General features: G+C 37.4%; 1 protein-coding gene across 1 annotated transcript; it reads right to left on the reverse strand.

The window, feature by feature from the left end:
- Positions 1 to 14,307: 14,307 nt before the first annotated feature.
- Positions 14,308 to 52,032, reverse strand: LOC124285005 (homeobox protein Hox-B7-A-like). The gene is given in 3 exon segments (XM_046721144.1): positions 14,308 to 16,716; positions 46,967 to 47,267; positions 47,270 to 52,032. Coding segments are annotated over 3 exon segments (822 nt in total). The 5' UTR covers positions 47,501 to 52,032; the 3' UTR covers positions 14,308 to 16,426.
- Positions 52,033 to 72,089: the final 20,057 nt, after the last annotated feature.

Raw genomic sequence — 72,089 nt, forward strand, 5'->3', positions numbered from 1 at the left:
AAACATCTAGTACATGCAGATACACTGACAACAACCCTCGTTTTACCAAGAACCTCATCAACCAGTGACCCGTGAAGATCCGGGTTGGAAACGATCTTCAATAGCCCATGCTTACTGGATCTGGTGGTCAAGCTCGTATCCCAATTGCATAGATCGATGCTCATCCTGTTGATCACTGGATCGTCTGGTCCAGACTCGATTATTTACAGACCACCGCCATACAGCTGGAATATTGACTAGACTCACTCACTCATCAACCGCTGCAGAAACCTTTGCAGTTTCGATCAGCTGGTATTTGTTTCCAATTACTTTTTAAACTTTAAAACAACTTGCTTTAAAAATGCATTGCGTTGTATTCCTTGTGCCCCAAATATGCTTTAGGTTTTGACACAAAAAAATCACAAGGATAATGGACAGAACGGTTTCAATATAGAGCGCCATGTTGAGCGTCGAACACCTTAAAGAACAAATAAACTTTGTTTTTTTTGTACTCTTTCAACTATTACATATGAATGATTTGTGGCTAGACTTATGCGGAACACCAAATTCATTCTTAAAAAACTACCGAGCGATTAAAAGCTGCCAAAAAGTCGCCTGCTTCACTCTCGCCCGCCAACGAAACCACAGACAGGTTACGTAAACATAGAAAGTGTGTAGCAAGCTCGTCATTTTGATGATTTCTCGACATCAACGAAGACATGCCGAATCGTTGCGTTGTCGTCAATTGCTCCTAGGGGTCGCGCGATGGTGTCACCATGCACAGATTTCCACAGGACCCCGCAGTTCGTGCTAAATGGGTTATGTTTGTGAGGGCGAAGCGTTGTGGAAGCCTGAAACGATATCTTATTTGTGTTCAGATCGCTTCATGGAAGTTAAAGAATCAAAACTACTTACTAGTTGTAGTAAAATACGTATATGATTGATGACCATAAAGATTTTCCATGACACAACTTGTAACATAACGATTTCTTACTCGGAAGCGATGTTGTGGTCGAAGTAACAATAATACTGTAAGTAGTATTATATTGACACCCACCTCGCTTCCTCGAGAGGAAGTTATAAGCTATGTCATGCAAAATCCTATTGGCCATCAATCAAATACATAACTTACTACCAGTAGAAAGTAGTTTTGAATTTGTAACTCGGTGAAAATTACACAAGGCCTTTTAGAAAGCGGTCACATGTAACAGAAGTTATATTTGGGATTACACGTTCTTAGTAAAGAGCAGATTCTAGTACTTTTGGGGGGTTGAGTCCCATCAGGGATTCAAACCCACACCCTCAGAGTCAGGCACCTAATTGTCAGCACACAAAGTCAGCCGCTTAACCGCCTAAGCACTGTTTTACTAAGAAAGTGTCATCCCAAATATAGCATATGTCACACCTTAAGGTATAACCCGTTAACTATTTCACAGCTCTACCTTAAACACAAACAGGCACGAGAAATACTGTTGATAAATATCCACCGTGAATGGATTGAAAGAGCCCCGGTTTGATGATCGCTACTGCAAATTCAGAACATCAGTCAAGTCCGAAGGCTCTATCATCAACAAAATGTTTGATTTGACAAAATATTTTATCATTAATCTGGATCTCTTTTATGTATTGAATAACAAACGACAACCATTTATAATGACCAGTATTCATTTTGATCCGTTTATAAATATTTTTGTTGTCAATAAGTGAGGATAATTGGTTTCCTTGTTCCGGGACGTTAATCCCTACCTTATATGCTACATGGCTATAGCGAAAGACGCTCATGCCAAAAGATTGTTCAATCAATCTTTTTCCATTGTTTCTCAACTAATTTATACTATGGGAACTTATATTGACAGAGGAATTACTAGGCGTTGAAACATATGTGGCTTAGGGAAATCAATACTGATATTAATTAGCCAGACCAGACCTATTACCTGTCTATCTGGTATTTGCAGGACAGACCTATATTTCGTCCATCTTGTGTAGGCAGAGCAGAATCATAAGCACTATCAGTTATACAGTAACAGAGCTATTATTCGTCCATCTAGCACATTCGAGCACATATAATTCATCTATACAATCTTTGCAATAGCAGAAATATAATGCGTTCATCTGGTATACGCAGAGTAGAACGATATGTCTCCAACCATCTTTGCAATAGCAGAGAACTATACTTCCCCAACTATCTTTGCAAATCATATTATAATTCGGCCATCTCGTATACAATACTTCCACTACCATCCTTGCAAAAGCGGAAATATAATTCGTAGATCTGGCATACGCAGAGTTGAACAATGCTCATCCTACCATCTTTGCAACAGCATGAATATACTTACTTCATCTGGTATACGCAGAATAAAACAATACATATCTCATTTTCATTGCAGTGGTGTAAATATGATTCGTTCATCTGGTATTCGCAGAGTAGATCTATACGTCCCCAACTATCTTTGCAAAAACAGAAATATAATTCCTTCTTCTGGTATACGCACAGTAGAACAATACTTCCACTACCGTCTTTGTACCAGCAGAAATATAATTCGTTGATCTGGTATACGCAGGTTAGATCTACACTTCTCCAATCATCTTTGCAAAATCGGAAATATATAGTTCGTTCATCTGATATACGCTGAGTAGAACAATACTTTCCCAACCATCTTTGCAATAACAGAAGTATAATTCGTCCAGGTATACGCAGAGTAGAATTACACTTCCCGAATCATCTTTACAATAGCAGAATATTATTTGCTTATCTGGAATAGGCAGAGCAGAGCTGTATTTCATCCCCATATGAAATACGCCCAAGAGAACTTTAATTCCTCCATTTTGTGTACGCACCATAAAAACTATAATATAACATTGAGAAGACATATAAATTGTCCACATGAAATAACCAGGGCAGAGCTATACTCCTTCCTTATTATATAACCTCCCTACATACGTCTCATCACGATACAAACATTGCATGGCAGTACAAACATTGTATGTCAGTACAATGTCATACCAATACCTCAAATGGTGTGATCACTTTCAGGGATCCATTCATGTTACATTCACTTTCCGCCTTTTTAGCGTCCAAAGGAATATGTTTTAAACACAGTCGAGACTGAGTTCCCCGCCGTGACACCGCCGTGACACTGTTGGAACCCGTGAAGATCCGGGCTGGAACTGCCTTCAGTAACCCATGCTTGTCGTAAGAGGCGACTAACGGGATCGGGTGATCAGGCTCGCTGACTTGGTTAACACAAGTCACCGTATCCCAGTTGCGAAGATCGATGCTCATGCTGCTGATCACTGGATTGTCTAGTCCGGACTCGCTTATTTACAGACCGCCGCCATATAGCTGGAATGTTGACGAATGTGGCGTAAAACTAAACTCACTCACTGTTGGAGCAATGATACAGGGGGCCGTAAAACAATGCTCAGTCACTCCCTCACTCGAGAGTATACTAAGAGTATACTTAGAAACTACAATTTCAATAATCAGATCAAACATCTACTAGTTTTGAGCATACATTTGTATTACAGTTGATAGACGTTAGGTCATTTGGTATGTGTATATATTGCATTGATATTTACAATTTGCCACTATAGTTGACATCAAGAACATATAAATACAAAGAAATCATTTCGATAAAGCTGTTACACTGTTTCACCTGATGACAAATCTAAAAATGGAGACATTTTTATAAGAAAACGATAATGCACTACATATACATTGTACATTTCCAAATTTAAGCAGAAAGCTGACTTTTAAATATTGATTTATGTGCTTAGAATTTTATATATGTTCGCCATTTTCATTTTAAAATTTGGTAGCCTAGTCGTATATGCGTTTGATTCACACTGGGAGACATTTGCAATCAAGCTTCGGGTGTCAGTCGCCGTGAAATTGCTGGAATACTGCTTAGTGCGGCGTAAAAGCATATTCACTCATTCATCTTAAAGATGGGCTCACATCATAAACATAAACGGACGGCTTTTTCTAGCTCTGGTACATTATATAAACTCCTGACAATTTGGTAATCCCTATGGTGATCGGGGTGCAAAAATCGAGGTGTCGCGGGAAGCTATGTCTGTGTTTTTAGGCATATTGCAAACCTGACATACCAGTGACAGGTTGTATGGCACTGGCGCAATAACCATGTAACCATATATGGACAAATGACACCAGCTGTTGAAACGGGCTAGTTCATTGTGGCGGAGTCCTACATCGTCCATTGATACCGATACTCACACACTTATTCAACGCCTGATGGATACTATGTTTAGCTCGAAGATCCGAGATCAGCTAAAACAGACGGCACTATCCATTTCATTAGTTCGAGACAAGCCGAGTGACACACGCGCGTTCTCTGTGACGTAATGTTGTACTATCAATTTTGAAACAGTTTTAAATATACAGCAATAACTAATTTCAAGCAAGCCCGGGAAAAACAGTTGGTCATATCCTTCAGTTCGATATAAGCGTGTTCGCTATAAGTGAAGTTTACCGTAGGAGTTTATTATGTAATTCCAATACATGTTAATTTCATCAGAAACGGGGACGGTGGGGTAGCCTAGTGGTTAAAGCGTTTGCTCGTCAAGACCCGGGTTCAATTGCCACATGGGTACAATGTGTGAAGCCCATTTCTGGTGTCCCCTGCCGTGATATTGCTTGAATATTGCTAAAAACGGCGTAAAACCAAACTCATTCACCCATCAGAAACGTCTCAATTACATAACAAAAAGATAATGCCCAGATATCCCACAATTCTTTTGGTCACCCTCATCAAACCATTACGATGTTAAGGGCGAACATTAACGTCACTTGTTTGGCGTCATTCACTAACAGGAAGTCCAAACACTGTACGTGTAAGATGTGACAAGTTGGTACATGACAGAGTAGTGTCGCGTACCGACTTTTATAGTACACTATAGTCGCTGTTCTACGTGTTTATGACATAAAGTTTATTTAATGCAACAGTTGCTTTTAATAGTAACCCTTACGCGGAACATAACAGAGTTTATAAAGTACAATCAGTATTTGAATGTGTCTACCGTCATGTTTAACGAAAGAGGTAATCCAACTTAGAAATTTTGCTGACGCTGACATCACGATTTAATATAGTTTTTACCGGTCACCAAAATAACAAAAATACATCGTTGTATCATTTGAAACATCCAGTGTTGAAACTTACCACTAAAAACAATATTTGAAAAACTTGAGGATTTGAACTTAAATGCTCAACTTCTTAGGAAGAAGACTGACTGACTGATTGAGTTTGGTTTTACGCCGCTTTTAGCACTATTCCAGCAACATCACGGCGGGGGACACCAGAAATGGGCTTCACACATTGTGCCCATTTGGGGATTCGAACCCGGGTCTTCGGCGTGACGAGCCAACGCTTTAACCATTAGGCTACCTCACCGCCCCTTTAGGAAGAAGAAGTATGTATTCTCATGTTAGACAACCTCAAAAGTCAAATAGAGTATACAGGCTTTTATTCCTCCAAGGGGAGAGCACAATGAAATACATACAAATTAAACTACAGTATGCATACATTTTGAAGAAGGTAATTTAATTTATGCAATGACTGTCACACATTTACGTGCTTGAACATTTCATCAGAGTTCCGAACTTTTGTTGAAGGATGCAATGTAAGTTATGATGGTTTTGGCATATTGCAATGTCATCTTCATCACTCAGATGCAACGGATATCTACAGGATAGTAGCATGGATACCAGTTCAATGTCACTCTGGTTGTGAAGGCAGACACTGACCTCAATTGGACCTCAGTTGATGATGTCGCATCTCTGGGTATTCATTAATAGAAAGATGTATGTATTTCATCTTCAATATACTTAGTTTAGAAGGACCGGCCCCTTTGCAGATGCTAAGGCAATGGTTGGTGTTGTGTAGTCTGTCTGGTGTTTATACGCAAAAAGAAACTGAGAACTTTGTAACATTCTTCTGTGACATTCTATGACATGGAATTTCCATGACATTTTCTAACTTTTCATGATTAATAGTCTTGAAAAAAAAGAAAAAGAAATCTATCTGCAACACGTGTGTAAACTCATGGTTCCGAACCAAAATAATAATCTGTTCTTGAACTGATGAGTTTCGGATCGAATAGAAAAAGGTAAATGATTATTTCCAAAGGACATAAGAAGGAATGGCAGATAAATATCGTGTCATTTGAATCTGTGTTACATAGAAAAATAATCCCAATCCTATTAGTGTTATTGTAATATCCACTTAAGCGTGTTTTCCTTTTATGATTACTATTATTATATTGCACAAAGTTAAACTGACACTGTTCACAACAATATGAACCTCCAATATGTTTTCAAATCCTTCGCGGAACCTAAAATTAATTTCCGACGATTACCTTCAAACATTATCTTGCCATGGAACAGAATGTCGGTCAACACTTAAAATCTCTAAAACCATTACTACTTTGAAAAGTTGTAAAATTTAATGTTTGCAGTTAATGACCAGTTTGGGAGTAGCGTATGTTTGAACCTACAGCTCAGTAAGTTAAGCGAATAATGAGGCAAGATTAGACTCAACTCGCGTGGAACAGTTCCAAGATAATTCCTAACATATAACCCCTTTCTCTAATTCAAACAGCGGGCATATTGTTCCCGATGTTATTATCACGTCTAAAGTCGAGAGCTTGTGACACTATATGATACCTTCTCCGACAGCACCGTACAAGGTAAAGCTACTATCGACCTCTTCATCAACCCTTTAATTCGCGGTAGGGTATGTGGGTGTCCCGTCTTCGCCTCTTCTTGAAGGCACGAGCCTTCACATAATACTTAAAGGATTTTCTTGCGCTCTTCCCCTGCAATCTTCCTATCGCGATCTATCTTCCTGCGTTTTGAATACATTCTGCCTACCGTCCTTGGGGCAAATCTCACCATCGATTGCCGTAATTGATTGGCCGCACAATGGCTTCAAAGGCCTCGAGCAGGGGCTGGTTGAAGAACTGTGAAAGAAACCAACGAAAGGGGGAGTCGAGTAAAGCATCGATTTGGAGCATCTTTGAGCAGCGATTAGAGACCGAACATTAGATGAAATCACATCAAAGGATATGTCAGATGAAATATGATCGTACTATTTAGCCCTCTCCGTGGCATCGCGGCCATAGCACCTGGTGTTGAACAGAGTCAACAAGAAGGATGTTACGCGGTACGCGACAGGCAAGGGATAGGAGAGGGTGGGGCGGGTTCACTAATGCTTTTAGTAAGCGATCATTGTGGGGACGTGTACCATACTTGTAGGCATATTAGGCACCCGTTGTACTAAGCCCTGTTGGCGTGGGTCATTGCAGCGTTATTGAATCTAATAGCGGCAGAACTGACAGCTTTATGTAGTGACTGACGTCTACCCACGTCCAGTTGTCACCATCAGAATGGATAATGACTTCATTCGTTTCTCGAAGTTATTCATTATCTGAAAAAGATATTCGCACTTTTCTACCCAACCGACACAAGTTGTTCCTTAACATGCTTCGTGAAATAAGAATATGAAACTCATTAACAATTATTGAACGGGTAGGCCTGACAATGTAGGTGAATGGATAATGAAACTATAAGAAACGTGGATCTGAAACACTCAAGTGTCCAAGGAAACCTTACCTTTCAATATTGCGTAGGAAATCTGAATTTTTGTAAAAAGCAAAATTCCTTCACTAAATCTCCTCCTCTGTCCCTTTTCTACCAAAGCGCACGATATTTGTTACATAAAAACTTAAAATATGTGTTTGAACACTGATGTTATCCGTTTTATAATATGTTCTTGAAAAACCCTGACATTTCAGTCATAGTAGTTTGTTTCTTTGTATAATTAAGTTGAATCAAGTTTAATATATATTTTAGAAATAATTATGAATTTTATACAAATCTAAAATATGTTTTGAAATATATTGATCATGTGTCAACAGGGACGTGTAACAGCTTTCTTTTCACACTGAAAATACACTTTATTATACTTTAACCTACTTTAGGTTGTTGAAACCCCAGACAATGACTAACGAAATGTTTACCAATATATTTTCAAGTGACTCATTTGTTTGATGAAAAATGTTCATAAATCAAATACTGTCAGACCAAAATATTTATTTAATTCTCTCGTCTAACACACATACGCACATATAAAAACACTGCGGTGATATAATGCCGTATAGTACGTTCATTTTCAAGACCATTTTGTACCACTCAGCATTATTGAACTACTAAACCTCGAGCAACATATGGAATCCAAGCAGAGGTTCCAATGGTCTTTCGGTCACTCACATTTAGAGAATGTCTTTTCAGACAAAACGTCTTGAACTTCAGATATCAATATTTCAACGGAAAAGGACAGTGTGCATCAAATGGATCGTAGTTACACCTAGCGGTTGGGTGGGGTGGGGGGTGGGGTGGGGTGGGATGATGACGTTTATATGTCACGGTTTTTAACATGAAGAGTAGTATATGTCAGATAGATATATATACACATATACCGTTGCTGCTTGCGATGTAACAGAACAAAAACACGAACGTTACTTTAAAACTGTGAATGCTTTTTATTCACAATATACATAAAGATTTAATATTGCTAAAAAGAAAAATGAAACGAAGATATTCAAGTTAAAATTAAGATTGTAAGTTAACATAGCATAGTGTTCAAGTTGCTTTACAGAAAATGTTTTTACGACTGAAAATATTGTTCCACGAATATTAATATTTAGTTACAAAGTATTAGGCATATGTGTTCTGTTACAGCCAGCTGGCATTAATATATTCTAAATTAAATGTGGTATCACATTCCGTATTACTCAAATCGCCATGGAATAAGCCTGACATTTAATCTGAATGACAAATATAAAGAAAATTCGTTTAAATTCCATTTAAATTAAAGATTATTTTATAGTGCATCAAAATAGTCCGGTGATTTACAGCATAGCAAAAATTACATCGTCATGTTTCTAAATGAAATGTTCTATGTACACCTAATTGGTATATAATGAAAAAATTGAATTTCGTATTCTTTACCAAAATTGCAATTTCAAGAAGAGACAGTGATAGCTTAGCAAGAATGTACCCGATAAAATGAAAAGAGTCGTTAATTTACAAATGACGTAATAGTCTAAGGTAAACACACAAATGTACACTTACAGGTATTTTGAGTATCATTGTCACTTAAGATAAATTATCGCGCATCGTTACCTCAGGAATATATATTTATGACGTATACTATTAATATAAAGTTCCTGGCATTCTTCCTCACAGAAGAACACATAACGGCGATTGATTGATATCAAAAGCTAAAACTATTCCTCTCCAGAGCGATGTGGTGATATAGGTATTGCTTAATCAGATATAGGTTCCGTTCCTTGCTGGTGACAATGTGGGTGATCTTTGTTAATACCACCTGGGCAGTGTTCGAAAAGCCTTCAGTGATAATAGGTTACATATAGAGGAAATAAATAAATCACTTCATTCACAATAGAAAAGTTGCTGATGCTAATATCACAAGTCTTGAAGAATAAAGATGTACAGTTTTCAAAGGATGATGACGACCAACATCTTCATTGAAGTTGCACATGCACAAAGAGAATCTTCTTGCTCAAAATGCTGATAAAGGTTTTGATAATCATCATATAGAAAGTAATACTGGTTAAAATAAAGTTTTGAATATTATATTTTTGTCTTTCTGTTTGACCAACCCAAAACCATCTACCCTCAAAAACAGAAAAACACAAAAACAATATGGCTCGCTCCCGCTGTATTTCCCAACCACTTCCCATCAAGAACCACTCATGAAAATTGCGACCAACCACAACCAGACAATCAGGGAATAGACTGGAATAACTCTGCATTGAGTCAGTTAGGCAATTCTTGCATGTTATTGGTCAATAAAACCAGAGCTAATTGAAATTATACATTTGTCTTTATATTGCTTGTTAGCTAAATATCACATGCCGGGTTGGACATCATTAGTTACAATGTCTAACGATTCCCCCAAATCAAAACAATAAAATTTGATTATTGGTGTCGGAAATTGAAGGGTTTCCTCAATCACTGGTATAGACTCCAGTGTCCTGCTGGGACGCTGATTCGCCCCATTTGTGCACATACCCCAACCGGCACAGCAAGCTTCTTAACATACTTGCTTATAATGGAACGGAACAGCATCACAATATCGATATCAACACACACAGTCCACAAATGATTCCATTCTTTTGCTATTTGTCCAGTTATGCGTCGTCAGATTATGGCACGACAAATATAATTATAAATTAATATTAAGAAAACTAAATCGAATATCTAAACTATTTTAGGATATGTATCAATACATAGGTTTCTGTTCTGTTAAAGACACTAATATCCCTAAGCAATAAATCCTTCAAAGAGTACATTCGTACAAAATAGAATGAGCCATGTGTAACATTCGCCGTTGAAGCACACGTTTCGTAAGTTAATCCTATTTGACTGGTTGAATCTTGCTAACGTAGCAGTCAAATAAACTACAACCTTACCCCACAACTCTGAGGGGGTGGTGCGTACTGGGGTGCGGTTATTAGGGCGACTGGTTAGCCGATGTATCGTTTTCAGTTCATAATCTCCTAGGGTGGTAGTTAAGCGGAAGGCGAGTCGCTGCCGACACCACTTAAATTTGGCATCTGGTTAATTTGATCACAATGGTAATAACAGGCTTGGCTTTGGAGTGGACAATTTGACCCTTTAATGGTGTTCTGTGTATTAGAATCTGCTGTCCGGAACGAAATACAAGGACAATAGATCATGATGGCATCCTAACTGGGATATGGGGCTGTAAAACCTTACCCCAAGGTATCGTTAAAGCCATTGCAATCAGAGTCTGGTATTGGACATTTGGTCTCACATGGCGACACAGTAATTGAAATTTTATACGTGTTGGTCAAAAGTCCAGTGGTTAACTTTCAAGTCTGATGGTGATCGTATTAAAGGTTACAATGATGTTTAATCCAATTTAAGTTCAAACATATTTGTACTCTCATTTACGTTATGTCACAGGGTACAATGCGATGTTGTCAATCTGCCTTTTACCTGCTTCAGCGGATGGTCGAGGGACGGTAGGGTGTGTGTTTGGGGGTCGGGGGTTATGTGTGTGTAGTGACAGGGTTAATCTTTACCTATGCTCAACATTATAGTATAGGATGACTTATAATTATGAACATAGGAATAGGTATAGTTTTGTTTAAGTGTTTGGTTTTGGGGTACGAATATTTCTGCGGAAATAATGTTCCTGGAAAGTTTGAAATAAAGCTTTTTCTCATGTTTTATAAAAGCAATTACACATTGGTCTGGCACGTTATCCCGAAATACGACGTCTCTCACAAGGATTTCCTTTCCGATTGCTAAATAGTCGTTCATTTATTAATAGTATGTTATGGGGGAAATAGCGGTCCGTCAGTTAAGTATGCCGTTTGCCTTATGGTTGTGGGTTTGCAAACAACATTTATACCTCAACTATATTTCTTGGTGTAGTTTCACAATACCAGAACCTTGTTTCACCCAAGTAGCAAACATCCAAATCAATGTGAATTTTCTTCTGAAAAACAAATGGAGAACCCTGTAGTCTTGGGTTCGATTCCAGGTTCACGATGATTGATCCTATTTCTAGGTTTGCCAACAAAGTTGTAAAGGTCTTACATTACTCCGGGTTTTCCTCCCACGTCAAGCTAACACACCGTAATATAACTGGATTTTTGTTCATGGCGGCGTTAAACCCAACCGCTCTTTCATTCGAAGTTATTTAAAACTCAGCTCGTTTAATCTACTGTTGCGAAAGGATATGACAATAACGCCAAACAATAACGGTTGTTTAATTTCATCCATGTGGATCTGATAGTCAACTATTTACACCGGTGATTCAAATGAACGCATCTAAACCCTTTTACTAATCATAAATATAAAAACGCCAACGCTTGGGAATAAACAGTCTTAATTATCTTAAATTATCTTAATTCGAAACAGATTACATTGGACGAAAATGGAAAATAATAGCGAAAATAATATGAATGAATCATTAAAAATCAGTGACGACACCATGAAGACATTTCTTCTGAAAGCACAATCCCCTCTGACTATGTGCATGTGTATATGAATCGAAATCAAATGGTGATGCTGATTCAGCGTTCGCTAAAAGTGATTCACCGGTTATAATTTTCTTGCTATTTCACATTTCTTAAACAATTCAACATCAGTCATATACATAGTTTCCTATAAAAGTTTATGCTAAGTCATGCCATTATTCCATATCTCGTTACCAACAATCACTGTCGTGCCAAGCTGACAACTATTCTTCGTGATTCCAATATTTCATGATGGCTGATCTCTCTATATGTATATAAGATCTTACTCCGCTACTTCGCTGTCCTGTAAACAAATTACTGCCATGTAAAAGGACCATCATGCTTGTATTCACGAGAAATCGAGCATCACATTTTCACAGATGCTCCAAAGAAATTGGGTCCATGCATTCTCCTCCATTAGGCGAGTCACATATGGCAAACAGGGTCAAGCCAAGTTGACCATTGATTCTAGTGGTCATGCCATTAAGTGGACATTAGCAATGTATATCTGTCTCCAAAGCAACAGGTTTGATTGGCATGTGAAAAGGATGAAAGATGCAGAAGGAATATAAATGATCGATATTCAACTCCTTGTGAAAGCGACATGCGTATGATACCCCATATCTATCTGTTTTCGTTTATGACAGTTTGAGAGGGGAATTCACGCGGTCTTTCATATGGATATTCATTGTTATATCCTCCGAGAAACCAATAGCTCAATGAATATGTTTTACCATATCAAATTCCAGTTTACACGTGTGCGTGTGAGAGTGTGGGTGGGGTTTGGGGGTTGGGGGGTTTACATTTTGGAACGTTGATGATGAATTGTAATTTATCTATGAAATTGATATTCATGTTGGTGTTGACAAAAATTCAGTCATATGTGCTGGAATATTTTACTCATTAGAACCATTCAGTTAATGGAATGTTTTCCGATTTTCACCATTTTGATTAATGATTAAATGGACATTTGTGGACTTGATTTCATGAGCAACTGTTCGATACTGCTAGAATGCATACATTCATTCAAATTTTCGTGTTACAGAAATACACAATAATGCGAAAATATTTTAAATTTTGATACTTTTCAAAACGACTTCTGTGATTAGATTCTAGTAAATATGACACACCATTCTGGAATATGCAGAATCAGAAACATTTTCAAAGGATAAACTGTCAAATTCAACATCCGTAAACTCTCAAGTAAATCAGATCAGCTCTTAATGCCTATACGTTTATCCATTATCTTCTCTGGCAGAATGTAGCAAAAAATACATCATTCGCTGTAAAATAAACAGTCTTCGGGATTATATTAATGTCTGTCTTCTAACGTCATAAAAGTTTTTTTTAATATACTCGTATGCACGTTATAATACTTTTCAATACTGTTAGGAACCGTTCAAAATTAATATCACTTTAGTCAATTCTCTTTTTCATAGAAATAAACCAAAGGGCGAGTTTGTCTTTCTTAAGCCGGGGCATCCTCAAGTAAAATGTCTGCATCTGCAGACTTTCATTTATAAATTCATATCTGGTGGAAATAGATTAAAAACTATTGTGATTTCTCAATTTATATTCCGTTGTTAGTTGTGAGAGAAAATAAGGGCACATGTATATAGTTACTAATTAAATTCACACCAACTATATCTTTTACAGTTATTCCATCTGACGCGTTATCGAGGCATTTTGGACAAGAGCATACACTTAATTAATACAAACAAATATTAAACATCGTCTAGCTACTTCTGAATTGTACAATGCATACACCGATTTAATCTTCTTCTTTGTAAAATAAAATTAAAATGTGTTCCTTTTTCAGCTGCTTCCGTTTAATATATGAATTGGATTCACGCGGAGGAAATTTCAAAGGGCCTTCCTATGTCTGTTTTTATAAACTTATTTGATTACACACGAACAGTAATCTTTTAAAATTCTATCCATTGTGAATATCCAATGTTGTTTCAAATATATGTGGAATATGGTATATGTGCTCGTCTTTAGGTGTACATAAGCGATCGGTTATATTACAACACACACACACACACACACACACACACACACACACACACACTCACACTCACACGCATACACACACTTAAATGGTACGCTCGTTTGCATCTGGCTTCAGTAAACCAAGCAATATGTTATGCAGCATGATAATCAAGTCTTAGCAATATAAACAATCATTATGAAACCATGGGTAAAGCCAAACCAAAGAATCACAGACGTTAGAGCTATTGTCAAATTTGTTTTATTTGAGGTAAAGTAAACATTAAACATTCACAATACTGACATGAAGCCACAGTGACATTTTCTCGTTTAAGACAGCTTACGTAACAAAGATATAGCAAGGGAATATGTCAAAATATCAGATGCATTAACAAAAAATAAGAATACAATTTCCAGTTGTTTACACTGAACCGATAAAAACAGACATGCACTACAAATATTCTCGTCTTGTTCAGAAAGAATTCTCGTTGGAGTGATTTCCCTTGATTTGTACCTGAAGGAGTTGTTCCCCTTTATGACCTTCTCGTTTTGAAACAGCGAACCAAGCGTCCGCTTGTATTAAATAGGTTTCTTTGTGTTCTCCAGGACATATACAACAAAACATTTTATAAAATTCACGTGTTATTCCACATATTCTCGTTATATTTACCCAATAATCCAAATACTTTCTTATTCGTTTCGCATGGTCGGGTGATCACAATTATAATTTTTATGCTCTATGCAAATGATGATGACAAAGTTTGAAGTTCATGCACACTCCTCGTATGGTATAACTGAACCGATTCATCTCACCTATGTGCAAAAAAGCTAAATCTAATTTTATACTGACCCAAATTGTCAATCAGTTCCGACTAAATCTACTTTTGAACAAAATATGTCTTTGAGCAATTGAAGTCTGGTCTTTAAATGGCACTCATTTCATTAAATATATTATTTGGAATAAAACATGTTACTACATAATACGTTCATTTAGATTGCACAGACATTGTCAACAGAGAGGCCAGTTATATACGATGGTGATAATTAACATTGGACATTTACTAACATATGAAGAGCCCTGTTGTCCGTATATATAACATTGAGTAGTGAAACGGGACATCGGTATGTTCCGATTTACACAAATATACATGTACAGTCAGACACCGTTTTGTCGAAGATGAAATGACCTAAGTGATTGCTTCGAGTTATCCGAGTTCTATATAGAAACAGCAAAACCATTACCATAGGAATTGTTTTACAATTTTGACCATATCATGAACATGTGTTTGTTTGAGGCAGCATTCAGTTGCATTTCAGCAGCACAATCGAATCTGGGCCAGACAATCCAGTGATTGACACTATTCGACATGAACAACTTGGAGACAGCCGAATGTTCGACAAATCAAATTACAACAGAACGGTGATTGACTATAATTCGTTATTGTCCCTTTCATTTTGAATCATTTCATAACCTTGGTAGAATCAGTCTGTGGTTTGAGAAAAATAAATAAAGATGATTTGTCATGGAAATATCTTCACAATAAGATATAACATATGAATATGGTGTTTATTACAGGCAGTCGGTTTCAGCGTGGTTTATGTAACTATATTGCCAGCTATTGCTAAAGTACAACCAAGGATTGTTTACTATACGAGCTCAAACCAATGGTAACTTGTTTCCGAAGCCTTTAAATGAATTTAATAAAAGGATACGAAGAAATGTACGCAGAGGAATTATAGATAAACAAACATACACGACTGAATGGCAACATGGAGGTTCTATCGTTCATTCAGCATGAACAAATGGCAATATTTCTCGTTTTGTCTCTTAAACCCTGGCATTTGAAGAACCAAATCCAGGGTTCGCACTAGTTGACATATCTGTTTGGGGTTAACGGACATCTATAGTTTGTGATTGTCATACTACAACAAAAAATCCCAAATCTCATGGTGACGTCATTTATGACGTCATGACGTTTGGCATCAGTTCCTCCCTGCTAATGTCCTCTACTGCAACACAAAGGCATATTTGACGACTGATATTGACACCAACACATGACGTCAGCAGTTTCGGTGTACACAGTTACGTCATATCCGGTGAGATTTTGGTTCTATCACGGCAAAGTTTCATCTTTGGATTTTCAGTTTCAACAGAACCTATGAGGTATCTAGTGATTAACACTTTGTAGGAAACGAACTTGAAAATATCTCCTCAATATAATACCCGTGTTCACACTGTCGCAATGAAATCTGCAGTAGATGATCTTCAGTTAGTTCGCAGGCTCTTCATGAGCGTAGACCTGAAGTCGTCTATCGTGTTTTTACCCGTTTAAAATGGCAGCTTACACCTGAACGGTTAGCAATTTCACCTTGAATTTTCATTGCCAGGATCGTCACTTACATCGTCTGACATACTTTCGAATTTTTTTCCACCTTCGTTCATTTCTTTTATTGCGAGTTTTTCCTTCTTCAATTTCATTCGTCTGTTCTGAAACCATATTTTTATCTGTCTTTCCGTGAGGCATAGCGCATGCGCAATCTCTATCCTCCGTTTTCTTGTAAGGTAGTGATTGAACTGAAATTCTTTCTCAAGTTCCAGAGTTTGGTATCGGCTGTATGTCTGGCGACCACGTCGACGCTGTGCGGAGTTTGGCCCTGGAAAAAAGCAATGACATTTGATTAATTTATACATAAAACATTCCAATAAAACTTCAAATATACGACCAACATATCAGGTAAAAGTTTCGACCAGTTATTCACATTTATTCACCTTCGTACAACTGTTACTGTATATTTAGTGAAGTAATTTTACATAACATACAAATTTTGAATACACCGAAAAACTTGACATGTATTTCAAACGTAAGCGCTAATTAGCACGTATTATCAATCATGGCGTCATCACTTACGCATTAAGTGACATATGCATTTCTTCCTGATATACGATGATTGCCGTTTAAGACACAATTACAAGCATTGTTAATTAAAAACAATTCTATTGATATAAATATTTTTAAATGGTTAGAAAGGGAATTAGGTATGCATAAATCTTGCCCTCACCATTTTCAGGCAGTAATATATAAGTAATCGAAAGTTCTATGAACATGTTTCGTAACCGCTTATAATTTGATATATCAGTAAAATCCTTCTCAAACAGAAACGACAAAACAATTTCCACATCCATAAGAAATCCCTCCTGAAAGCAGAGTCGATTGTAAAGACATGATCATATAAAGGGTAGGACAACGCGAATACAACACAACAAGACAACACATCATATAGGTATCAATTCCGACATTAACAGCCAATGATCATTTTTTGAAATTTAATATGCCTCATATAACGGGCATGTCCTTAAAGCATGCACTCCTAATTACCCGCAATTACATTGATGCTTGCCATGTATATTTCATTGTTTGTTTTCATTTTCAATTAACTTTCCCTGGCATTCCTGTGACCGCTGCAGGCTATTATTGACCGACCCCCTACATTGACGGTTTGCTCTGCAATCCATACCACCTGCTTGCCGTACCAGACAAAGATTGACCATCATGTGTAAACCACACCAGGGCCTGATAGGATGGTTGCACATGATCCCGTGAGTGGACACTGGTCAGCCGGTGACCAGAAACAAGATTTATGTTAACTAAGATAAAAAAGAATGAAATATGGATGTTAGAGGTAAACAATGGCTGCCTTTCGGACGCAGATGATGTCGTGTGGGCCATGGGTGTCCTCTTTGAAATTCATTCTTGGACTATTTTCCCCCGCCCGGTACACTGGCAATAAATTAGTGCGCATTGTTATAAGCGCGAGGGGGGTGAAGTAGCACTGAGAGATGTATTCATGCACTTCAAAGCCTTTGAAGATTTATATGGACTTGTATTGTTATTCAAAGAAGTAGAATCAGTGGTCGCAGGCCCAACACCGACTAAAAATAAATATAGCAGACAGTATAGCCCAGATCATTTCATAGTGACCAAAACATGTAGCAGAAATTAATTCGATTTATGGGATTTTCTTTGAGTCTGTCAGAAAGTAGGAGAAGAATTTGTAAAGAAGGTAATAACTAGAGACGTCCCCCGAGACTGCTGAATATTTTCTGCATTTACGGGAGGACAATAAGTATGATTTTACTGCAGTTTGATGGTTTCTCTGGTAATAAATTGCTATTGTTCGAAGATTTGGGTTCGGAATCACCTGCATCAGTTCGGATACAATGTAAAACTTGCGTTGTCTTGATTCTTTACAAAGGATTATTCATTGCCTGTGGATTGTGGACGAAGTTCACGTATGGATCCGCAGCAGAATTTTTTTTTTCTAAAATGGGACTAATTGAAAAATTTACTGTAACGGATTGATATATTACATCCCATCGTTATGTATATGCATCATGGTGGAAACGCATCGTACTGTATATCTTTATTTAATAAAACAGATTAAATTTTCATTCATTCATGTATTTATTGTGTATATTCCTAATGTCAAATAACCTTCCGCAGAGGAAAGTATATACCTATGTTTGATCGTGACTGGAAATGAAATAGACGAGAAATGATAATTCCATTGTGATATGTTCGACGTGTGTAATAGCAGCGTTTTAGACCTCAAATTTGCATTGTTTTCATTCTTGTAAAGTAGTTAATCAATATCATTTGCAATGGTTTAGCCAACTTTTCAAGTGTATATTTTCGTTTATCAGTCCTTTCTTATCTACCAGTCCTTTACTATGTATATTTACCAAAAGAGCAAAATATGGATAAAAGTGACCATCGACTGTCTGCATACATGTATGAACATTGGCTGTTTTCTAATACATATACCTGTGTATAACATCGTCTACAAGCATACCGAGTCGATCGTAAAGGATGCATCCAACAAATTCCTCAGTCTATCGTGTGATCTCTCTAGAGCAATAAAAGCACCAACCTCTCACCCGGAACAGTTTATGTAAATCGTGTTTTACCATATACGTTATGGATGGTGGCCCTCTCAACGGTGGCCTGTCCAACAGGTGCTTAACGTTACGACCAGTCCATTATTATTGTACCTACCGCACGTTTTTCAATATATACACTGAAAATAATAAGTGGTTTATAGATTATGACAGCGAGTCGGCGCCGTCAATTGTGACCGTATTTCTGTTTTATGACAGTGTCATTTGCAGTCAGAAAGTGACGTGATGCATGGCGTTATATCGAGAGAGCAAACGTATTTCAGTGTTTAGGTACATAGTATTAATTTAAATATACATTTGAATGACATGTGGCAACGTTGTTGGTATGCTAACAATGTGTTCTTAGCAAGTGGCTGAACAAAATGACGATGCGACGTTTTTTTAAGTTCTTACTCACGTTTAGCTAGTATTTTTCTGGAATACGCAGCACTATGCCAAAATATTATACTGCTGTTATAGTACCATATTGAACTGAAGGTTATTTCGGCAATTTAACAGAATGGCACATGTTTTTGAAGAGACGAAAAATGGACAGACTTACAGAACATGATACACGTCTTTAAGACTCATCCAGGTTTCATAAGGGCGGTGGGGTAGCCTAGTGGTTAAAGCGTTGGCTCGTCACGCCGAAGACCCGGGTTCGAATCCCCACATGGGTACAATGTGTGAAGCCCATTTCTGGGTCCCCCGCCGTGATGTTGCTGGAATATTGCTAAAAGCGGCGTAAAACCAAACTCAGTCAGTCAGTCAGCCAGGTTTCATAAGGTTCATACCCTTTCTGGACACTCGCTGTCGTTTCTTCCAGGACATTAACCATTACAGGTACTTTTCCTAATCTGTGAACACATTACATGTCTGGCACGTGATACTAAAGTAAATAAACACCATTCGGTGTTTAAAGGTGATATGTAATGCTTGATTCTGTCTCAACCCGACCCGTATTATTTCCACCTCACTTCAACCATTACTGCGATGCAAAGGCAGTCTTGGTTCTCCCCTGGTTCGGAATCACCCATCTCACTGGGGCTCCTTTCCAGTTTATACAAGTTAAGCCAAATTATATGTTATTCAGAGGTTAAGCTTTTGTCTAATAATCCTTATAACAATTATTTTCAGGTTTGTACACATTTCACTGTACCATTCTCCTTTATCGATTCGTTGAAAACACAAATAATGCAACTGGCTACCAGAAGATCGGCAAGGGAACGAATCTGGCATTCAAACCAAACTGATGTTTATAGTCATGATTATAATTAATTTACAGTGTAATCAAATATAAATTAACACTATAATAATCAGGTAGGACTTCACATTCTCTGATCGTTGCTCCCTGAATACCTCTGGTCCGTTGTATATATTATTATATTTTTCACTTACATTTTCACCTACTACAAGAATAAACTACCGATAGGGCTGGACATGTTTAGCCTTTTTAGAACATCAGGTGTCGTCACTGATTTCCAGTGAGTTCCAGTCACATAATTTTAATACATATAAATTTCACATCACCTGTAATTATTTTTCAGAAATAATCCTGGCTCATAATCCTTTGCGTTGACGTTTTGATTAAGAGGCTTAAAATGTGACACATTTGAATATTACCTCAAACACTGATCTCACGAATTATTTTTATCTATTTCCATGTAAACGATAATTCATCTGTGTTGAAATGAAACGAAACTTCCACATTCTTTGAATAAAACTACTCCCTGTACATTTTCGTATTGAAAATCTATTTTTCATACGGGACAATTAACTTAAAAGTATCGCATGGTATCGTCGGCGGTGCGACGTGGAACAGCATAGTCAAAACAGCTGTATGCCTCGCACGTCGCAGCCCGGTTTAATACGAGATCATGGCCATATTGACCATGATGGGTTGCATGCTGGACCACGTGTGACCACGACTGGACGTCTGATGACCAGGAAGGTTTTGGACTAATGCGTCTTGGGTCCAACACCGACATAAATCTCGGTCGTGATAGCGAGCTGATGAGCCATATTGAAATTCGCGGCATGAAGCGCTTTAATCTGGAGAAAGCCCGTCAGCTCAGAGGTGTCTTCGATTGGATCAACCAGGCCGTGTGACGGATTGGTTTTTGACACACCGCGCTTTTAAAGTCATATATTAAAAACATTCGGAGATAGCTGGATTTTGCCATATTTATCGTTTCTTTCATGCAGAATTGATGTCATTTAAGAAAATTTCTACACAGAGCTCTGCGCGGAGTCCAATTTCTCTATATTCAGCAAGGAAGGCATATGTTGAAGAGCGCTAGTAATCTTTTAATTTCGGATATTTATTGTTTCTTTCAAAGAGCATTAATTCGACTTAATAGAGGTAGTAATGGACAAAAGTTGGCTAAGTCGAACGTCTAGGGCGAAGACGAGAGGGAAAACAGAATACATTCCGACGCATTGCTTAACAATGAAAGCGGTTCATTGAATAAAGACATTCTTTGGCACTTTAACTGCTATGCGTTTACACTCATACATAAGCTCTACCTGGCCTGTTCTGCCTCATATTTGATTTTTCACTGATGTGCATTTTTATTTTTTTGACCCAGAGTGGTTCCTTGATGTACTGAACGAAACAGACTGAACGTAGTCTGTTTTTGATAATCGCGTTTGCTGGTTGTAGCAGATTTTGGCATCTCAATTTAGATTTCAAGTATATCTTGCAGAAACCACACACCTTGTACACGTCGCCTGAACCGAAGCGTTTTTCCCTTATCTTTACAGCGTTCTTGTTCATACCCCCAATAGGTGTTCTAAATGAGTTTGGAAATATATCAATCTTAATTGAAATGTATTAGAAAATTACAAACCTAAAGAGCACAGAGTGCATACGCTTTTAGAAGTACTTGACTCGGAGATGTGAAATGTGTTTCTAATTTGACAGTGATGGTATGTAATTGACTCGGGCCTTAATGGGCTTGTTGAAAGGGGGTGGTCTATATGCGAACTTCTTGCTTATTGGCAAAAACGATAAACGAGAATATAGCTCATTTGTGTCACAGAGAAAAGGAACAAATATGAATATTTGATCCTCATAACTTAACAGTGAGACTGTACTCAAAACATTTTGGATATGTGGAGATGCTTCTAGTCCTGAGCTATAGGTAGCAAGTCAAACGCTCGCTGAATATTTATTTAACCTTTGTTCAAAATCTTCCTAAACCTACAACGTGGTATGTTCCAAGTTTCAAAATCAAGTTTACAGAAGAAACATTTTTCGTTATGTTATCAAAATGCATGTGTACGTATCATTCAAAGAAGCAGAAACTTCAACCATGAACGAAGCTGTTTTATTGAAGTAAACAAAATATCAAATGTATATAGAAGCGACAAAACACTTTCCACATTCATAATCGCTGCCAAAAGCAATTCGATTGTATAGTTGTGACCATGTAATACATTCATTTTGTTAATCAACCATGGTTGATATATATTCACGATTTAATACCAGTATTCTGGATTGCAGTTCAAATCAATCATTCAATGAACACAGCTCCGAGCCATTTCAGCATGTTACCACAAATACAGACGTACTCTTGCTAAACCATCTTTGATGTTTATTTATAACTCGGGCACCTCGCTTAACATAGAATGAGCTTGACTTTTTAATATTCTGTTATGATTATTGATCGGTGACGGTAGTATATTTCCCCTTTATAGCTAAAACAACACGTGTTTTGTGCTGGTGTAAAATATATAACCACGAACATGATTGACAATTATGTGTTAATGAGTATCTTAACTTAAAACGTTGTTTCTGTGAAAATGGTTTGACACTATTAGAAAGACAGATCGATCTCGTAAAGATCTGTGAATATTTTGAGTTAATTATTCTTTTTGTGCTTGGGATTACCCATTAATGTAACCATTGTTCATTACAAGAGTTGTGTTCAAGATCAGAATGTTTATTTGGGGTGTTTTATAAACCACTACGCATTTACATATTAAAACCCATTTTATTGACATACATCACGATTAACGGGTTGTGTCAAAACATATGTCGTGAACTTAATACGGATAGCGGTTTCAAAGTGACATAAAAACTCTGATGTTTCACTAGATTCCTGATTTTCGTTTTGCTTTGGGTATACTATTTCACGCACTGAAACTAACACTATTATCTTGGATAAAGGCAATAAGTATGTAATAAATCTCAATCGGCCCATTATGTTCCAGCACAACGACTTGAAACTGAATAGGTCTCAGTTTCAAAATGTTGTGTGATATCATCAAGTCAGACACGTCGATTGCAATAAAGGTAAGCAAACGGTATGAATATCTGCACAGACAGACACAGGTGTTGCAATGTACACCAATATAAGCGTGTATTTTGACAGCTTTAATTGATTACAAGATATGTCGATAGCACGGAACATCATACAGGACATGGCCTATATGTGTTTATGGCCATTAATGAATTTTCAAATTACTTTAATTAAGCAAGTATTTATTGTCTATATTTTTCGTCCCACGGGTTTGATATCACTGATATAAAGTGATGCCTGAAATCGACCATGTAATGTCTACTCATTCTTGATTTAGTGCATGTGGTGATCCATTTTACATTAATTGCATTTAAGATAATAGGAACAGACCTTGTCATCACAAGGTAACCTTTAGGTGTCGCAGATATATGCATTTAAGCTGTTTTACGACTTCCAAAGCCCAGGGACGTGTACGAGCCAACTCCTGTGAAAGATGGCTCTTTAGAGTCGCTTAAATATAGATTGTGCTTCTATAGAATACATGAATGGCTAAGGAACGGCCATCAATGAGATTGTAAATGCTAATTACGATTTGAAATCTAAATGTCTCTATTCCAAATCACGTGTGAAATATACACCCCCAATACGGAAATATACACGCTGCATGTCCTTTGTCCTATCTTTAAACACACCGACATATACATCATACATGATCATTCCTGAATAAAACATGACCCATGAATCACTGGCGTTAAAAATGTACTAAGTGTGGCGCCTGCAGAAACAATATATTCATCATTATCGATCAGTTCAACGCGCGCGTGCGGGGAAATCGACCACCGCTTGGTTGTTCATATCGCCTCAGCGTTGTGTAGATTTCAGATAAAATCGTGTTACTTACTACAGTCGATGTGTAAAGGTTAACAGTTTCATAGTAAAGTGCTTGAATCACGAAACGCCAGTATGTTTTATCCTTTGCAGCAACGACTGAGGTAATTCAATTTTAACCAGGACCCGTTACATCAAACGGTCCTGGGGGATCAACCTTTAAGGCCATGTGTGATATTGTCAATTAAAGTGGTTTTGTTTATTACAAACTATCAGACTTTTCCATTTTTGCATCATAAAATACGTAGATGTTGCAATACGCTGTTTAAAAATGGATTTTCTTTTCGTTTGTAACATGTATCGACAAATCCCCACAGCCTAAGCGATTGTTGTGATAATTACATACTCAATCCTTGTTGCTTGAGGACAAACAAACTAATTATTCTGATGTGCTGAACTTATACAATGAATAACGTTATTGTTGAAATGTAATCGGTTACCTATCATTCACAGCTAGATTTGTACCGTGAATGCACTAGTGTTGGATTTCGCTATAGATCTCGGAAAGGGCAATGTGACCGAGTTGTTGGCAACCTGCCTCGACGGCAACAATAGTAAAGCGTCTACCTGAATGAGTAAACTGTGAATGTATTTTTAAACCGAGAACACTCCCGCACAGGTGAAAAGCCTAGATAGATACACATAACACTGCTATAGCATTAGTCTTAAATTGTTGCCCATTCAAGTGAATCTGTTTACGTGTTAGTCACCGGGCAGATTAACAAGGGTCAATGTACAACATGTTGTTGGACAAAGTTGCACTCAAACGGGCTTTCTCATGTTCATGTTCAACCGATGGTGCATACACGATCAGTTTTATGGCCCTATTAATTTGTACTTGTGCGTTTGTCGTTATTACAAATTGATACTATACATGACATATATAGAATCTATTTAGGATTCAAACTGACCACAATATGCGTTCACCATGTAAGCGTTCACCATGAGCCACATTCATATGGTGTAAATACAGAACTGGTTATTTGTCTAGGTACATCTGAACCAAACGAAGGAATTTAAAATGCAAAACAAACTTATGGCAATCCAAACCTGAAATACATGTGTCATAAACTGTTGATAAAAAGCATAAAGTATAAACATAAACAAATCACCTTAAAATATAACATAAAATTAATTTTATGAGTTTAATATGAACAGTGTAGCTTTAACCCTGATGTCTTCAGTGCTAATGTGGCTGTTTTCATTCAAATAACGTTTTCGTAAGGTGTATAAATATTGGTCGAGATTCCAGATATATGATTTCATTTCCTTAACATTTTGATAGCGTGATGATAATCTTTCCATTAAGAATTAAATTTTAAAAACAATATCATTTCAGACTAAAAAGCATCTTTAAACAGGTGACTAACATCACTTGCGTATATATATATTTTATCCTATAACTAAATTACATATATTCAATTTTCCGCTTTAATTAAAGCAGGTCTTCCGTGTAACGTGGTGTTTTATCTCCTTGATTTATTGCCCCTTTCCTCTGAGAATCGCAGATGTCAACGGATTAGCTTGTAATCAGCATATGTAAGTTCGCAACACAGTTTCGTATTACAGAAGGTTATTTATGGGTGTGAGCTAATTATGCGCCATATGCACTTTCATGTGATGGCAACACAAACGGGGAATGTTTTTCATTTTTATGGTCCCTCATTAATTGATATCGGTGTCTTGCTTCCATAGATATCCCTGATTCATTATAGAGTTTGATTAAATCTATTGTATCTGTCTAAACCCGATTTTCCTTAATCCGTATATCTGTCAATACCAAAGGTTTTGAATTAATTATTGTAATTAACAACTGTAAAGGTGGAACTATTACATTATGTGACAACTGAACTGTCAATATAAATGAATTCGACTGTGGGTATGTTCAGTTTGAAGAAGAAGACACAACAGAAAACATCTAGAAGATCTCTAGATTGTCCTTGGTCATTATGAACATGTGTGTTAGTATAAGTAGTGTTACTCTGACCTATTATATATTTTGTTTATATAGTTTATAGAATATTGTCACTGTTTCTACATGGAACGTTTGCGCAATAAATATCTTGTATCTTGTATCATTTAATATGTTGCATTCCTAAATGCTTTGGCGACACAACATAATGGTGTCAAAAATAGAAACTGCGTGATTTTGCGTGCCAAACTCATAGAACAGCGTACATGGAAAAGACGAAGTACTAAAGTTATGTTTTTAAACCGAAATTAAAATCTCCACATATCATCACTAGTCTGTTTAGACAGGCAACAGTTTTCACGCAATGCCTCGCGTGTATGTACATTTCAGAGAGCATTCATCATAAGCATATTGACAGCTCATGGTTGAAATAGACACGTGGTGAAATAGACCACGTGTTTTCTGTTGTGTGCTTTAGATCTGCCAATCCTTTAGATGTACATTTGGTTGGGTGCTGTATGACGTGTTTATCGCCCGGATGAAAAAGCTGAAAGGTGATAATTTAGATAGGATTCTTGCTGTTGAGTAAAGTCGTACTTTGATGTCCCTTCAGACCACGGTACAAACACAGTTTCTTGGGCTGTGTCACCTGACTTGTCAAAGAAAAGCGACAATGCCTCCCATTCCGAACTGTTGCCTGTACTTCAGTTACCTCTCCCAGTGAAACGTCTTCAGTGCACGTATCAGACATGCTTTCATGGTAATAAAAGTTTAACCTCCAATCTAAATTAACTCATTTTACTACGAAATATTTTCTAGGTACTGAAGCAATAAACAATTTGCACACACTGTCCAGATGGTGATGCAGCAACTGTTCCGTCGTTATCACTTTATAGATGTCGTGTGCAAGTATATCGATTGCACAAGCGTCTATCAGTGACACTGAATTAGCTATTAAGGGGTCATAACACGTATTTGCGATCCCCTAAACCATAAAATTGAAGCTTTGGACATTTGGTTCGGTAGAAAAACAAAGATTAGACGAAGAGTAGGCGTCGTGTACTAGTCGGAAAACAGATGATTTTCACGACCTCAATTGTTCCCTATTTCATTAATGTCTTGTGGTTCCTGACCGAGCTTATAAAAGTTTAACAATGATTGTAAATACACCGTTATTAAAAGGATGCCAAATGATTCGGTCAGGTGGCTTGGTCCCCAAGGTGTAATTCACAACGACTGAATTAGGTACGGGGAAAAACAGCACGGATGCGTGAGGGGAAAGATTGCAATCGCATTGTAAAACGCAAGCCGTTGCGTGCCTCCAAAACACTGAGGCAAATCACGAAAGGGGAGACTTCAATTCCGCGGTGGACTTGCGTTTCGCAACGGTTTGCCTGAAGTCTTTGATCAGCGGTCTATATATTCACAGACATACCGTGCACACAGAACACATCAAAGTGAAAGCGAAATGTCAGGCTTTGAACGTCGGCTTTCTCTAAATGCTGAAAGTCATTGTTTTATTATATTAGAGGCCTCAAACGCCTCTGATGTGTCGATAATGATTGTTTCATATTGTACAAGATCAGAAGCCCCTGCCGTCAATATAGTGGAACTTTACAGTCGTAATGTTTAGAGCTGTCATTGTTTGCTTTACTCTTTACTTCGTAAGAAACATCAGAGGGTGCATAAACAGTTCTTGACGGTAGCCCTCGAATATATACACCCACCCCACCCGACACGATTTAACGAGAACAGGATTTGTCGGAGAAGACAGCCTTGCTTCACCCAATATCTCATCACAACGCGTTGCTATATTTGCTGTGTATCCTGCAATATGCATGAGATTCTACATAAATGATATCAGAGCACACTTAAGACGTTATTATGGATTGACATTTGGTAATCTTAACCATTTATGTAAGCGATAAATTCAATTATGCTCCAAGAATTTGTATTAATCGGTGATACTTACAACTTGATCGTTCTACAAGTCCACTTATCAGTTTCAATAATATTTGATGGGTAATATTACCGATGTGGTTACACATCAATTATTAATTTAATAAAATCGAAGCAATTTCTCGTTTTTTGATTGATAATAAAATTTACGAACGAATTCTTTAATTGACACCATTATGTTGAAGTAGATGTAAGTATTTCGTGATATGAGTAATTTAGTTTTGCAAACAGGATGTCACCAGATGATTCGCTGTGAATTGATCTTCACCAACCCATGATTGTCGTAAAATCGATCGAGTTTCAGGTTAGGTGAAATAGTTGTTGGAAACGTCATCGTATCCGAAAAGCTTAGACCGATCTTTATGATGTGACTCATTGCATTTTCTGACCCAGTCTGCATTGTTTACAGACCGCTGCCATACGGTTGGAAAATTGCAACTAACAAACGACGTTTAGAACGTCCACATCAAGAAATTCCGTTGTATGGTAAACAGATCTCTTTGGCCAATGGGACAAAATTTCATTTAATTCCGGGGTTCGATTCCGCCCCTAAGTACAAGTGTGAAGCCTTACCTTGGATTTTCTTTGTATTTTGATATTGTTCTTGCAAAATAAACCGGCGTAAAACCACACTCAATCACTTTTTCTGAATCAATAAGGTCAATTCACGTCTAACGATCCATTGTATTCTTGTGTCACATATCCCAAACCATGTACTTGCGTTGAAGATTGATAGAATAATATCTCATACAACTCTACCCTAATTAGTCCAAAGAATTCTTGGTGAAACATTTGACAAATCCGCACCATTCAATGCAGATTATATTTAAGAATTATTAATCATTCTTTTAAGACTGTATTCTAAATATGATAAATGGTGTTCACCGTGGCCTATGATATTACAAATAAGCCATAACAATACACCATGAATTATTCAACAAAACTTAAAAACTGATTTATTGCAAAATCGATTTGGAGCATGGACGAGCAACGAAAACATGACTCCCAACTCAATCATGACGAATTCCTAAAATGTTTTAAGGGTTTGAAACAATGATTGATATTGCTGATTTCACTTTTTTTCAAATTTATGAGTTAATATTTTAAAATCTACACTGCAGTGATTTTCTTTCGAAACAAAGTGAAATATTTTTAATGTAATGTAATACCTGATTCATTTTGTTTGATAACACCATCAATAAATTATGACAGCAGGCAATGCCAGGTGAGGGGTTTAATATGTGGTGGTTGTAGTAGTAGTATTGGGGATGTAGGTTTGAACGTAGTTTGCAGTGGTGATGATGCTGACGTTGATGATGAAAGGGAATGCAGTGATTGCGATGCTGATCGTGATATTGGATGCTGTGATCATTTTTTCCCTATGAGGATGTAGTGGGGTAATTAGTGAGGCTGGTCGTTTCAGTCGATGCTGTTGGAATAGTCGTTGACGTCTTTACTGTCATCGTCAGCAGCAGGGGAGGGGGGTCATGCAAAGTAATTACAGCGATGATGACAACGGTTGCTCAGAGACACATAATCCCGTAGTATTAACGATGGTAGTAGGAACAACGCCAGTACAAGTGGTTAAAGTAGTAAGGGCGAAAGAACGATCAAAATAGCAGCAGTAGGAGTTGCTGTAGCTGTAGCAGCAGTAACAGCAGCCGCGATGTTAGCATAACTACTAGTCAGAAGAAACATCGGTAGCAACGCTAGAGCTAATGGCAGTAACAGCAACTACGATGTTCCAGAGGAAACATCAATAGTAGCGCTAAAGTTACAGTAACAGCAGCAGCACTGACAGCATTATCAACATCAGCGGTAATAATCAATACTAACAGCAGCATCAACAACAGCAGAAGTAGTTGGGGAAAGACATTAGTAGACTCAGCAACAGTAGATGGAGGATGGAGATGTTGTTGCTGTAGAAGTATGAAGATGGTTTTGATCGTCAAACCAAGACATATCTTACACGGTTTCACGTCTATCAATGAAACAAACTCTAAAATAACAAATACGCTCCATGTGATAAGCGATCCTCCAACGAAAGGGAAAAAACATCAGAAAAAACTGATGAAATATCTTTCACAAGACAACCATCATCTTCCCCTGTAGACAAATCACTCAAATGTCCCGGGCACGTCTAACACTGCACATGTGTAAACGGAAGCATCAAAGGGAAACGAAATGCCGACTGTATCGGGATTACACAAGCAAGTGTGCTTTAGCAGAAATGACAGATTAATGGTTATTTTCGTGTAAAATAATACAAATCAACGACAGCTGATAAAAAATGAAGCCACGCTCAAATCCTTTGCCCATGGGAAGTGATGATGAAGATGAAAAGCAGCCATTGAAGATAAGGGAGATAACTCAGACATGTAACATTTCACAGTGGACGTAATCCATGTCTTTTTGGTGCGTCTTTCCGTTAAGAATCAATGCGTTTTACAACTTCATTGCATTCAAGTACGAGAGGCGTTCATGTTGCAAGTAAGAGTTGCTTTTGTGCAACGATTGCTTGCATTATTTTCCGTGTACAGGCGCTTAAATTCTGTGGTATAGTGCGTGAAACAAGCGCTTGTTTAGGAATAATAGTTAATACAAAATTCATGTGAATATTCAATACCGTGCACATTTCGTGATCGGCGTATTTAAGAAACACTACACTGGTTTATAGTAAGTGAAATTAACAAATACCGGAGCGTTTTGATTCATAATTCAGCACGAGAGTCGCAGCACAGTTGTGTGTCGTAAACTAGATGAACAATCGTTAGCCGTTCGTGCATACGAATGCAGACTAAATACAATGGAAGTTTTTCTATCACGCACACCTCATATTTTATATTCATGTGGCAGGAAACCGAATATTATACTGAATCTGAGGGACGAAAAATATCAAAGGAGATGTGACCCGTCAGACGCTTTAAAAACGGATACCCTTTCACGTTTTAAGTAGTCGTGCATTTCATGCAAATTGAAATAGATCTCACTCTACACGTACTCGCTAAGTAATAAAAATAACATATTGATTCGTATCTGGAATTACCAATATTGCACGGTAGGTATGCATGTGTAGATGGAAAATGTGGTTCAAGAGAAATATATTTCTATAGAAAAGAAAATGGCTGAAATATGCACAAGTGAAAAAAAAGAAAATTATCAAGCAGACATTCCCAGAGTCCTGCAATTTTCCGCATCAACCTGCGTATCGTCTTTCATTTCATGTTTAGCGAAACCTAGTCCATGGTCTCAATTTCTGAATGACATTTATGGCAAATAAGCAACATTCGCGTGTCTAAATGCCTAGCAATTATCAAGAGTCATTGAAGTGAAATGTTAGATCGACCCTAAATTCATATTTCTGAGTCATTGATATTTTTGTTTCGACAAACCGTAGAACACATTGCGAAAAGAACCTGTGTAAATGTATAGAAAAGAATTAATTTCATAAAAATATTTTATCATTGTCAATGCAAGTAGATTTATATGCATGCGAAGGCACTAGGCTTATGATAGGCCATAGATCGTATCATCGTATTGTTCACTTACATGCTACTCAGTAAAACATAAGGTTTAACAACAATACTTTAAACTATGTGTTAGTAACTATTTGCATAAGCATAAGGTTGGTGTGTCACAGACACATATAGGAGAGACTGCATGTCAACGCAGACATTTCACAGACAACAAGGCTGGACAACAAACATCAACTGAGGTATACCTACTACTGTATGGGATACCTACATTAAAGTCATTCAGGTGTGAGCAGACACCACGGACGACTAGCAGATAAACATGTAAACTTTACGATGCTTTGAAAAACATCTACATTAAAGTCCTACAGGTGTAAACAGACACCTTACCTACTTAAGTCAAACACACAAACATCAGCTTCCTACAGAACCAAACAGACACCACAGAGGCGACAGGCAGACATAAATTCATTAATTCATCTGTGGTATACAGACACCATGCAGTCTGTCAGACACACCTGTATTAAAGTCGTTCATGTATAAACAGACACCATGTAGACAACCGACAGACTCACCTACGTTAACGTCTTCAGGTAAAACAGACATCCAACATACAACTGTACGACACACCTACATTAAAATGTTTCAGGGTTAAAACGACATCACACTGACGACATCAGATATACCTACATTAACGTTTTTCAGATGACGACATATACCATGAAGACGATTGGGCAAACATCCAAACATTAATATCCTGGTATAAACAGACGCCTTACGGTGGACTCTCAGACAAACATACATCAATGTTCTTCAGTTGTAAAGAGGCATCACCCAGATACCACATAGTAGACTGTCAGACAAACATACATCAATGTTCTTCAGTTGTAAAGAGGCATCACCCAGATACCATATAGTAGACTGTCAGACAAACATACATCAATGTTCTTCAGTTGTAAAGAGGCATCACCCAGATACCACACAATAGACTGTCAGACAAACATACATCAATGTTCTTCAGTTGTAAAGAGGCATCACCCAGATACCACATAGTAGACTGTCAGACAAACATACATCAATGTTCTTCAGTTGTAAAGAGGCATCACCCAGATACCACATAGTAGACTGTCAGACAAACATACATCAATGTTCTTCAGTTGTAAAGATGCATCACCCAGATACCACATAGTAGACTCTCAGACAAACATACATCAATGTTCTTCAGTTGTAAAGAGGCATCACCCAGATACCACATAGTAGACTGTCAGACAAACATACATCAATGTTCTTCAGTTGTAAAGAGGCATCACCCAGATACCACATAGTAGACTGTCAGACAAACGTACATCAATGTTCTTCAGTTGTAAAGAGGCATCACCCAGATACCACACAGTAGACTGTCAGACAAACATACATCAATGTTCTTCAGTTGTAAAGAGGCATTACCCAGATACCACATAGTAGACTGTCAGACAAACATACATCAATGTTCTTCAGTTGTAAAGAGGCATCACCCAGATACCACATAGTAGACTGTCAGACAAACATACATCAATGTTCTTCAGTTGTAAAGAGGCATCACTCAGATACCACACAGTAGACTGTCTGTCAGACAAACATACATCAATGTTCTTCAGTTGTAAAGAGGCATCACCCAGATACCATCACCAGATACCACATAGTAGACTGTCAGACAAACGTACATCAATGTTCTTCAGTTGTAAAGAGGCATCACCCAGATACCACATAGTAGACTGTCAGACAAACGTACATCAATGTTCTTCAGTTGTAAAGAGGCATCACCCAGATACCACACAATAGACTGTCAGACAAACGTACATCAATGTTCTTCAGTTGTAAAGAGGCATCACCCAGATACCACATAGTAGACTGTCAGACAAACATACATCAATGTTCTTCAGTTGTAAAGAGGCATCACCCAGATACCATATAGTAGACTGTCAGACAAACCAACAATAACGTCTGACGTAAACAGACATCAAACAGACAACTATCAGACACACCAATATCAACGTCCTTCTGGGTAAACATACATCATACAGACGACTGTCAGACAGGCGCACATTAACTTCACATTGGTGTAAACAGACACGTGGAGTCGAAGGCAACATGCTTTAATCGATTGTCAGAATCAGAAGAATATGTAGACTAAAATACACAGACACACACACACACACACACACACACACACACACACACACACACACACACACACACACACACACACACACACATGTATACATACAGACACAGACAAACCCGGCAACAGACAGACAGTCTGAAAATGTCGATGTACAGAAAACCACCACACGAGCCCCTACAATAACATCGAAAACCAATACACTCCATACGCCACACACACACACACACACACTCCCCAATTCACAGAGGTCCTGACGCCACGTCAACAAGCAATGATGAAACTTCCTTCCCCGTCAATTTGAAGTCCGTGAAACAAACACACGAAACCTAACATCAACGAACATAACCACACAAGGCCAAACACATTACAAAGAGCGATGGATGGGTAATGTTTCATTCTAAAGTAGCCAATGTCCAGGACTGGTAAGTCAAGGTCGACGACGGATTTGACCTTTCACACCAAAGTGCCTGTGAAACATAGCACACAGGAGGAAGTTGACACGCGTTAGAATCTCGCACTTTTCTCACTGTCAAATCTAATCCGCCTTTATGCGAATATGTCATCCGCCTGCCTATTTAATACTGGAAAATATCGGCTGGTTGAGGTAGATATGACGTACAGTTAATTTAAGGAGCTTGGGTGAAATCTTAGGCCTTGGCCTCTCTCGCTGTGGAAATAATGTACGTATACATATGTACTATAGAGATGCGATGTATAATCTCAATTGTCAGTGGAAGAATTGTTTATGGAACGAGGCTACTGCAGGTGCTGCTATTGTGTGCTGGAGTTTATTTCATATGAACACTTTGCAATTTCTTTGCAATTTTCCTAATGCCAAAATTCATAATATAGTGGATCGTGGATGTAATTAGAATAAATGACTATGAAACGTATTTGTTCCTAAATCAGATGTAAAAATTCATTAAGAAGATGTTTCATTGAACTAAACTCTGTGATTTGTAATTTTGTTATGTTAAGGGTTTGTCATATGATATTGGTAACCAAATTAATATTTTTTTTCTAATGTAAACGAAAAGAAAGAGAAACTAACGCCGAGTGCCATTCTATTTATCAAAATCACAAATTAGTGTAAAACATTGATGGTTACATCACCAAAACGAAAAAAAAGTCATATTACAGCACTCGCTTCATGCGGTTTGACAAGATTAAAATTTTCGTCAATGTTAATCGCACGGAAATAGTTGCAGAGAACTAATTTGATATCCTCATCACCAAGACTTCCATAAGGTAATTCGCTACATCAGAATCGTCCGTCTACGTTCTTTTCATTAATGCTAATGTCTCCCAACGGACGGAGGGGTCATAATGCGAATCAGACCAGCCATTCTGGTGCCTGACGCAATTTGAAATTATGAGAGGCGAGTTTAGCTGCACATGTGGGCTTGCCTTCGGAGCGTGACAAGGGACATTCATCTGACCCCTCGTCTTCTCGGTTGTGATCGTTTTATCAAAATTAACAAAAGCGCCGATGATGCGTCGGTGTTTCTGATCCTTGTAACTAGCCCTATGTCTTATTATCCTTCGGCTGAAGGAGCGATTTTACGCAACTCTCCCTAACTCTATAAATCACTGTATCCAAGGAATGAAGCCTTCCTCGATGAAGTTGTGAAGAAGTTTCATCAGCTTTGCAAATATAAAGGATTGAAAGTGGGATTAGTAAGCCAGGCAATTCCTACATCTCAGCTATCATATTTCCTGTTACAAAAACGCCTCGAATGCCTCATGGCTTTGGCGGATATACAAATTTCATTAAAAGCCTTACTCGAAAAGATTTCATCAAGAAATGGAATTTACCTCTCTTTATAGTGTGACTAACAATGAAAGCATTAGGATTGATATTATTGTCGCAAATAATTTTGTAGGAACTTGGAAATGTTTTTTATTTGCATCTTGTAAAGCTATTGTTATGTGAAACCAGACACCACTGTTTGTGTTCTAACCTTTTTTGTAGTTAGGTCTGGATATTGTCCTGAGATTACTATGTTGCATTGTGAATTACCATGTATAAGCTGAAAGTATTATTTACTAATTCCTGAAACTGGAACAAAATAATACCTATGAAACTGGTAATATATACATATATAGATTATTAACAATGCATGTTTGGATACATTTCCGACAGATGGAAATGAGGTCTCACATTTAACGCGAACAGTGCCAATCATAAATTGTTACAGTACATGTTTTTGATTAAACATTGATCATGTTTCACATATTACTGTTAGTAGACAACATATGTCACACAAAAATTGAAATTCTTTGAAACCGAGTTCGTTTTCCTTTCAATACCTGTCAAAGACTTGTCAACGCTGTCGCTCATATGACACATCTATTGTACGCAATTCACTGATCTGTGCATTGGAAGTTGAATTTGAATTGCATTCGAGAAAAAGATATTTTTTTGGAAGAGCTTAACAAAATATGTAATTACAATTTATTGATTTTGTGTAATAGGACACAAATCGTTCAATTAAATGTCACATTTTATACATACTGTGTTTTTGTTTGTTTAAAAAAGTCTGAACAATCAAATAAATACATCGTGAATGTGGTATTTCTGCATCCTTTCAGCAGAACACAATGGAGCTTCTCGAAAACTAATAATGCTAAGTATTGATAGTTTTTCATTCATTGTAATCTGTAACCCGCGCTGTCAGCATGTTCTTAAACATCAAAGGATAAAAAGAGATTTGACAACTGGAAACATCACAAAACTGCAAAACTAATTTCGAGATCAAAAGATAGCGTTATATTACTGGAAACCAAAAGGTTTGCAACATTCCTGAGTTTGATCTATAATGACGATAAGGTATATTACGTGTTTACACATTTTGTAATTGACAAAGCTATAAGTCTGTTCAATCCTTGTGCAAGCCAACTGTCGAATTCTTCTTTGAACTTGAGTATGTGGTGTTGCAATATACAACGCTGACGTTTTGTCTCTTGCAACTCAAAAGATGAGATACCACACTAAACAACTGTTATTGTCTGCAAATGAGATCTCATTGTCCGACAAACATCTCCTTGTTTCTTACATGATCTGCATTCCACATTATGTGTGCATTCTATATAATACTTCATGCCAAAATATGGATTGTATATTTTTGGAATTCCCAAAATATTTGTAGCAATCTATAACGGTATATGCAGTTAGGAAAGATATGAACATTTCGGTATGCGAGTGCATCTTGTGAGTTCTATATTCGCGAGGAATACTTCATCTTGTCTGTTGCATCTGTTCTCGGTATGGTGAAATCCTTTCTCTGTATGTTAATTTCGTGTGATGGACAGATAAATACATGCATTTATATCCATACTTCTGAAACGCACGACGACTTCACGTTTTGCCCAGGTTTGAGGTGTATCGATAACGTGATATCGTTCAATAATGCTCATCGCCTTCACTGATTTGCTCACCTTAAATAGAAATAACAGAATCCTATGAAAATACTTCGTCTGTTTCCTATGGCTCTGAATAGAGATTCAGTGTGACGAATATACTCCAGAAGACTATGGTTAAAAAAACATGACTTTCCAATATTCATCTTTTCCTTCGTGGCGATATTTCATCAGCTGTAATCTTTGCTTTCTACATTTGCCGTACAATTCAGCATGCTCTGTCATCGAAGTTTTCAAAGACCGCCAAACGATTCCTCCTCAAAAGGCGTTTGTACAGGTTACCGCATTCACGGTCTCAGTAATGCATTCAAAATGTTTCATAGTAAGGATGTAGCAGACATTTCCAAATTTGACGCATTTGGCAAAAATGATGTTCGTTGAAATTCCCTGTTTTGACTTGTACATTACATCCTCGTGTTTTCTGTGATGAACAATTGAATTGCCTTGGCATGTATTTGTACCACTGGTGGGGAAGGATATACTTGATTGTCCCAATACATCCGGTATCATCACTATTTGGCAATGTTTCACAAACAAAATGGTACAGTAGGAATCGTTTTGATGACTCTACTTTTATCAGAATGACTTCATCTTGTATATAAAGTTGGAATCGAACACATGTCCACAAATTAAGTGACAGGAACGTATTAATTGAAGAGGAGGGTATTAATTCCTACTATATCATATTCCCTTTACAACACAAGCGTCACTACTTCTCATTATTTCTTCCTAATTAAATATCATTGCAACTCAGATTCGTCGCTGTAGCACACGCGTATGTACCTTGACTCGTCTCATTATTACACAACAGACATTGTAACACGTGGTGGCTCGTCGCTACGTACCACGACTTGTCTTTATTACGTCATATTCGTCACTATATAACAGAACCATCATCACTACTCCAGGTCCATCATTTCATAACACGACTTATCCACTCTTTAAGCACTTCACTATACAGCATAACTGTCAAATATACTCGAGATTCGTCACTATATAACACGACTATAACCACTACTCGAGAATATTCGTTACATACCAAAACCGGCATTACTACTCTAGTCGATTTGTCGCTACATAACTCAACTGTCATATCAACTCCAGTTTCGTCACTATACAACAAGTCTGTCACAATTACAACATTCGTCACTAAATAACAGGACGTCATCCCTTCTCGAGACCCATCACTTCATAACACGACCACCATCATTATTAGGAACATCGTCGCCATACAACATGACTGTAAGCACTACTCGAGAATGTCCAACCACGTTGTGTTGTTTCCCTGTAGATCAATGCAAATATGACGCCTATTTGGTGATATTTATATTCATTCATCAAGATCATTGTCCTTGTATAGATATACGATCATTAATATCCAGGTATCATGTGATCGGATTGGTGGTTAATTTCAAAACTAGGATGAATAAGCCTATTTATATTATTCAATCTGGTCATGCTTGCTGTGCATGATTTATGGTACATGTAGAGATGCAACATTTACACACATACATGTGTACATTGCGATACAATCTGCGATTATTGATACAGACCATGCATAATTGATGCCCGATCGATCAATGAAACGTACATCAGAGTTGAATGTACATATAACGGTATGTGTGCTTCATATCGACATACACATTGCCAATTTCAAAGGAATGTGAATCTGGCTCATTCATCAAAGATGCACACGCACGCTCACAAACACACATCCTTTAACAGTGCTGCATTTGCATCTGATGTTTAAGGAAGTGTGTCAGCTGTTATGTACTATAATCATCGTGGATTGATCAGCATTTTAATAGTGTAACGATCATTTAGTGCTTACATAGATCCAAAATGCATCGTTTTAGAGCAGTCATTATCTTCATCCTCTGTCCCCTACTTATATCCATTTGTAGTCTGAAACTCAAAGTTCTTATATTTACGAGGGCTTAAAGAATTTGTATTTAAAGTTTTACATACCTTAGAAAACATTCGTTAATCAACTCTTCTTACCTACTACTACGCTTTTTAAATTCAAACAAATATGCACACATGTCAGAACAACTATGGTCCTGCAGTGATATTGTGTTGGAACATATTTCATACGGTACACGTTTAATGTCATAGTTATTCGAAATTAATGTCCATTCTCCAGAATATACAAACGGAGCCACGAATTATGTCACGCATTGTCATCGTACACGTGTGTTATTATCCTGTCTATTAAATGTGTGAATAAGACGTACATAACCATATAAACGTTACGGAATTGTGCGAAGCTGTCTTGCCTTTGGAATTATGAACAAAAGGGGACGCCATCAAAAGATTAACATTGGACAAATTCATAAGCCATAAAAATGTAGTTCCTCCACCGTGGACCTTATGGCTGTACTAATGTCAAGATGTATAATTTAGTCACCTAAGAAGATGTGTCCCGGACTATATTAGTTCATTTCCTCCTGTTTCAACCTTTTACTCTACTGTTGTGTTGACAGTTGTTATGGAAAACTGAAGATTACCATTCCAAAACGACTGAAGGCGAGTTTCTAGGCCTTTATCTCAAGGTGGTCATATTTCAATTACAGGTATCACTCGTGTGAGTATTAGGTTTGCTTCAAAGTTCTACCGAATGTCATTGGATGTGACGAGCAGATAAGAAAAAAAATATTATAAAAACATGAACATTAAAGTGGATTTTTTTCTTTTCTGTATCGTATTCAGTTAATAAGGGAGTTTGCTCTGTCACAGTATCTCAAACAGCAACATAACGTCATCTTTTCTCTCCACATGATAAATTCCTGATTATAAATATGTTCTTGTTATTATATGCAAGGAAGATGACTTTTAAGGCCAATATAAAGCAAACAGAGCATGGGAAAACTGTCCCTGAGTTTCAGGAACATTGGTTACTTTAAACGAATAAATCAGTTACTGTTTCTAAAAGACTTCCACAAAACCTCACGTCAATAAACCATTAGTCTGGCATACAGATCATGAAACAAATATATCCGAGAAAGCCCATGCTAGTCTCAAATGAAGAAAGTCTCAGGGCCCCTTTTCATTATATATATGTTTCTTTTTATTATCATCTGTTTTATCTGTAAAATATGTTCATTTCAGAGACCAGTTGTTAGTCTAATAAATCATTAACAAACCCTCTTATGTTTATGAAGTAGGCACACATTTTCATTTGGAAATACAAAAGTTTCACAGGAGACATCGGTGGATATGTCGAATTTAATTTAAATAAAATCAAATTCAAATCCTAAGCTATATACTGGATAGAGTATACATTGATTCACCCTACCTTTACTAACACCGGTTACCTCCCTTGTGGGGGAATAGATTTCATAACAAAAGAACATGGAGACGAATTATAACAAAACTAGTTTCTACAGTAATTTGTTCATTCATATCATCATAGCGTACCAATCCTTCTTTAATTATACATGTAACACGTTTACCAGTACATTATTAACCTAACTTGCTTATTTTGTTGAAACATTGTACAATAATCTGTCTATTATCATGAAGTCACAATGGAATTAGTGCTTTACCAGAGGTCATTAATAACTGCATATGCTTTGATATTGTTTATACTACAACCGCTAGCACCATGATTGTATTCATAGATACCCGCGTCTACAGTCTAATAGCTCGATCTATAATCCTAATTTCGCTGGTGGCGGCACTACATGTACTTCTGTGATCAACCAAAATCAATAATCCCTATGGTGGTCCACTAATTTCGTCTTATGGTCAAAGTAGATCTTATAATTTCCTGTTAACATGGCTAGTCGGCATCGGTGTACATGCACACGCTGCCAAATCAATGTCTACAATATCACAGCCCCTGTTAACAGCTTATAACAAGAAACGGTATATAGCAAAGGAACGGTATTCTTAGCAACGAACTGAGACATTTTCAAGTCATGCTGTCAGTGTTGTTTTGATAACGGAGAAACCGCTGACATCCATATATTATTCACAGACATCCTTTCATTATATCTCCAATATCCTTCTGTTCTATCACAAACATCCTTCTGTCTCACCTCTCATTATATCTCTGAAATCGTTCTATTATATTCCATACATCCCTCTATTATATCTCAAACATCCATTTTATCTAGTCTCAGACATCCTTCTTTCATATCTCAGACATCCTTCTATTATATCTCAGATATCCTTCTGTTATATCTTAAACATCCTTTTTCATATCTCAAACAGACTTCTATTATATTTCAGAAATCCTTCTATTGTGTATCAGGAATCCTTATTTCATATTTCAAACATCCTTCTATTATACCTCAGAAATCCTTCTATTGTATCTCAGACAGCATTCTATTATATCTGAGGCATCCTTCTGTCATATCTTGAACATCCTTTGTTTCCATATCTCAAACATCCTTTTATTATTTCTCAAAAAGCTTTCGATTATGTATCAGGAATCCTTCTTTTATATCTCAAACACTCTTCTATTATATCTGAGGCAGCATTCTAATATATCTGAGACAACCTTCTATTATATCTCAAACATCCTTCTTTCATATTCCACGCATCCTTTTATGACATCTCAGACATCATTCTGTTGTATCTCAGACATTCTTCTATGATATCTCATACATTCTTCTTTCCTATCTCAGACATTTTTATTACACCTCACACATCCTTCTTTTATATCTCAGACATCCCCCTCTTATAGCTCAGACATCATTCCTTCTTATGTCAGACATCCATGTATCGTATTTTATGTCATTTGCAGTGATTTCAGAACCATTGTATATTCAGTTATCAGCAGGCCAACACCGTGCTTAGATTCAAACGTTGTATTAATTTGATACAAGAAGCCTGGATGCACAAATACACGAAGGAAATGAGCTGCTTACATTGCTTTGTAACTTCAGATTTGACTCATAAAATACATTAATGATTTTGTAAACTTGTGAATAGGGTCAGAGGTGCTGTCAGGCCTGATGTGATATGTGATATTGTGAATAATTGTAATTTAATGATTCTTCGCAGTGATCATATTTCATAGCGACATATCAGTTCGATTCAGATCACATTGTAGGCGTCGACATTTACAGTAAGCAATGCAATAATGTGTGGAACACCATCACACATTCACATACGGTTTTAACGTTCCTTATATGCCTTATAGATATCTATACTCAATCTTGCTTGTTTGAATAGGCATGTAAATATCATGTTGTAAATCAAACGAGTTAAAAAGTAACACAATCACTTTTGATCTTCATTAGTTTTTTGTAGCTTTTTTTCCCTTATCTCCTGTTTCTGAAACAGCGGCTAAGGGGAAGCTCTGAATCTCCTTCGTGCGGAATCAGTGCAGGGATCTATAGTGCATTATTGATGAAGGGCATAAAGTGAAACTTACAACTGCACCGTAAAGACGATAAATAATGAGCCTTTCTTCACCTAAGTTCTCACTGTCTGAACTCGATATAGAATGTAGATTTACCCTCTGTGGATGTGAAAGCCAGGTTGTTATCGAATTGTTATTTGCACTTGTCAGTCACGAATCGTGATAACAAATATGATTAAATGGCAAGGACAATGCTATGCTTATCCAGCAGCTAATCTGTTTCTGAAATCGATCAGTGATGGTAATGCATGTTTTATTCATTTGTGAATGATGTGTCCTGCGTTTCAGGCTCATAGTAAACGAAAGCTTCTTCTTTTGAAGGTTTTGAAATCTGTCTGTGTGTTTAATGTATGTACCATTTGAAATTGATTAGGTTTGTGAAATTTACAACGCAATGGACATCTATATCACATTCGCAAGAAAATCTCAAATCGAAGTATATTAAAAGAGGTATGTTTCACCTGTGGTGTGTATTTCAACCAAGGTATTATATGTCGTGTTATATGTTCCTAAAGTTTTGTTGTACAGAAATGTACAGTTAGTGACATTTACAACGCAGTGAACATCTGTATCTCATGTATATGAGCATCTAAAATCAAAGTGCATTAAACCATGTATATTTCACTTGTGGTGTGTATTTCAACCAATGTATAATGTTATATATTCCTATAGTTTAGTGTATGTTTCCCAAATACTTGCAATAAGTCTGTTTATGCAGTTTCAGAATATGTGAATGATCCATGTATATGTGATATATTGCATGAAATCCACATCTGTTGAGATTTATTCTGTTCCCAAAGCATCTGTGTGAACTCTGATTGTGTGTACATCCCCTTTGATGAATTATATATAACATTTATCGCCTCCCCGACCTGAAACAGTAACGGCTATTAAAATTAATCCATTCGGCAGATATTTGACACAGGTTAGCTTGTACATCACGCACAATAGCTGAACCAGGCTTCTGTTATATCGGCTGGGGTTGTCTGCAATAACAACCAAACCCCAGACACGAAACAGAATCAATCGACCGATAAGGGCTGAAATTAATGTCACGAGCTTCAATGTTAGGTTTAAATCCGGTTAATTTATTACAGGTGGTGGTCTTAGGATCCAGACAGGCACTGGTCAGGCGTGGTCACTGTGTGACAAACTGACCCCTAATGTGTCATCTGTTGTGAACAGCGTTATTTAGGTGGACATAGTGACCAGTCTGATGTAATGTCCGAACGAGGGAGGCGATCACACTGTATACATGGTTATTGTACATAGCCCTGATTTGTAACAATTACTGTCCAGCGGGGATGAGTGGTCACGGCTGAAATGGACCCGTCGGAAGACATATGACACGTGATATAAATATAGCCTGTCGTTGGGTGTACATTACATAAAATGATATGACTAACTTTGGATTTACAACATGAAATAATTGTAAACATGGATAGAAGATCGACCATGTTATGTCCGCGTTGGAATGTTACAATCAAATAACATGCACAAATGAAATGCAATACACTCACGATCTACATATGTTTAATAAAATGTTAAGGTTTTTTTCAGACACAATCCATACTTATACAGAATATATTTGAAATTTCAAATATAATTATTGATGCATATCATGCTCAATATACCACGTGAAATATTGCTGTCCAAAAGGTACGAAATATCTGTGAATAATATTTGACTGTGCTACTCAAGCATAAACATTTCTTAACATTTCGACATATTCATGCGCTAATTATTATTTTTTATGAATTTTGAAAGAACAAAGGAGATGAATGGGTATTGAAATCGTTTGAATTGTTCGAAAAATTGTTTAACGAAATGGGGTCATGTGAGTGTGTTTGGAACCCTTCTTCGATGTAGTTCGCATGTGATTTTCAGTATCAGCGCTATTGTTGCCCCTGAAACCCAACCAGATATCCTGTTTCGTCATTGTGTGTTTATAGTGTATGCCATGATATCCCATGATATCACAAAGGGTATGTAGTTCACACCAAACACCTAAAAGGCATCGCACCGAATAACTTACACTGAAATCTACATGTGTAGATTTCACAATATAACACTACACAACTAACCGTTTTCAGAATAGTCCGGAAATTAACACACGTTCAGGAAACAACAGTGGTTTGTAACTGTAAGCAGGTCTTCTGTGTGTAATGTGGTGTATTGTCAATTATTTACCTTTAGTTAAATGCCACTAAAAATGCGTGAACATTCAATTAAATCTGCCTGGCATTGCACCATAGATGTTGTTTTTCCTGTGTCTATGTCAGTTATTGATTTACAGGCCATGAAAACCTCTCGTCCAGGCTTGCAGATACATTTATACATTAATAGAGATATTATGAGTTATTGATTAATGATACATTAACCAGTCTAGTTGCTGTGTCCATATCGACCTTGTTTAGAGTAGCCACTTCAGAAAGCTTAATGAGACGAACAGTTCATTTGTAAGCAACTGTAATACAAACAAATTCATCATTAAGACTTACTGGGCGACTCTGCGATGTACAACCCATGGTGTTTAATAGATGTTATTCACTGATCTCAGTAAACATAACTGCAATTACAATTATTAAACCTGTGGTGTTGAAATGAAAATAAAAATCTACTACTTCACTGTGATAGAACGATTTATTATAAGTTTTAACCCTTTTAGAATTCATTTTATTTTTATTCCGTGGATTTGGACATGTGTTTACGGGTTAATTCTTCCATTTAACTTTGTATACATTTTTAAAATTGCTACTGACACTGTAGGCAATAAATGCCTCACCCAAGATAACAGAACCAGATAACATTTCCAAGATTTGTGTCCATCTGCAAACAATTATTCTAAATAATCAGAAACAAACACACACCCTCCCCCATTCTCCATGTGGTTTTCATCAACAATTATTTTCAAGAGTAACATCAACATAATACAAGGTTAACAATTCGCTTTCCATATACACTACCAGATTATTCTTTGCAATGTGCTTGTGTACATAATAAGAGAAAAAGATTTACCATGGGGTATATCTGATTATAATACCTTTTGTACGTTGTTTAATATTGAACATATCTAGTTAAATTTTAAATATTTTAACTCAAATTTTAAAAATGGCATTCAAATTAAATTTAATGAGTACATTAATGCTGTGAAATATGAACGCATTATTTATTGTATGTTTCATCGTAAAGCTGACCTATTCCCTAACGCAGACCTGCCTGGAAGGACGTAGCTTGGCGGTATCAATATTTGCAATTGACGGTATTTATGACAATGACATTTGATATGATTTATGACTCTATTATATAGTGAAATAGCTTATTGTTTGGGTTGTTGATACATGAGTTTACTTTGTGAAGCAGTATGGCGATATACACCAGCGTGAAATTGACAACAATTATATTCCTGTCTCGCTATATATACAGCTGATATTTAACAATGTAAACACAAACGCTCGATGTGAGTTTGAGGATATCATTATCTTATTACAAATAAAATTATACCACTTGTTCAGGTATATTGACATCGAATGAAATATGCTAGTTTCAAACCCACACGCAGTTCCGTTGTTATAATCAAGAATGAAGTTGGTACAGCTTGGCAGGTAAAGCCATTATTTTTAGATTTCTCCCAATGTATAAAATATATTGTTTATCAATACCCATACAACGTATACCAGTGATCACACATGAATTGTAAATTCGATTCAGTAGGATACATTACACGATATCAAAATTGTAAACAATAAATTCGAATTCATGTCTATTCACTCAAAACTCCACGGCATTTTACAAGCAAGGGAATTTGAACTAACAGGAGATTGTTTTTCACCAGAGACAGTTTTAAATGTTTATGATCAGTAACATATCACGTGACTCACCTCGATCGAAAACCTAACATTTGAAGACACAGAATTGATAGAAATGTGTGAAAATCGTTGCAGATATTCGAATTTAGTCATACGGAATATGAGCATAACAAAAACATAGGCAAAACACCCTGCAGCCAAGTCTGAGTTGAGAGCGGTAAGGGGGTTTGTTTAGGAGAAGCCATAAAATAAGAGCATTAAAGACAGACACACATAAAATTCACGGCAATTCATTCAAGTTATTGTAAAGTATTAAGTTTCTTATTGCTAGTGGGATTGGTTAAAGGATTCGTCCACACGATGTAGAGCACTGCCAATAAAAAAGATATGGTTTTACAATGCTAGTGCGCTATTGCCTACGAAGCATGGTCATAATGTAGCGTTTAATTATAATATTTAGTGGTGTTTTACAGCTCATAATGCACCCAAGGTCCGTATGTTTTACAGAAGGAAGAAGATTTAGTGTTCGAAGCGAGTCTCTGGTATAGACGCTTCTTCGCCTAGTGAATGGTCTCGTAAAATGAATTTAGTGCCGCGTTGAGGAATATTAAAAAGGTACGGTCTTCTTTTATGCGTCGTTATCGCGAATAGGAACAATCTTGGGTGCGAGCAGAAGGACATAACTAGACAGTGAAAGAGAAGGAGAGTTTAGGGGTTTGCACCACTTACCTACAATCCCCATCCAGGGGTAGAAGGGAGCAGACGCTTCGGAGTTCTTTCCTTGGAGATCGGAGTCCGAATCTTTCGGGGACAGAGAACATGATGTTACGGGTTTTCCCTCAAGTGGAGGAGTGTAGGGGCTCCCTTGTTGGTTTCGGTTCGGAGATGGGGTGGATACGTTCTGATGATGCCCCCAGTCGACGTTCTGGTGGGGTTGATGTTGAGGATATGTTCCCCGACTGGAAAATTCCGGGGCACGTTCGTGTCGTCTGCTACATGAGCTTGGTGTTGTTGATATGTCGTCTGCTTGTTTTCGTACCCGTTTTCCGCAGCACTTGGGTACTGGAGATTGGACGCTTTCTGTTGGTTATAGTAGTGAAGGGAACCGTGATCGGCACTTCCATATCCTCCGGAGTGATAAGATAGCTGATCGCCCAGCCTTGATGAATACAGTCCATAGCCATTAGAAGCATAACTGTTAGGAACGTAATGGCTGTCCGAAGAATATTGAGGAAGAAACGGGGATGTGAAGTATGAATTCATTTTTGTGGATATATGATAGAAAGACAATTCCTACTACATGACCTATCCGAATAGTGTGATTTGTGGGACTTCGCGGTGACTGTCGGCTAAAATAAATCATTTGCATGAAGAGTGATACACGCTGTCGACTTCCAGCCAATCACCGCGCACGTTACAACTGACGACGGCTGGTAGCCGAATCACTCCCTCAATTCAGCGTTATATTCATTACGGCCGAGCTGCCGAGGCGGGCGACCTTCCACTCAGCTGGGCTAACCAAAATAAGCTTTTGGGGGGAGATCGTTCTCATATCGTTCATAGCTTGGACACGGGTTGCCAGAGCTGGACCAATGCTTGGTCGGTTTGACCGATGGTTGGCCAGAGACACTACAAGTAACGTATATTTGAAGCGGCGAAGCGTGTTGAGATATGTTGTTTTGTTGCTGCCTGTACACAACCTTGCGTGTAACTTCCCTTGCTGTGTCTCTCCGTATACAGAGGATATCCATGGCATATCAAAACCACATGGCTTGTTTAACTTGTAAAAGAATATGAAGGAATGTTTGGACGAAAAAACAAACAATTTGGTCGAGTCAGTTTAGATGCAATTTTGTAACTCGCCACAAAATGCGGATATTAATTTGGTCTATGTTTTTGCATGTTTTTCATCAAATAACGTCGATGCTTACGTGAGAGATAGTGGATCAGCTTGGCTGCAAGTCGTGGCTATTAGACTTGAAACAAATCTGTTGGTATGATGCGTGTGATGGAAAGCACGGCTTGTACAGCGCACGATACTCTGCAGTACCTTTCGTGAAGATACCCCTTTCAATCTGTGTTCGCTTCCTAGAAAATTATGTCACGTAATTCCCTTGATTAATTCCGTTACCATGGAAATACGTGAGGTTGATTTCAGATTTTTTAACGTTTTACTGAAGACGCTAATTTTAAACCGAGCGCGATCAGTTTCCATTTGGTTCATTCTTAAGACGATCATACATCTATGTGTCAATGAAGCTGAAAATGTTTCGCGAAATATTAAGAGTTTCCGATATTTTTCAGATACATGAAGCGACTGCCTACCTGACTAGAACTAGATCGGTGTTAGCTCTGGTTCTAATCGAATCCTTGTTTACAAAACTCACGGGTACATATGAAATCGTAAAGGAAAGGCTAAAATTAACATCGCTTGTTTACAAAATGTCGCAACCCGTTACATACGTATTAACAACATTAAAATGTCGAATTTAAAGCTAACGCATTTCCATGTTTTCAAAGGTTAACGAAATGGAGTAAAATTGCAACGAGCTCATTTTATGCAATTTGTAAATGCAATCGAAATCCTCTTATCCTCTTACTCTATATAATTATTCAAATTTTACTCTGCAACAATTTCATATAAGTGGCTTAATGTGTTAAGTTTGATATATGGATTTTCCGTGCGTTAGACCCTGTGTAATCCCAACATATTTCATCATTTTATAGTAATTCCACTCATACATTCTGATAATTAATCTCTATGATTACAAAGGATATAGAGCAATTGTTAACCAGGAAATGGAAGTTGAAAAGGGGTGAAATATGCAAGGGAAATACGAGCAGGACTGTGAAAAATTATGAAGACAATTCTGTAAACAAGGAAAACAGGGAAAGGTCGTAATTCTCACGTGGCAGGAGAGAATGTAAGACTAACGTTGTAAATAAGATTGGCAATAGGCGAGGACAGTGACAGATATATTGACATAATAGCTCTCGCTATTGACATGAAATTTACAACATTGCCGTATCACTGCAGCATTTCGTTTCGTGTAACAAGCATCGAGGTACTATATATGAAATTTACAACACCGTAAGCTTGAGTCATGTGCATCTGTCATCGGCTACATGAATTTACAATGATGGTAATTTAAGGTATGTTCGTGGTGTCTATACACCCAGTGATGTTGCAGTTTGTTATTCATCGTCTCAGTGTGTTACATCGTGTAATGTTTGGTTGTATTCACAACCATTATTATTTGATATCCGGTTTCTAACGAAACAGATTATGTCCATTTCACAGAACTTAATTTGTTTACATATTTTGATGATCCAAATTTTACCAAATTCATTTGAAATATTTCAGACAATTTTTCAAATACACTTTGGGGCAAAATTGACGCAGAATTACTTTTTGAATTAAACCTCAAACATAACGTGTTTCTATTTGCATATTTTCCTGAATACTTATAGAACAAATTTAATATGAATGACAAAACAGTAGAATGTAATTTTTAGATGAATAAGCATTAGTCGTTTAAATTCTGATTGTTATTCTTTTCGGATAAAATGTCAGAAAAACGATATGTATAAAAATTAATAAATTAAAACACGAGATATTTTGAATGCTTATCAAACGGGACAACGTGCATATAAATTAATTATCGTATTGCTTGAAATATTCATAACAAGGGATGCATTTAATATTAAAGATAGTCGTTAATAATATTATCCAAATGGTGGAAAAAGTACGAATAACTGGTTCTACTATATCTGGATAACGCGGTGGCTATCTGGAGAATTTTGTCGTGGAGAATTCAAAGAATTCTTGACATTGATCAGCTATATTTCATTGGTTGTTGCTAGTCCTTGTAGTGATTCAGAAATGTATCAAAATTTAGCATCATGTACATTTCAAAAGAGCATGCAAATGACACGGTCGTTCAAGTAATTGCTTGTATAATGCCGTGTTTATCCGCTTGGGAATTTATGTAACATATTTACAAATTCAATAACTTCTTTTTCACATGATGTACCAACACAGTGCGAAGCTATAAAGTTATTCATATTAAACACTCGTGCATTGTTTTGTAATAATTTGACATTATATATTCTTATATTACTACATGTCGTTATGATCAAAATTCAAATGATATGATACACAATCTGGAAGCTAAAAATTAGCAACGAAAATTTCTAAAATAACAGCACTGACTTCGTTAGGATCGTTGGTGAAACGAATGAGCCGTGGTCGTGAATAGACTCGCCCGTTCTGAATATTAGTAATGTCAAAATAACAAATTAAAATATTGACAGTTTCACTCTAAACAATGACTTTCTAACGGGTTTTGAAACAACTATTATTATCATATTATATGCATCAAAGATATTACACCTGTGTGAATAACAAACTGCCCTCGAGCTATTGTATGTATGAAATGCATAACGCTGTTCACCGAAATAGAAAATAATATTTCAAATTAGACGGAGTAATAAATGAGAAACATAAATGGATGTAAAAGATTGATGAACGAAAGCACATGATTATTAGTGATAATAAATCAAATAAAGATGTTAATTGCATTAAATCTAAATACAAAAGGTATTCATTTTAGTATTCCTGGGCATTTCTTGAGCAGGTGCTGAAGCGTGTGCGCGCGCGTGTGTGTGTATGTGTGTGTTTTCGAACCGCTCGGTGTGACTAGGCAAGCGTATGAAGTACAGACAAGCCTGTAGAAGATTGCTCCAATATCTAACCCAATCATGCGATGCCCCTGGAAATGTTGGTTACCATGGTGATGATATTGAACATACTTTATTAACCCTCAGAAACGAACAGTGTTGCGTGACGTCACTAGCTCGGTTCAACAGGGTAAATACAGTATGAACTAACAGAGCGCGAGCATCGTGCAGCTTCCTCAGGTAAAACGTAAACATGTCTGAAATATATGCATGTCAATTTCAGAGCAACATGGCAAATGCATCTTAAGCGTGGCTAAAGGGACAAGTAAAGGTAAATTTCACTGAAACAGAGGTATGTCAATTTCAATGTAATCGTAATGCATTTCAATGTCAGTTTTAAATACCACTATTGACATGAACAAATATATCATGAATTTAATTAAAGTAAAATTTATCAGAACTTTGAAACTATTTCATGATACATCTAGGAAATAATTCTAAATATAGATGTATTTATCTGTGTTTGTAATTCTTGTTCAACACAAAGCACTAATAATACAACCTGTATTCTTAGTTCTTAGAGTAATTCATATATTAGCAATTAGCTGAAATGTACAAGCATGAATATGTTTATGATTTCTCATGGCAAATGTTGTTCAGCGATCAGTTCCCGTGGTGTTAGCTCGTGTCTCTTTCATCACAACACTCAGTCTCATTTCCGAACAAAAATGATTTCCACAGTATGTTTTATTTGGGGTATGTATCGCTGTTTACATTTTGCATTAAATTATTAAATTATATTCTTCTTTTGAGACGTTTTCTCTGAAACTAAGCGGCAGAGTGCATTTCATTTTAGTGATACAAAAAGCCTCAAATTAAAAACTACTGATTACTAATATATGATTGATTTTCTTTGGAGCATAAGCGTGTCTAATTGCATACAACATGCCATGGAGATCGTATGATGAAAAATCATGAAATACGTCGGAATTCTGGAAGAATAGTGGTATTCATTTTGTGATTCTTTTGTCTATTTTCCAAAGCTGTTGACAGACCTTGATGGCTGATTGGCAGTTTAATATTGTTGTTGATATTAACATTGTATTGAAATTGAGTAAAAAACTGACTTTATCGGGAGGGGGGTTGTATGATAGAATATATTACACTGATATTGAAATAGATGTAATTCTGGGAATGTAAATTATACAAATACAGTATGAAACCATTTGGTGACTAACGTGAACGCTTTCTATGTGATTGAATACAGAAAGTCTAGCATAGATTTTCATTAAAAAAATAACATAGATTAAATAAGTAGGCATTCTGTACAGAGGCATGTGGCTGCATGTGTCAACTTGACAAACTTTTTTCTTGTATCTTTGACGAAAACTTTATATTTCATCAAATCTGGTAAAAAAACACCGTTCGCTGTTTAATTCTGGTATTCCACTCGAATCACCACATAATAAATTATATTTCTGAATCAAAGCATATAATGTGATGCAATTAATGTGCTGGAAGTAATCTGTTTGTGTTACTGTCGACGATATCGTCTTTCTGTTAATGAAATTCCCATGTGCTCTGTTTATAGGTATGCCTACAGAAACGGTCTTTCGGGCTTTCTACAGCTGTTTCGGAGCAATAACAGAAACAGCAAAAAATCCATATACAAGTATTCGATTTTTATTGCGGACAAACTCACCATATTTTATGTTCGTTCTGACATAAGCGCCCTGGCATCAAACTAGACGTATAAAAAGCTGTAAACGTTTGAATAAAACTGATCATCGTGTCTCGAAACTGACGACGTATATATATTAAAAAATAGCACAGGAATACATTTTCTGTTGTAGATACCAGAAAATTACTGCTGGGCTCAAGAGAGAAATGCCGCACATCAAAGTACCGTTTTAGACCCGAGTTCGTTTTACGACCAACGTGTGTGCTGCAGCATTTCCCCGACAGCGGGCCGGTTGGCCTCGTACAGCTGGCGCACATATGTGCATGTGGATATTTTTTTAACGAAATTTTGATATTTTAAATTGAAAATTTTACGGCAAATGCACCAAAGATTCTGGTACTGTGTCATAAATACGCTTCCCATTTTGCTGTGTCGGGAAACGCCGCATAATGAGTAAAAGAAATTTTGGGCATTTCTGTTATTCGGACTACAGTTACTTTGGTCCTTTGAAGTGACAGTTGGAAAATGTAACACACATGATAAGGCTCTCGAACAACAGAGCTGAGATCGAAAAAACAGACTACAACTTCTCACGAACTGTATAGTCAATCAGCGACGTTTTGTGTACAGACCGAGAGGCTGTTCAGGGAAAATTCTTCTCGAAAACTTAAACGACTGACGGTACAAAAACTATCAACAATCTCTCAGAAGTTTTAAGGATATTTCCGAAGAGACATAAAAGTGGAAAAAGAGACAGGCTTTATATCCATTCTCGCCTGAAAAGGGTGAAAGTATCGACGAAAATTGAATCGCTCAGCAAAATGATTTATGGTTCGAAAAGTTCCAACTTTACAGTTTAAAGCAATTATTTTTCACCCAAACCCAGCGCAGAAGCTGCCACAAATTTCCCATTGGAAAAAGTTGCATTAATCTTATCGAAATATGTCGTTGAAAACAAATCGCTTGAAAAGTAGTGAGACAGTAGCTTCGAATTTGAATTTCTTTGGAGAAAAGTGTTCTTGCTTAATTTCTTTGATGAAATTGAAATGTCAATTTCTCCGAAGTAATGAAGTGCTGCCTGCCTTTCAAGGAACTAGTTGAAATAGATTAGGTTTTGACTTTTTGTTGACATTTTTTCTTGAAACTAATACATTTCAATTTCTGGTACCAGAACCTATCGAGAAGGATTTGCGGAAGAAATTACCGACCAGAAGAATTCTCAAGAAAACGAAAAGTTTCTAATTTTAGATTAAATGTTAACCTTTAAAACGAAATTTATCACTAGTATTACGACGAAGATTGTAATCACAAAATAAAATGTTAGAAACATGGTTCTTGATACTGACTAAATTGAACTGATGTTTTACAGATATTTGAATGAAGCACAAATTAAAATTGTCATATCAAAACCAGACCATTATAAATATCCCTGCGAGAAAAGTTACACACGTATTTTGGAAACTGCAGATGACTAGTATACTTTCTTCTTTTTTTAAAAGATGCTAAAATACATGCATCAGTTGTGTTAGTTATGATAAATGATTATGATATAGTCTGAATGAATCCCACACACCTCGCCGTCATTTCAAATAAATTCTCGCACAAAACACATCTAAAACTGCACGATAAAATCGCCCAAATGTCATAGCAGTTAAGTGCCACTAAAATATAAGCTCGCTAATGAAATATTTCAAAATATCTTTGAGGTGTCACTGTACAGAAACCCCCGTGCCCCATCAGTAGAAATATAGCAAAAGAATTTATCATCCTCTGGATTAAATAAATTGCCATACCCTGCGAAGCACATAGTTATAAAAAGTCCATCCATTTGAATCTCGTTCGCCTCACACAAAGTGAAGATTTGCATTTAGATATGAGCAGACCCTATCCTTGCGATAATGCTGGTATCAGAGCCTTCGTGTGAGGGGGTATTTCCCATGTAGAAACAGGAATCGCTTCAACGATTAAAATCAAATTAAAAACGTTTACAAATTTAAATCAAATTGAAGTCTAATTACTCCAGAAATTGATATTTTGCAAAGATATTATTCCGATACATATTGTTTTAAAAAAAAGCTAATATTTTTATGATAATAAAAATGCAATTGGATATCATTATACTAATAATACTAGCAAGAAGAAACGTTAGCATGTGAATGAATGAACGGACTGTGGGGTTAATCTCGCACCCGCTAATGTTCTGTTGCATTTAAACACATCAGCTGTACATACGCGTTGAAATATTGGGTGTTAAGTGCTAAAAGATTCAATTGTATCACATCCTACTAACACATACAATCAAATATAGATAAATGAACCGTTTGGCGCTGATTTCGACCCTCGGCTCGAATCGTTAATTATTTATTAACAAAAATCGTTTGAAAAACTTACATAGACTCAGATCAGCCCATCCCATCTCAGATTGTGAGATCGCTAGTTAGCAAGGAAGCCCTTTACTGGCAACGAACGCTATTCATTGGCGAAGCTACCCTCCCTTTGATGTTATAAGCCTATTTCATAAATCAGTCACCATGTGTGATAACAATGAGGACATCTGAATTCAAGCCGATCGCGGATTAAGTATGAAAAGGAGCTTTAATTCATATTTGTCGTACAAATACAACGCCTAAAGATTGGTAAATAGACGCACACAATGCACTGTGGGGGCCGGGCGAGATACAACCGCGGTAATATACTGCAAAACCCCTTCACTGAGAGGCCTACTTTGTAACAGTGACGTCACGCTAGACGATCCAATATGGCGGTGTATTGTGTCTCACAGTTCGGCAAATAGCTTCGCTTCACCCGCGTGGCTCCTCGTGCTAGCGTTCGTCTATATTCATTAGGGCCAATGACAACACTCATCGGGCTATCTTTTTGTATAGCGCTCCACTTTCGATAAGAACTGTTATTACACGAAAAATACATTTTTCAAAGAGTGTTATTTCGCCGAAGCGTGCCTGGTGCTCGGGCCAAACCCTCTACCGAACGAGTGAAATGTCGGCTAATCAACGAACGCGCCGACGTGCCATCAATCTATTTGGCCAGAATGACCAATGCAAAATTGTTCTTCTAACCAAACGAAATAGCTTGTGGTATCGGATACTTGTGTTAATGTAAAAACTGTAGTGGTTTCTTTTAGCGGGCTCTTTTAATTCGAGACCCCTGACCTCGGTTATTGGAGTGGGCGAATCCTGATGAAAAAAATGTCGCCCCTTGTACGGGAATTGATAGATTCTTTCAGAGTACCCTAACAGCGACTCTCCGAGAGTATTGATAATTTGGACGCCTTTGTAATTCTGATGACAGAGGCGTCAATATAGAAGTATTTACACTAATTAGATTTTTTTTTCATTTTAACATTTGACCTCAGAGTGATTAATGCATTAGAAACATCCAACCCATTTCTCATACCTTGGGGGGTCAAATCACGTTATAAAACCGAGAATAAACTTTTTATAACTTTTACACTGCTTTTTAGAACAAAATCAGATAGAAGAAGCGTACATTTATTATCTGTAGAAATTTTCGAACTTTTAATACAAACTCCCATAAAGTTTCGTTCACTTTAGACTTTAAAATCGTACAGATTATTGGCGTGTACATTGCGTTAAAGAGACATCGCGTCTTGCAAAATGATGTTATGTCTCGTGTATTGTTGTATCACTTATGGCGATAAGTCAAACCAGTAGAAAAGGCAGAGATATTTCACGCATGAGCAACCAAAGGGATTCTAGCGCAGCCTGGAGTTATTTATGACGAGTCTTCCTACTGCCATGGAAATCGCTACTACCAGATTCAACATTAAAGAACCGCTCTTATACACCGCTGTTCCTTCCCTGTGTTTGAAATACTTTGCTTGGTTGCCGTTCCGGCTCTGAGAATTTCGCTTTGATGAAAAAGAAGTTAGACGGTAGAGTCCACGGTTGGGGGTTTCAATATTGCAAACACCCCAAATGAATATGTTTGTTCGCTTGCTGCTAGAGTAGGTTATTTTGATTTGTGTATTTTGTGTATTTGTGTAACATTGAAGGTAAGATATGCTCTGAAATTCGGGGTAACTTTTTGTTATGGGTTAAATCTCCTTTTGAGATCTTTATGGTTGTTGTGCACTGAACTTTTTAAACTTTTTGTCAAAAAGTTGTCATGAATATTTTATTCGATAAAATTCGTTGGTAAAAGGAAAACTGATTTAATTTGCATTTGGTGAATATTTCATATATTTTGATGCACATTTATTTTGTCCTCACAAACCTTCACAGCCGTCACCGTGTGTGGTCTCATCAGCTGTTACCTCTGTCATAGACAAAGTATTGTTGTTGTTTTTTAAGACGCAATGAGAAAATAAAATTGTGAAGAATAACGAAATAATTAACTGAACACCATTACTGAAGAAATTGACGTACACGCGGTGTAGTATTTCAAGGAGTATAATCCTTTGAAAAAAGGTTCTGAACATAAAACAAATCTTATTTCCTAAATTATAAGCTATTAACACCATTTAAAGTGGTATTTACCTTTCATTTTTCCTTCCCTTCTGTTTTAACTTTATATAGAAAAACTATTAGGAAGACACTAAATTTTCAAACATTTGTTTCTTTAAATAATGTGTTTTAGGAAGCGTCTAGGTGGTATTGTAAAATCAAGCTGTTTTCGTAAATTTCAAAGAATGAACAAACCGTCAGTGATTTCACGTTGAAATATTTTTCATGTCTCAATACCTTTTCAATACATAAACTCTTCAATACAAAACAACTGAAAAAGGAACCTATGTAATTTCCTATTTATGAAATAGATTTGAATTATCAAAATTAAAATGGTTTATGGGTGTAATACATGAATATTATACATTTTTGTTTTTATATGTGTGAACACTTTAAAAAAAGAAAGCTCATCTTTAGAATTTGTATGACATAAAACTTAACAAAACATAATTCAAAACCAAATTTCTGCCTAGGTGGTCGAAGCCAGCCTCCAAAATACAGTTATATATCTTTTGCTATTCACCGTGTTTCTGTCTTCTATGAAATTGTAACTGAGTTTTAAACGGAACAAGAATTACTTTAACAGCAGGCAAAAATCCCAGAACGGTTCATAGAGATTCCAGAGGCGTCTGTATATGTAAAATCCTCTCAGCGTGCTCTGCAGTCTATTAAGACGGGCCCCCAAGTGTATGATGATGAAAAAGATCACGAGTGGTCATTTTCACATCAGACGCATTCGTAGCCCACATGATTCGCTAACTGGGTGTCCTAACCCCACGCTTCTTCGTAAAGTAAGGGATATGATTAATGCTTTTTCCAACTCTCTTAGATTTTCCGATACCTCTTAGCTTTAAGTTGATAGATGCTGGTTGAAAAATTATCATATTTTTAGGATGATAAATGACAATTTTGCCTACAGTAGATAGAGCAATCTGGAGATATTTCTCCTTATTGTTTGTCATGTTGAAGGCATATTAGCGTTGAAAATGGCAATTTTCTCCACGCGTGGGGCAGAGTGTTGCACTGAGACGTCGGGTTATGTTTTGGGAATCCTGGGTTCCTCACAAAAGTTTTCAGAATGTGCATCCATGCTCGTTTTTCGTTCAGTACAAAAATTTGTTCTTTCGGTGAAAGCCCTCCTCGTTGAGTTAATTTGTAAAATGATCATATACTTTTTAATTCGTATTTTTTAACAAAGAGTCAGCCTATGAGATTTTCTTGAAAGAACCATTTTCCTTTCATTGTAATACTCTAATGTTTAAGGGAAACGAACTCCAAGATTATAGAGGCCCAAAATAGTCTGACTTTTCTATGAAACCTGTATAAGGTATGGTCATTCGTATGAATTATTTTTTACCTTAGACCTTAAAGTTTGAAAGATGTTGTTAAAGCACCATTTTTCATTTAAATAAGGAAACATCTAAAAAGAAAGCATCAACGCTATGGAAAAATAATGGTGACAAATTTCTGACGCTAATACTCCTTTTAATATCGTTCATTATTTCCAAAGATGCGTAACAAAATGAAAGCCAAAGTAATTACAGAGGGTTAGGTCCGTTCTTAATACACGCACGTACGTGTGTCCATCTAAGCAACTTGGCGGTATCTCTCATTAAGGCGACTTTCCCTGCTGATCGCCTTTGAATCCAGGAATATCATAGAAACTTTGCAGGACTCTGCCCTCAGATGTACGGGATTGCATTTGCAAAATTATTCCCCGAGTGATATATTGCAATCAATATCTCGATGTAATTTACATGGGGAACGCAACTGCGATTGGATGATATAATTGCTCGTATTTCTCAAGAAATTGCAAGGGGCGGATAGCGCCTCTTGCGATACCAGGAATGCAAACGAATTATCGCAGATTTGGAAGCAATTCTACAGTAGTATAATTTCATTTCTTGTATCAATAAAGTAGAATTTGGTATAAACAACGTGGCCGTTGTTCGTGTGACAAGATATCTCTGCTTAATTCCTAAAACGCCAGGAAAATAAGGGATTCGCACAATAGATTTCTTGGTGTGGTCGACCGAGAGATTTCTGATCACAATTTGACCTCGGGCTTGCCCTTATTCAGATAACGGATTGAGAAGATTTAGAAGAAAGATGTATTGTGTTTTATCAAATAAAGCAATCCTACCATACGGCCATTCGGTATAGAAACAAAGATACAATCATTTAAACTTCCTGTGTTTTCTAATAAAACAAAATTTAGTATTATTTTTTAAAGAAATAAATTATCGTTTTAAGTGAAGTGTGTTTAAAATAAAAAGAATGTCACCTCCCAGCGGTTGAATACAGACTAAAATTAATCGAGTTTTCAGGACAAAATAAAACATCTTCACTTAAATGTGTTCAGCTAAACTGTTATTTGTTCATTTTCGTTAAAAAATCTTTTCTTTTTGTGATTTTTAAAATAGTTTAAAAGAAAGAAGGATTCAGGGCCATATGTCAGCTTTACAGTTTTAAAAGTGAAACGATAAATAATATCTGGCCATTGGTTATGTTGATGCCCCTGTGAAATTTAATGGCACAAGTGTCACATATAACAGACTAATGACTATCACCGTTGATGAAGCATTGTAATTCGTGGAGATGAAAGTTCACAATGGAAAACCGGTACATTTCATATCAACAAAATGCTTTTGAGTTTCGCCGAATAAGTGAAAAGGATCCAATTCACCAGGAGCACGTGCGAAATGTACCATCAAAGTACCCTGAATTTTTTAACAAGGTTCGTGCTCTCATTGCAAACCACCAATTTAGGGGCAACGGCGAGAATCAATACACGCTTTGGCATACGCACGTGTGTAATACGCTCGGTGTATTACTCCGCGGGGTCAGGTTTAATGTAGTCCCTATCAGTCATAAAGCTCTCTCAACTCACATTTTTCCATGCATTTAAAACACTAAATAGCCCTAAAGCATATTTCGATATAAAAAGTGCAATGCGGGTTAGAGTTTTTAAAAATTCGTTAAATTAAATGTTAATGTGCATTTCTGACTAACGAGGCTGAAAACAACGAAGCTAACGCTTAACGAATATTTCGCAATGGAGACGATTTTCTTTAGATTTTGGGCCAAGAGTCACTCATACACTACTAACAAATTTATAGCCACCCCAAGTAAAGTTCCCTTTTCAGTGAAACTGGATAGAGCTCTCCTCAACGTGCCGAACATTAATTGCTATGCGGGTCACAGGAACGAAAGTTGGTTTCTGTGCTTTATGTGGTAAAGCCCCGCTTTTCTTCTTTGAAACTGGCCTCCGTTTTATGGCTTCTAACAGTGTGCGATAAGTTTAATGTGTCATGGTTTGGTTCAAGACCGGCATAAAGGGATGGTTTCTCAAGGTTAACTATTGACACAGAACCTCGGGCTTGCCCTTCTTATTCAGATAACGGATTGAGAAGATTTAGAAGAAAGATGTATTGTGTTTTATCAAATAAAGCAATCCTACCATACGGCCATTCGGTATAGAAACAAAGATACAATCATTTAAACTTCCTGTGTTTTCTAATAAAACAAAATTTAGTATTATTTTTTAAAGAAATAAATTATCGTTTTTAAGTGAAGTGTGTTTAAAATAAAAAGAATGTCACCTCCCAGCGGTTGAATACAGACTAAAATTAATCGAGTTTTCAGGACAAAATAAAACATCTTCACTTAAATGTGTTCAGCTAAACTGTTATTTGTTCATTTTCGTTAAAAAAATCTTTTCTTTTGTGATTTTTTAAAATAGTTTAAAAAGAAAGAAGGATTCAGGGCCATATGTCAGCTTTACAGTTTTAAAAGTGAAACGATAAATAATATCTGGCCATTGGTTATGTTGATGCCCCTGTGAAATTTAATGGCACAAGTGTCACATATAACAGACTAATGACTATCACCGTTGATGAAGCATTGTAATTCGTGGAGATGAAAGTTCACAATGGAAAACCGGTACATTTCATATCAACAAAATGCTTTTGAGTTTCGCCGAATAAGTGAAAAGGATCCAATTCACCAGGAGCACGTGCGAAATGTACCATCAAAGTACCCTGAATTTTTTAACAAGGTTCGTGCTCTCATTGCAAACCACCAATTTAGGGGCAACGGCGAGAATCAATACACGCTTTGGCATACGCACGTGTGTAATACGCTCGGTGTATTACTCCGCGGGGTCAGGTTTAATGTAGTCCCTATCAGTCATAAAGCTCTCTCAACTCACATTTTTCCATGCATTTAAAACACTAAATAGCCCTAAAGCATATTTCGATATAAAAAGTGCAATGCGGGTTAGAGTTTTAAAATTCGTTAAATTAAATGTTAATGTGCATTTCTGACTAACGAGGCTGAAAACAACGAAGCTAACGCTTAACGAATATTTCGCAATGGAGACGATTTTCTTTAGATTTTGGGCCAAGAGTCACTCATACACTACTAACAAATTTATAGCCACCCCAAGTAAAGTTCCCTTTTCAGTGAAACTGGATAGAGCTCTCCTCAACGTGCCGAACATTAATTGCTATGCGGGTCACAGGAACGAAAGTTGGTTTCTGTGCTTTATGTGGTAAAGCCCCGCTTTTCTTCTTTGAAACTGGCCTCCGTTTTATGGCTTCTAACAGTGTGCGATAAGTTTAATGTGTCATGGTTTGGTTCAAGACCGGCATAAAGGGATGGTTTCTCAAGGTTAACTATTGACACAGACATATTATAGACCAAACACATGGTCCGTGAACGTTGCGTTAAAAGACCAGATATTCGCCAGTTAGTGCGTTCTTTATGCGAAAACAGCATCCTAACAAAATAACTTTTTACACAAATTATGAATATTAGATTAGCTTGCACATCAATCATGAGATTCGTGAATATGGATGATTTATAGCGGAACCTGCCTGTATGGCTGATGTATATAGTCAGCGTTTTTTTCTGTCAGAAAAATTAATGACAGAAAACACGATACAGGATACACCCCGCTCTCTAAGAGCACATATCACAGTATTTAGTTCACGTCCGTTCAATTAAAATACTGCTTTGTCACCGAGACTTCGAATGTCAAGATAACCCTATCGGACTTCTTAATTCATCCTTGAAGACATACTACACTACAACCGTAACATAAACACGTTTTTAAAGAATAAACACAAAATTCCTTGTAATCTAGGGAAACACTGGAGACTGAACACGTGCAAACCCGAGACAACGCTTCGTTCCAAGTAACGCACACGTGCATGGAACTATCGCACTTAATAATAGTCTACTGGCCCATAAAACTTCCTTGGTTTGTAACGTATACAGAATGGGCTTAATGCTGAAGCAGGATGATACGAGCGGACGTGGTGTGGGTGGGAGGGCGTTGGTGGGGGTCAGGAGTGCTGCTGGGAGGGGGATGGGGGTAAGGTGTGGAGAGGAAGTTAGGAGTGGGTTGGTGGGGGTGAGGTGTGGTGTGTGATTAGGGGTGTTGGATGACAGGGTTTGGTGGTGGAGAGGGTGTCAGGCGTGGGGTGGTGGGGGTGAGGTGTGGTGGATGGTTAGGGGTGTTGGATGACAGTGGTGGGGGTGTCAGGGTTGACAGGGTATGGTGGTGGTGAATGTGTCAGGCGTGGGTTGGTGGGGGTGATGTGTGGTGGGTGGGTTAGTGGTGTTGGGTGACAGGTGTGCTGGTTGAAAGGGCGTTTGGAGTGGGTTTGTGGGGGTGATGTGTGGTGGGTGGTTTGGGGTGTTGGGTGACAGGTATACTGGTTGAGAGGGTATCAGGCGTGAGTTGGTGGGGGTAAGGTGTGGTGGGTGGTTAGTTGTGGGTGGTTAGGAGTGTTGGTGACAGGGTTTGGTGGATTGAGATGATGTTTGGAGTGGGTTGGTGGGGCTGATGGGGTCGGAAGGGTTGGGTGGGAGGTGTTGGTTGGGGTAAGGAATAAGGTGGCAGGGGATTGTGTGCGGTGGTTTGTAGAGATGAGGAGTTGGGTGCGCTAGGGTTGATGAGGGTGAGGCATTTCGGATGGTGGCGTTGAGGAGATGAAGAGGAAGTCAGTGGTAGTTATAATATGGTGGAAGTGGATTGACGTGGCTGAGAAGTGGTGCTTGGCTGAAGTGGTGGGTGGGGGTAGCAGGTCCTTGGGATGGAAGTTGATTCGTTAGGGTGAGATGTGGATGGAGGGTTGATTAGAGGGTATATGAAGAAGGTGAGATGTGTGGTGGAAGGGGATTCGGATGGATGGGAGTGGATTGATTAGAGGGAGTTAGGGGTATTATGTGTGTTGGAGACACAGGTGATATGTGTGGTGGGGTTGATTAGTGGGTGAGAAGGTGAGTTGGGGTATTATATGTGGTGGAAGGGAGAAGGGAATGTGGGGGATTCGAGTGGATTAGTGGGTATGTGGAGAGGAATGAGTTGGTGGTATTATGTGTGGTGGGGAAGATGTGGGTGAGATGTGGGGGATGGTGAGGTGGATTAGTGGGTATATGAAGAGGGGAGTTGGGGTATTATGTGTGTTGGAAGGGGATTCACGAGGTGAGATGTGTGTGTGGTGGGGTTGATTAGTGGGTATTTGAAGAGGTGAGTTGGGGTATTGTGTGTGGTGGAAGGAGATTCATGAAGCTGTGGTGTAGTGGTTGGCTGGGGTGGGAGGTGGTGAAATCAGGAGAATGAAGGTGATGGATCTGGAGGTGGGAATGGATTAATAATTGTGAAAAGTGGTGAGTGCTGGGGTGGTAAGTGGTGAAATCATGAGAAGGAAGGTGATGGATCTGGAGGTGGGAATGGATTAATAAGTGTGAGAAGTGGTGAGTGCTGGGGTGGTAGGAGGTGAAGAGAAGGTGATGGATCTGGAGGTGGGAATGGATTAATAAGTGTGAGAAGTGGTGAGTGCTGGGGTGGTAGGTGGTGGAAATCATGAGAAGGAAGGTGATGGATCTGGAGGTGGGAATGGATTAATAAGTGTGAGAAGTGGTGAGTGCTGGGGTGGTAGGTGGTGAAATCATGAGAAGGAAGGTGATGGATCTGGGGGTGGGAATGGATTAATAAGGGTGAGAAGTGGTGAAATCATGAGAAGGAAGGTGATGGATCTGGAGGTGGGAATGGATTAATAAGGGTGAGAAGTGGTGAAATCATGAGAAGGAAGGTGATGGATCTGGAGGTGGGAATGGATTAATAAGGTGATGGATCTGAGGGGTGGGGAATGGATTAATAAGGGTGAGAAGTGGTGAGTGCTGGGGTGGTAGGTGGTGAAATCATGAGAAGGAAGGTGATGGATCTGGAGGTGGGAATGGATTAATAAGTGTGAGAAGTGGTGAGTGCTGGGGTGGTAGGTGGTGAAATCATGAGAAGGAAGGTGATGGATCTGGAGGTGGGAATGGATTAATAAGTGTGAGAAGTGGTGAGTGCTGGGGTGGTAGGTGGTGAAATCATGAGAAGGAAGGTGATGGATCTGGAGGTGGGGATGGATTAATAAGTGTGAGAAGTGGTGAGTGCTGGGGTGGTAAGTGGTGAAATCATGAGAAGGAAGGTGATGGATCTGGAGGTTGGAATGGATTAATAAGTGTGAGAAGTGATGAGTGCTGGGGTGGTAAGTGGTGAAATCATGAGAAGGAAGGTGATGGATCTGGAGGTTGGAATGGATTAATAAGTGTGAGAAGTGATGAGTGCTGGGGTGGTAAGTGGTGAAATCATGAGAAGTAAGGTGATGGATCTGGAGGTGGGAATGGATTAATAAGTGTGAGAAGTGGTGAGTGCTGGGGTTGACAAGTCGGACGGGAGAGGATTGCTGTGGGTTGATTGTGACTTGGAATTAGTAACAAGTTGATGTTATCAGAAAACGTTCTAAAGCTGTAGTGGAAGGTACAGTGTACGTGGTTGTTTAATATATGGTGGAGGTCATTGCATCCACAATTATCAGTTATTAATGCCAAATTTAGTCATTTCAAGCCTGGATGGGTGTTCATTGATATCGGTAAAACTATCATCGAAGCCAGAATGTGTGGTTATTAAATCAGGATGGATGGTTATTGAAGCAAGGATGATGGTTGAAGCATGGACAGGTGGTAACTGAAGCGAGAATGGATGCTAATGCATTCAGGATGGAAGTCTGGATGGTTCCTAAAACCAGGATGGGTGGTTATTGTATCCAAGATGGTCTTTGTTGGTTGCAGGATTATTGTTCTTGAATTGAGGCTCCTAAACTCAGATGAATGCTAATTACAACAAATAGATGTTTTTTAGACCTGGCTGGAAGGTAATTGAAGTCCGATAAAAACAAATTGAAGGTAGAAATAATTCAAAAGTGAGAAAGTGTGATTATTAGAAAATGTGAAGTCAGGATAGGTATTTATATATGAAAGGTTGGTATTACATACATGATGGTTATTATTTAATCACGGATCTGTAGTAATGGACGGATCTGTAGTAATTTCAATGTGTGGACATTGAAATCAGGATGGGTGGCCACTGAAGCCAGAAAAAGTGGTTATTCAGGGTGGGAACTAATCTATCATACCCTGAAACAAATGTATCCAAGAAAGCCCATGTGAGTCTAGAATATGTGGATTTCCACTGTTTCAGGAAAATGAAGAAAGTTTCGGGGCTCCTTTTCAGTATAGTTTATGATTATTATTTATGAACCGTTATTCTGTAAAATAGGTCCATTTCAGAGACTTGATGTTAGTCTGGATGGGACTTGTTGTAAATAGGATGGGTGGTTATTAATGCCACGGTAAATGAATATAAGAGCTGGGGTGTGTTTGACTTAGGTGATGATGATTGTTATTTTAACTGAGATATTTAGATTTTGAAGCTAGGATAAGATTTTTTTAGTGGTTATTATCCAAGATGGAATGAAATCAAGATGAGTTACTTAAATCAGAAGGAATGATCATAGAAGACAAAGTTGTCTGTTTTTGAAGCCAAGATGTGTGATTACTAAAACTGACGGTTATTAAGGCCAAGATTTGTGGTTATTGAAGCCACGATACGTTGATATTGAAGCTGGGAAGTTTGGATACTGACGCAATGATGGTGGTTATTAAAGCCATGATGCGCTGATATTGAAGCCAGGAGCTTTGGATATTGAAGCAAGGATGGTGGTAATTGAAGCCATGTTGTGCTGACATTGAAGCCAGGATGGCGGGTATTGAAGCCACGATGCGTTGATATTGAAGCCATGGTGTGTTGATATTGAAGCTAGGAGGTTTGAATATTGAAGCCAGGTTGATGGAAATCGAAGCAAAGTTTAATGAACTTTATATCAGCCGAGACTGGCACAAGAGAGCAAAATTATTTACCCAACCCTTGAAAAATCGGACACCATGGATACAGCGCTGCTCACTACATGCGAATCATGTGACACACAATATTGCAACAACAGTAGCGTGCAAAAGGCAACATCTGAAATCGACGGTTGTTTAACCGTATATAAAAGGGTTAATATCTTGTCACAAAGAGGGTAGAGTTCTAGGGGTGTGGTGGGCTAAAGGGTAGAGATAAAGTAAGAAGACAACCGTAACATCGGGGTTAACTTCAAAGAGCCTGGGGCTGAACTGTGGTTGAAATGTCATTCCTACCACAAAAGTCGCTTGGCTATTTTCAACATAACCTACTGTCTCTATTGACCACGTAGCTCAAAGTCTATTGACTGCGTGCCTCTAATCGCCCGACCTCCACCCCAATAAAACTGTCCCATTTGTTAAAGATAGCCTCTATACTCAAGGTGTTGTATAAGACCAGTGCTCCTATCATGTGTCTATTATGAATCGGAGCAACCCACCCAAAAACTTTAAAGGGCACCAAGGTCATAGATTCTAGTGGCAGTAAAGAATGCGCTTATACAGCGGACACCAGACCGCTTTCTTAAAGACATCTGGTAAAATGTTAAAACATGCTCCGTTTCATCTTAACGAATCCTGCTTTGTTCTCATTTGTTTTATTTATTTATTTACATGTAATTGAATTATTCGTTTCGTTTGCCTGATACGTTAAGTTTTTCACATTATTTCCACATCCACAATGGTTCTCATGAATCCATCAGAAACTGAGCTTAGTTCAAAAATGGATCCATCAGGAACTGAGCTTAGTTCAAAATCGGGTTAATTTCATTCCCCGGAATAAAAATGATTTAAACAAACGACATTTCTGCTTTTTCTTCTGCTGAAAGACGCTACAGAAGTGGAGAGCTGGAGACATTGAGAAATTATGTAAATATTGTTTAAATCAAATTAAAAATGCGTTCGTGTTCTGTTATGAAATTTTTCAGCCTTCCAATTTTGACAAGGATTTCGTTTTAAATAATTAAAAGAGATAACATTCTATCCGAATGTATTTCTTTATTTTACCTAATCAAATTACTCCCATAAAGAACTACTTTCTCAGGGACATTAAGCTGTGAGTCAGTCGCGTATTAATACAGGCACACCGTTATTGCGTGTGGCTGCAAACAGGGGACGTAACTGTTCCCATACTAATTGGAAGAAGAGCGTGATTGGCGCTCCCAGCTGATGAGGCATGGGCCGACAACGCAATGATGGAATCGGAATGGGAAACAGGATGACGGAAAATGGAATGTTGAGAAGCTCATGGGAAAGAATGGGAGATAGAGAGGGTAAAATACAAGTTGATTTTTTTGCAATTGAAAAGCATTGAATTCAGAGTGCGTGTTTTAAATTTATTGTTTCAGGCAGTAATGTGCTGAATGTTATATAGTGACTATTTTCACTGTATTGGGAGTGAAAGTTAATTCGTTATTATGCGTTTAAAAAAGTGGTTCATTACTTGTATTTGGGGCCGAGTTTTTTATGTCACCTTTAGGAAATGTCTATATTTACAAACGCGTAAAAAATTCCCTTATCGCATAAAACCACCATTGAACACAGAATCAATCAATGCTCGCATACTAAGGGACTATTAAGGACTGAAACATGAAAAAACCAAATTTCACAGAAAGGAATTTTGTTTGAATATGAGGGCCTAAAAATCGATAGTCTTGAGGGGAAGGGCGGGGGAAGGGGGTATTGGACACGAGGGGAGGGGGACTCTTTCATTATTATTCGGCTTGAGTCACAGTGTGTTGGTTAATCTTGACATTTTACTGCCTGAACGTCAACTTAGGTGGGGGTCGGCTCTTAAAACGCGTGGCCTTTTCGATTGGATCGAACACTTAATTGAATAACACCACTGACTAGTCAGAACCCCTGTGTAATGGTCGTTTGATTACGAGCGGTCATTTTTCTAAACTTGAGTCAATTTTCCAGACTTCTGCTTTTGAACTTTAGAAAATACATCGATATTGGCGATGCGAACGAAATTAAGATCTTGGGTAATGTGTTAACATGGATGCTTTTAATTCATTCTACCAGGCACAAGTTGGTGTCACTTCTAATATAGAATTTGGCATCAAATTTTCATCCATTTGAATATTTCTGTTTGAAATCTGACCTTGATTGGGAGTGTTAAATGTCATATTTGATTTAAGTGCTTAATATTGAGTTCTTTTCTGAATCAAGGTCATGTAGTGTTGGACGCGTGTAATGGGAAGGAATCGGCCCCGAAGAGGAAGCTAGTCTGTCTTTGTCTACAAGGATGGACTTGCGTAACGATTTTTATAAAAACAAAATTAGTTTCTTGTCTGGTTCGCGCTATAACAATGAGTGTATATTTTTTTCACTTTGCCTTTGATTAAGATCTTTTCAAACGAACAACAAAAGAAACACGTATTGCTCATATGGAAAATTTATAGTTTCAAATATTTGACAACTAGATCTAGTTTCTAGCTTCTTCCACAAATCTTCGATCTGGAAAAAGACGTTTGAAAAACGACACTCCTTTTCCAGATAATAATGGAAATTATTTTGACATAAACAAGAAAATACTATCAGAGGAAAGGGGTCATTTGAAAATTTGAAACAAGCTTTATTTAAGGATAAAAGGTAATTCCTTACAAAATACCAACAAGGATAAACCAACAAATGAAATACAATCGACCGAGTCCTTTTTTCATTTAATGTTACATAAGGAAAAAGAGTCTTAATTAAATATAAATCAAAGGATATTGAAGATTTGCTTTGATGTGTCTGTAATAAATGCACTCGTGGCCATATCTCTTGCTAAGATTGGTCAGGAGGCTTTTGCAACCTCTGGCTTTTTACCCTTTCTATCTAAAAATCCACCGAGACTGGGTATTTGCAAAACAAAATTGACAAAACGGGGAACCTGAAACAAAGACAATCCTTTGAAAAAGAGGATAAAACACGCAAAAGCTTTAGCGAGAAAACTGAGAGAGAAATGGGCCTAGAAAAGCCGGAATACTAAGAACGGTTTGTGACTGTCGTAAGATTTACGACATCACTGCTGTCGTGATTACTCCACTTTGCGGCAGTGGATAAGATGGCTACCACCGGGGCATATCCATTAGCAGGGGAAAGGGACAGAAATCTTCTTGTGACGCAACCAGGTTTAAATTCACGTGTGTGATACTTTAGGGACCCTGCTGTCAAAGATTTAAAGACCTTCTTAAATCTTCTAAATTTGACTGAAACTGAAGATTTGGGCCTTGAAGCCGTCGTAACGATAGGCCTTACGTAATTTTTCCGTTATGCCACCTTGAGCACCGTTGAAGCCAAACGATTTGCTGACAATTTGCATCTTCGTTAGATTATAAACCATCGAGATAATGTCAAATCGTACGAATTTGTCAAATATTTATCGCCCAATTTCGAAAGTTTTCCAATTTAACAATACTACACAAATTGGCACTGATGATGGACATCACGATGTAGCTTCGAGACTGTATCGGTGAAATCGGTGTGGAATTAATTTCTTAAGCTGCAAACAATTTGTTTCTTTGTATTTCAACGATATTAATCATGTTTTCCAGTGCGAAAGAGTCCAAGAGCGTAATTGCATTAGCGTCCCCCTGTTACTGACAATATGCTTCATATGTGCAAGATCACCCCATCAACATAATGTTCTCCACCCCATTTCCTGCTTAGTGCACGACTTCCATCTAAAATTACATTGATATAAACGTGTCACTAACACAATAAAAATAGATAATCTTTATTTATACAGAAAGAGAATGACTGTTACCCTTGATTCACAATTTAGTATTTTCGCTGGATCGGCAAATTATATAAATGAGCAAAAAGTCATGTTTCAGAACCTCTTGAACTGTGTTGCTTAACGATAAATAGAGGAACAGGAGGCTTTATAAATCTAATCTATACAAATAAAACCAATATTAGCCCTACGCACTACATAGGGCCATTTATCAACCACGCTTGAGCGAAAATGAAAACAGTTGCCTGTTCCCAAACAAGAAACAAATCGCACAAACGCATTTCACTCTCTGAAAGGACAACAGTGTATTCGCTTAAATGGCTGTTTTTTCCTATGGAATATTTAATAGAAATTAATAATTTTATACAGAAAATGTGCCTTATATGTTGATTGGCCTGTATGGTCGTCAAACAACCGTTGAGGGCAAAGAAAGCACCATTTAATTGCTCCTTTACGGGTCAATACTCATAAAAGTGTACTTCAGGTTCAAAACGGCGCCAACAAGCCGTGAAACATAATATGGATTTGGAAAAGTTTAGAAGACAGAAATTGGATTCCGGTTTTAATCTTAAAGCGGGTGTTTTCTTTCGGGTAAATAGGTTTAACACACGTATTTTTTGCTTCTGAACGCGATTGAACGAAGATATGAATGTTTCGGGGAACAAGACAAACAGAGGGAGAATGTTTGTGAAAAAATACAAAATGTGCTGATGACTCGCTTAGTATGCTGGGGAAATACGCAAACACAATGGCAACCACTAATCGCATTGTTGTGTGGCACAACGTGTTAGGTTTATGAGTCTCTGAACAGGATAATGCTATGTTTCGACTTTGTACATATTTTGTATAAAGCCAAGTCATATCTGTAAGTAAATAATAATTTGAAAAAGAGTTTATCGAGCTACGTGCCGCTCTCATCAACATCAATAAAAAATAAATACATAATGAATGAAAGAATGAATGAATCAATGAATGAATACATAGGCACAAATATATGTATTGGCGCCATTATCAATACTATCACAGCAAAGGGTTAATATATTTGAACCTTGAAACCAACGAAATATTCCGTGTTATCACTGTAAGAAATAAGACTATAGGGAAAATGTTGACAATGAACAAAGCACAAAGAACAGAAACACTGCCACAAATCAGAAATAATATATTCTAAAACTTATGATACAATCATTTCTGTAAATGTTTTACTGATGCATAAATAAAATTTGTTGACAAAACTACGGAGAGAATAAAATTCGTTGCTTCCTAAAATTCTACCCCACATTCATGAACGGGTGTTCCTTGGGGATTTTTAGGCACTTCTGTTAACCTGTTGTACATTGCACTTATCGTTATCGGTAAGAGCTGTTTCACAAGCAGTGGATGTAGGGCGTTGCCTTGCTAATCAACTGCTGTTCGCACAGTTACCTCCCTTACTCCTATACCGAGCTTATCTTGATAAATATCAGTTATTGACACGAGGGTATTTGGTAAGCATTCGCGTATTGGCGACTCTTAAATATTAACTCGATGGAATGGTGATAAAACATTGAAATCAGTGTTACTTCGTTCTAGCCCTGGTTTAACTGTGCATGATAAAAATTACACATTTACTTTTTGTCCTTTTTCCATGGTGTGTGATATAAATGCTTGTGATTTAGATCTACTAACCTGTGAAATGTATCTATTTGCTATATCTTATTCTAAAATTTATGCAGTTTCAGTTCTATGAATATTCAAAAGAAATGAACGAATATTTAAAATACATGCATCCCCTGAGATGTGCATACCCAAAAAGCAGTCTGACCATAAAAAACCCTTTAGTTCAAATTTTAGAAACGCACAGTCTATTGTATACATAGTCTTGTTTGTATGTGGCGCTTATCTTAAGACACATACGGTAATAAACTACAATATACACGGCCAACACAAACATATTTCTTGTTTTAAAAGACATATGAATAATAAAAGCTGTTTGGGACGTTT

This window comes from Haliotis rubra, unplaced genomic scaffold (genome assembly GCF_003918875.1).
Source record: "Haliotis rubra isolate DU_JTF1 unplaced genomic scaffold, ASM391887v1 Scf35, whole genome shotgun sequence".
NCBI classification, from domain to species: domain Eukaryota; kingdom Metazoa; phylum Mollusca; class Gastropoda; order Lepetellida; family Haliotidae; genus Haliotis; species Haliotis rubra.